Source organism: Fundulus heteroclitus, chromosome 21 (assembly GCF_011125445.2).
Source record: "Fundulus heteroclitus isolate FHET01 chromosome 21, MU-UCD_Fhet_4.1, whole genome shotgun sequence".
In the NCBI taxonomy this organism is placed as follows: domain Eukaryota; kingdom Metazoa; phylum Chordata; class Actinopteri; order Cyprinodontiformes; family Fundulidae; genus Fundulus; species Fundulus heteroclitus.
In genome coordinates this window covers 1804434-1859418 of record NC_046381.1, presented here as the reverse complement: position 1 = coordinate 1859418, position 54985 = coordinate 1804434, and the positions used below count along the sequence as shown (strand labels likewise).

Sequence of the window (54985 nt, the reverse complement as noted above, 5' to 3'; positions counted from 1 at the left end):
GAGTGACGGTTCCATTGTTTTTGCTGGGGGGGGGGGTGTTTGCATGGCGAGGAAACTCATGGCGGAGCGTGATAGACTCTGGGAATGCAGGAGCAGCAGGAGGAGGTAGGAGAGAGAGGAAAAGGGCAGAGTACCGGGTCAGTCTGATGGAGATGTCAGAGCTGCTTCAGTAAGCTTGTGATGCCTGAGAGTGCGGTGGAAAAGAAAAAAAAAGAAAAAAGCGGGGAGGGAAGAAAACAGGACAGCTGAAAGACCAGCAGCTTGGTGACAGCAGAGGCAGAGACCACCCCAACAACAGCAGCAGGGGATGCTGGGAGGGATGTGGAGGAGGAGGAGGTGGTGGTGGCGGGAAGCTGTGGGTGGGAGTGGGTGTAAGGAGCTGGTAAAACTGGAGGTGGTGGGGGGGGGGGTGCTCAGTTACACATTATATCTAATAGTCAACCTCCTCCCTCTCAATCTGCTGGGATGGGTGAGGCCATTTTCAGCAAAGAGAAGGATTAAAGCTTCTGGCTGTAGCTGGCTTTTGATGCAGCATATAAAAAAAAAAAACAATTACACAAGCTGGTGGAGTCCAGAGAAGGAATATTAGAAACAGCTGCATATTAATTTTTTTTTTTTAAATCTGTCAGATTTTTCACCCATCTACACATGTTGTTCCCCTCGGAGAGTAAAAGCGGCAGCGGAAAGAAAGCCGCGTCGAGTCTCAGGCTGTTGGTGCAGTGCCTTGGTGTCCAGCATCCTGCTCATTGGCTGACCCAGTAATGAAATGTGATTCAGGTGCTAGATGGATATCTGGAGTGAAATATCCCCCCCGCGCTGACTGGCTGCAGCCCAGACGTCGCCTTCTGCCCGCTCCCGCTGTAAAGTGTGATCTGCGGCGTTTGGCCTTTTGTCTGGGACAATTATGTTCACCATTAACAAGCTTCCTTCTGTTATTGTTCATATCAATTAGGGCTGGATGATAATTTGAGCTGATGGTGGAGACGCTGCAGAGAGAGTCAGGGCTGATGTTGCGGGGGGAGCCATTGAGCTAAGCATTTGTTCAGCTGTTTATAAGTGGTGTGTGCTTTGCGGGAACATTCCCATGCATTCTCTTCTTCCTCTTCTTCTTCACTAGTTAATTTGTTATCATGAAACCATGAATGTGCATTGAATATTTTTATGTGTTGCATTTTTTTTTTTAAACTAAATTAATTAAGGAGAGGCGTAACTTGAAACTGTGGTTTTTTAATAGTTTGGGGGTAGCCTCACAAAACTATCAACTCATAATTTTCCCATTTTGTCAGGTTAGAACGTGGTGGGAGTACGGTCCCATGAGGGGCTTCTGTCCTGCTGACTACTAGACATTCAACCCTTTAGTCTGTCAAACTGTAGTCTGGTTTGCTGATCTAATTGTTAGACCTCTACCTGTTTCTCCTGGAGTTTCTCAGATGGTGAATGAGACTGAAATGCGTTAAATGCATTGAAGAAGTCAACGAACACAATCCTCACATCGCTGCCTGCTTTATCCACATCTAGAGACTCAAAGTGTGCGATTATTTCTCTTTGTACGATAGTTTTCACCCGCTTTGCACTTCTAGATTACAACATTTTTTTCCCAATATTCTTTTCATAACACGTCAAACTCAGTCAGATTGCATGGGGAGACTGTGAACAGCAACCTTGCAACAGATTCTCGAATTGGATTTAAGTCTGGACTTTGACTAGGCCATTCTACAAAGCTGCTGGGTTGTTGTTCTGTAGGAAGGTTTTTCCCCGCCTCAGTTTCAGGTTGGACAGAACTGCCACAAAGAAAAGCAACAAGAAAGTTAGCAAGGACTCAACCTATTGTCAAACTCCTAAGTGATCCTAAGCAATCTCTCTTCTAATTGGCTAGCTTCATTTTTCACTGTCCAATCAGTTTGAGGCATACAGCTAGTGCCACACTTTGCACTTTAACCAAAGAGGCTCACTCAGAGACCAGCTGAGTTGTACACAAACATTTCTGTCTGCATCTTTAATTAGATGATCTCAAACTGCACACAGCTCAGTCCCAAAAGCAGATATTTTCTACAGTTGCACGAAACTGAATTCAAATACGCTTTATTCATTACTAAGTTGGATTTACTAGAGTAAAAATATTTTAGCTGTGACTTCTTTGAAAACGTGGCTGAAGGGTTTTTTTTTTTTTTTTTTTTTTTCTATTTTAGATTTCTGGGGCTTTTGTGCACCTTATATAAATATAAAATACCTGATCATATAGTCATATTGACTTATACATCTGTATAGTCATGGGAGTTTGAAAATAATTTGTAATGGAGCAATAGGTTCTATGCTGAAGTTCTTCAAGTACTATGTTTGAAATTGTGAGAAACTTGTTATATGCAAATTAGATTTTCATTCTTTTATTTCAGAACAGATTTATTCTGTTGACCTGGAAAATCCCAGTGTTCTAAATATGCAGCCACAAAATTGTGACAAATATACATCAATAAACAGTTATAGGTTTACCATATTATTGCGTAACTTCTGCTCACACAAAACAGACCAAACAAAGAATTTAAAGGTGTTTCGTTCCTTGCGAGTTCATATGGAGCGAAAACATGCTTTCAAACTCTTACAGCTTTTTCCCCTGTTATTGATTCAGACGACTGTTTCAACCTTTTACTCCTCAGATATGGGAAGCGTTCCAGGGCTGCAACCGGCTCCTGAACCCAGCAACGTGCCCGTCAGGGGAACGGCTCAGATAATGACTTATTGATAGAGAGGGATGCCGAGTGCTCCATGCATATTAGCACAATGCCAGCTTCCTGCAGCGTTGCTGCTTTAGCTCTGTTTTTCCTTCAGTTACAGCCTGTAGATGACCTACATTCAGAGGTTAATTGCTTCCTTTTAATGTACTGTATCCTATCTTTCTGTGCAGTGGATCAGTCAGAACACAATTTCTTTTCAGAAACTTCAAATGAAGCTAAAGTAGAACTTCCTGCAAGACCTGCAGGGCTTGACAAAGTATTCACATCACCTTCCATGTTTGGTCATGTTAAAAATAACAGATGTCAATGTGTTTTATTGGGCATTCAGGTGGTGAACAAAATGAAAGTGATCCATGGGTTTTACCCTTCACTCTGATGCCCCTAAAGGATATTCAGGGCAACTGGTTGCCTTTAGAAATGAGCATATTGGTAAAACGAATCCAGATCCAAGTAATTTAATCTCAGCATGAATCCATCGGTTCTTTGAAGGCCTCAGAGATTTTTTTTAGAGAACAATAGAGAACAAACAGCCTCACAAACACCAAGGAACATCACAGATGGATCAGGGAGAAAGGTGTGAATAAACTTAGTGCAGGATTAGGTTAGAATAGCAGAGAGCAAGCAGAGCATTGATCAGAAAAGCAGCCAAAAGGCCTGTGATAACTCATGTGGAACTGCAGATTCACAGCTCGGACAGGGGCGTCTGTGAGCAGGACGGCTACTTGGTGCAGTCCACACGTTTGGCCTTGCTGTTCGCAGTTTGCCAGAGGGAGTGCAGGAGACACAGCAAGCCAGTAAACGAACACCTCACATCACCCTGAACTCCTCATCCCCATAATGAAACGTGGTGGTGGCAGCAACAGGCCGTGGTTCTGCTTTCCGTCAGGAGGGGGGTCCACACCGATGCACATTGACCTGTTTGAATGGCCTAGTCAAAGTCCAGGCCTAAATTCAGCTGAGAAACTGCAGCAGACCTGAATACTGATGTTCGTTGATGTTCACTAGCTGTATTTAAAAGAAGGAAGGGCAAAAGGAAATGCCTTCAAAGTCATTCTATAAAAAAACATGCAGCTTCCCTCCATCACATACGATCTTTGCCAAATACATTCAAGTTTATAGTTGTAATGTGACAAAATGTGGGGGGAAAGTTAAACTGGAGTGTAAAATGTTTTAAGCTCTGTAGTTTAACCTCTCAGCTTCAGGTAAAGGAAATAGAACCAGATGTCAACCAAGAGGAAGCACTGTGGAATTTGTGATATTTAACGTGATACGAATATATCCAGCTGTCACTAACGAAGCTGTTACTGTTTGATTCCTCAGACAGAAGGAACAAAAGCTCAGTCAGCTATGCAGCAAATAGTTCCCACATGTTCCCCGTCTGACAGCCTTGTATTATTACACCGAGCTGAAAAAAGCTGGGACTGAGGAACAGAGGGGAGGTTCCCAGCGTGTCCGCGTATGACAGTCCTTTGCTCCTGGCTGGCTGATGCGGCGACATTGTGCGCCTGTCATAGCCGCCCTTCATCAGCAGATGAAGCTGTCAGCAGGGCGATGACTTTCTTCTGACAGCCGCTCCGCCCTCTCTCTTCAGAGCGTGGCAAATAAATATGTTGGTTTTCAAAGCTGCCAAGGCAGACGTTGGACAGTGGGTCAGGGGGCCAAACGCGGAGCAAAAGCATTCCCGTCCCCTCGTAACCTGTTCTCAATGAGCCTGCTCACCTCTCCGGGGCACTCATTCAGCGCGAGCCGTCCACAGGGCCCCGGGGCCCCCAGATCTCACACACCGCCTGCCGGGGGAGTTCTGTGAGCCACTCTCTTTCTCTCAAAGTGTTTGGAGCCTTAAATATTCTCCATGAAGAGACACCCAGGGTGAACGGAGCAGCTCTGACCGTTTCAAACAGAGAGCGACACAATTTGATGAAGATGAACTCAATTTCCCCACTGATCAGTCAGAGTGAAAGGGAATAGTCACCAGCCAACCTGCTCTTTCTGATGGAGTCAGAGTTTCAGCATGAAGGGGGGTGCAGGTGGTGGCGGTATGCTGGACTGGGTTTTACGGTTTAGACAGAACTCATGGATCATCTGCACTGGGAGATCTTCCGAATGCCTCCTCCTTTCTGTCTTCTCGTTTTAAGCTATGAACGCAACATTTCTCTGGAAGCGCTTTGCTGTGAGCGGTTTCTGTCACACCAAGAGAACACCTCTCTGTTTTTGGACTCCAAGCCCCAACAACGAAACCTAACTATGATCTGAAATAAGGTCGGGGGATAGACCCTTCGAGGTGGCCTCCTCTCAATGGGAGAACATGAATGCTTTAGAAAAGGGTTCCACAGATGTGTAAATTTGTTTCACATTTTGGTACAAAGTAAGGCATTATTGTGAAGTAGAAGAAAAAGGTTGTATGCTTCCAACATTTGATACAACATTTTAGAAAATGATGTGCATGACTCACTGTGGTCGTGGCTACAGATTCTCCCACATGAGCTGTGGATCTCTACAGCTCCTCCAGAGGTACCAGGAACCTCCTGGATACTTCTCAGATTAAAGCTCATCTTGCCCATCAGTTTAGCTGGACGAACACATCTCAACAGGTTTCACCCCCACTGTTACTAGGCCATCATACGTCACAATCACCTTAATGTCACTACTCTATGATCTCTGAATATCTAAATGCACATTTCAGTAAACGTAGCCTCAATGATGAAAATTACAGAGCTCTCATCTTTCTAAGTAGGAGAACTTGCACAATCAGTGGCTGACTAAATACTCTTTTACCCCACTGTAGTTATTAATAAAAGCAATGAAAGGTGAGTTATGATGATGATGATGATGATGATGATGATGATGATAAACCTTTAATGTTGTGGCGATGATGAAGATTCCAGGGAGGAGCTGAGTGAGCCCACAGAGGCTGGAGTGGGCAGGTTGTCATGAGCGCGATGGGTTGGTAGTGATCCTATCATGTTTCTGGGGGAACATTGGATGGTGGACAGACAGATGAGTGATAGTGCTGGAGTGAAGGTGAGTCCGGACAGTGGATCCAAAGGAACAACCAAAGGAGGGCTGGAGTCCTAGAACAGACAGTGGGCTGGGTTCAGGTTTCCACTCGATAAACTTGAATTAATCCTAGAGTTTTATCAGGGCTGTCAGAGTTAGGGGATGAATGCACAAATAAATGCACACCATACTTTCCAGTATTTTATTTGCAAGAGATGTTGACATTGCTCATTTCCCACAACTCAATGATGCTCTGCTTAGCGCTGGTTTCTCCCATGAAATCCCAATAAAACACACTGAAGTTTGTGGTTGTAACGTGACAAAATATCAGAAGGTCTTAGGATGGGAATACTTTTGCAAAGAGAACGAAATATAGGTAAAGTTAGTTGGGTCATTAAGCAACATGTCTTTCACACTTCTTTGCTTCGAAAATCTGGATTTTTACTATAATTTTTACATCTCACAAATGATTCTGTCAAATTATACAGACCAATTGGATTTGCCTGTGAAAAAGAACAAAACCCCAAAACCAATTTATTCATGTACAATGCATTCCCAGTCTTTTATCACAATGATATGCAAATCTAGCCCTAGTTTTATAATGAGATTAATGGGTTTTATTTATCAGACATAACAGCTTCTAACAGTATAACAGGATGATAGCAGAAGTGTCCTTTTCCACAGTATTGTGAGTTTCTTGACTTCAGTTTATGTATTGTAAAAAAAAAAACATCTGAATAAATGTAAATTGTGTTTTTTTTCTGCTCAGATTCTTTGAAACCATAGAAAATCTTTGCAAACGGTCCTTACTTTTGACCTTTTAATTTGCCCAAACTGACCTCTTAGGCTGGCTAAGGCACTGTGATGTATTTAGACAAAATAATGAGACTTGTGTGAATGTGTCCCTCATGCACTTTTGTCTTTTTTCGGGATTCTTATTGTAAAAATTTAAATTCAGCTGAATATTGCTGCAGTCGACAGAGAAGTCCCATCCTTGTTAACAAAACAGAACAAAGAACATGTAGGGTCTAGGTTTTGAAAAAATCTCTAACATAATTTTCACATAAATTTATCATAGATAATTAGAAATAATCATTTCATTTCTTCTTCCACTGTAAGGATGCAAGCCGCCAGTTATGGACCACAGAACTCCAGAACCATGTTTACATTGAGCTTGTCCCTTTTCTGTTTATGCTGAAATTGACTGAATTCAGATAGTGCTTTTCCAGTCATACTGAATTGGTTGACAATTTGGGATTAAGTGCCTTGCCCAGGGGCACATCAACATGTGACAAGGGGGGGCTGAAAATGAACCCACAACTTTCTGATTGCAAGACAACTACACTACTCACTGAGACACAGCAGTCCCTGAAGATGAAAAGAAAATGTTAATGTGTGTTAAATTTGAGCAATTGATTGACTTGCGTATCCATTCTGATCGAATTTCCCAAATGAGCAAGATTACAAACTAGTGGCGGTATCGGAAGGTCATAGGTCACAGCATACCAACAATATTCCTGTGACCCTTGGAGGATCACAGGCCACTAAGAGTCGCTGAGAGGGAAATCAGAGTCTCTGAGTCTTCAGGGTGGAGCTACTCTATAGACGAACATTCAGAACAAAAATATCTTGTTAAGCCTTTACATAACTCTGTTCATACCATATTTCTCTTTGTGTGATAGCTCTGAATATCTAAGAGACAATTCTGGGAGCTGATCTCTGAAATCAGAAAGTATCTGACTGCAGTAATTTGTTTTTGTTTTATATTTAAAGAATCCTAATCTTATTATTTCCTATTCATTTGTATTTGATTAGATTTGTGATGGTATTTTATTATTATATATTCTATTATTCATTTGTACATAACTTTACAATATTAAATTATATTTAGTATTATATTTTGTTCAATGTTTTTCTTCAGGAAGTTATGGCTTTATTGAAGGAAAATGTCTATTGTAGCACCATTCTGGATATCTTCTGCATGCCCGGAAGAACCATTCATTCATTCATTCATTCATTCATTCATTCATTCATTCATCAATCAATGTCAATAAACTTCAAACTTCTCTTTGGTGTCCGTAATTGTAGCCTGCACGAGGGTCTCAAACAAAACCAACACGACACATACTTTATATCAAATGTAACAAAGACAGCTCCAGAGCCACATGAAGCCCTAATGTCACAAGTAACAAAGCTGAAGAATCCCACATGCTATGAGAGCACTAACTCTTAGGAACGAGGTTTTTCTGTCTGGATCATCTGACACATAATTATCTGTTTGCTAACACTGTCAAGATAAAGATTCACCTCCCTTTGCTCCGCCAGTCTCCACTGCTGTCTTTCTGCGCTGTTACACAAGTGTGTGCGCGTCTCATCTAATGTGCTCATAGACTGCATGGCTCCAGTGTGTGCTGCGTCTATTGTCTGTGTCGGCACGACTCCATTAAGTGCATGTGCGTGCGATTTTACTGATTTCAGCAGCCACACAAGTGAAAGGAATCTTTACAAATTATTTTACATATGTTCATGTTTACTGCATATATTACGACCAACTTCAGTGTATTTTACTGGGACCTTAATTGACTCACCAATGCAAAGAAACATAGAACTGTGAAGTGGAAGTAAATGTAGAGTTTTAAAAATGTTGGCACATAAAATTTGACTTCTGGTAACTTTATTTTAACAATGTCTTCCTCCTTGGCCACTCTTTCTGGTATCCATATATACTGTATCTAACTTAGGGAAATGAGGAATATATTTATTTCACGTTATATGAATGCACTTTTAGCATCACTCAACTGGTAATGCTGAGCAGCAAAGAAATGTGCTGTTTAAACTTTTGAATATAAGTGTTGCAAATAGAGTCATTTCAAGAAATAGGACACTATGAAAACCTGTGTTTTCTAACATATTTGGACATATGGATATTTGTTAACAATAATGAGATCATTTTATAACTAAAAATTACCTCTAAAAATACTATTTCTTGTTAAAAATCAGACAGAAATACCACATCAGATGCTGCATGGTGGGAATGTTGTTACTAAGCATTTGGGAGGAATGTTGTATTGTTTAAATCCCAACTACTTAGTTTGGTGTGCTTCTTACTGCTAAAGTGAGTGAGTTGAGAACCAAAATGCTGTCTGGGCTTTCAGAAAGCAGATTGCAGCAGCTTTTCAGTCTGCTAAGGAATTTACGTGGTCTCAAGATAATTTGCTATCTGCCATTCTGTTGTATGGAAATTAGTCTAGACGAGGAGAACATTTAGAAACAGCTGCCAGCATGCGCAGGACTGGCTGTCCGAGCAAGTTCCCCCTGAAAACAGACTGCTAAATGTTAAGTCTTCAAAAGCTCTAAAATATCACAGGAGCTGCAGGGGGCTCTTGGTACTGTAGATATTTAAGTGAATGTCTGTACAATCAGAAACATACTCCACATGTTTGGTAGAAAAAATGTAGACAAAAGGATTTTAAATAATGTTGGACAGATGAGTTTTAAGCTTATAGATACCAGATATATTAGCTCCTCACCTCATTCTGCACATCCTCTGTTAAAATAGTTGTTCTTAGGGATCTAAGCATTTATATTGACAGTCTTTCCTCCACCTGGCTGCAGATTTTACTCAACAAGCAGAGCTGAATATGTCAGCCTTAGCAAAGCCAAGTCCTGGATAGCCTTGGGCCACATCTCTTCATTTTATACATACTTCCTCTGGGTCGTGTCATTAATCAGCATGGGATCTCCTGCCATTGTTATGCTGATGACACACAGGTTTATTTAAAAACAGATCCAAATCTCCCTTCTTCTTCGGGAATCCTCATCACGATCAACATCTTCATCCTCGTCCACCTGCTTTATCACCTGACTAGAGCAAATAAAGACATGGAAGTGTCAAAACCTTCTACAATTAAACCAAAGCCACATTGATTGGTACTCCTCATAAGGTCCGATCATCTTCCATAACCACCATCTCTTTTTTCCAGTCAAGTCATCCCTCTTATTGACAGTGACAAACCTCTGTGAAACTTCATCCATCATTTGTTTGAAACAGATGTCTTCCACCTTCAGAGTATCTCCAAACTTTTTCCTTCTCTCAACCTCACTGATGCTGAATAACTGGTCCATGCCTCCAGGCTTGATTTCTGTTGTTCATTGGGAATTCTGCAAAGAATATTCTGGAGCTGCAATACTGTACATCCAGAAATGTGTTGCAAGAATCCTCATGAAAGTTCACTCCAATTCTCCCTAATTCAATTCATTACAGATTTGGTCTTATTACCCACCATGGTATTTATGGGAATGTTCCAGATCACATAAAGAACCTCCTCCCACCCCACTCATTCATTCACTCCCTCCATTTATATAAAGCCAAACTCCTCCGTCCACCTCCATTACAGACAATTAGTGACCAGGTCTTCTCTGCAGCTGCCCCTCACCTTTGGAACTCCCTTTCCTACTACCTGAGAGCACCACAGACACTTTATGCTTTTAAAAAAACCTTTAAGAGTTTCCTTTAATCATGCACTTCCCACTGGTCTATGAGTGTTTCATTTATTGTATTTTTTTTTTTTTTGTACTGTTTTTAATCCAGTAGCACTTTGTGATCTTATTTTGAAATGTGTTTTACAAGTGAAAATTATTTAATTGTTTTTTGTTGTTGTTATTATTAAGCTACTGTCATGACTGTCTTTGGATGAACCCGGATATAGCGCGCACACACAGAGCTGGTTTTAGAGAGTTTATTGTAAGAGTGGATGACGATGACATGAACCAGAGTCAGTTACCAGATGAAGATGAAGGATGCAGGAGCTGGCTGGCAGGTACAGAGCAGAGCTGATAGTCCATGAAATGGAGGTGCTGTGCTGCTGCAGGATCGAGAGTGAGGACCAGAGACCAGGAACAGAGGAACGGAAACTAGCAGCGCAGCAACAGAAACTAAACTGACCAGATGGGAGCCAAGACGGGAGGACAGGAGCAGACAGGCATGGTGTTGGAGTAACTGAACATTACGAACCGGCGACCAGGAACAAACTGAGGTGAGCTTAAGAAGGGGCGTGAACAGGTGGAACCAGTCCAGAGATAATTGCAGCCTGACAGGTGCTCCTAATCAGGCTGCTGGGAAGGAGGAGGCAGAATGCAGCTTCAGCCTGCATCATGACAGCTATATTATTTAGACGCCAGAGCAGAGGACCTGTTTGGCCTAAACCAAAAACAGGAATCCTGTCATCATTGTGGTTTGTTAATGAGGACCCAAAAGCAAGCAGAACATCAGCGCACGCATGATGAAGGTAGAGTGTACCGAAGAAACTGAGGACTTACAGCACTTTCTGTCGGTTCCTAAGTAATGAGGCCATAAGCTTGACACTCTTCCTTTCCCGTCTATAATCCAGTTCGTGGCACACAAAAAAACACACAAACAGGATCCTCTCAGTTAGGTTCAGCTGTGTACTCCAAAAATTTAAACAGTAGAGATATGAAATATCCATTAAACATAAAATAATAAAAAAGAAGAATAGAAATGTGAAAGAGGTCAAAAACCAATGTGGCTCCACTCCAATTGCCTGACTGAAGGGGTAGCCACTCCCAAAACATTGTTACTCCCTAATGAGCAATTGAATATGCAGATTTGCTGAAGAGCTTTAATATAATCGCTAAAATCACATATCCTTACACATGATAATTTTTTACCTTTTAACATATATTTTTACCTGTAAATAATCCTTTTTTATCACCATAAAAAACTTGAACTTCCACATTGGAATGAACTTAAGCTGAATTTAGGCTTCTACACTTTGAATCATCTTCCATCCATCCATCCATCCATTTTCTGACCCACTTAATCCCTCATCGGGTCGCGGGGGTTGCTGGTGCCTATCTTATCACTGAAAAGTACTTTATACATAAACTTGCCTTTACACACAGGAACCAGGGTGACAGCAACAGTGGAATCCATGAGTGAGAGAATGAAACCAGGGAGCTTAAATATATTTATATATTGTTTAGATGTGACTGTGACGTGGAAACCAGGTGGATGAAGAACAGAATGAATAGCAGCTGAATGGGGAGTGAGGCTAAGGAACTGAGGAGATTAGCCTAACATCAAAGAAACATAGAATAACTAGGAGAACAGTCAACACAATGTAAACAGAGCTATATAAAGAAAATACAGAAACAACTGAAAATGCAAGATTCCAAAATGCAGATCTCAGATGAAGGTCAATTACAAAGTCCAAGATCATGATAAATCCGGGGTAACAGGAAGTGGAAGTGTCATGTTTTGGGGATGCTTTGCTGCAGCAGGGCCTGGTCTGCTTACCATCATAGAATCCATCATGAACCCCACCGTGTACAAGAGGACAGTGAGAAAATTGTAACAACATCTTTCAAGTAAATTAAAGCTGAGTTAGAACTGTTGATGACTTTTGTTAAGCGGCAACATTATTTTTCATTGTTCAAGTACACCTGATTTAATAGGTCTCCCAGAGATAAATGAAAACAGGATTAGTTATGGTTGTGTGAACATGTCTTAATAGAAAACTAAATAACTAACGTGGTGTACTAAAATTTTCAGATTACTGTATGTCAACAATATGCAAGTGTTTGGGAAAACAATCACAACATTGGGATTTTAGACAATAATCTTTATATCAGTTAGTAAATTGATTAATCGTTGGTTGTCCTAATAATCACTTTAAAATACATGTAGCCTGATTAGGGCTATTTAAGAACTGTTTATTAATCTCACAACTTTTTTATTCCTGGGGAAATAAATATGACAAAATGAAATATGAAATATGAAAGAGCAACTAGCCAAAAGCCTGAAGTAGTAAACAGATTTAAATTAACATCACAGGACCTTAAGGCATGTAGAAAACAAGCAAGGCCATCTCAGGATTACCAAGTCTTCATATTAACCTACACCCAGCAAGTTAGCTCAATGCTAACTCGTTTTTTCTTATTTCTCTTTCTTTTTTTTTAGAGTAATAGTAACAGTCTTTTCCTACCGTTACAAACATAAATGTAAAGCATTAGCCAAATGCTCCTGGGACTTCAACTGAAATAATTCCCTGAGGCAGACCAGATTTAATCTTTTTTATTCAGATTACTTCTTTAATAAACCCATAAAGATTGACCCTCTTCAAACTGCCTTTGACTCTTCAAAAAAAGAACTGGGTCACTATAGAGCGGTACAAATTAAATGTGCAAAACACACGTCCTACTCTGAGAGATTAAACATATTGGTGGCAGATGATGCCTTAGAAGTTTGACCACTGATGAAGTCTGAAGTCAGGTGATCTTTTCTATCTTAGCTCACTTCCTCAAAACCCACAGGTGTGTCTTAATAGCAAAACATGATGCGGGGGACATGGAACCACATTGGTTCTGGTGTGTCATTGCCTTACATTTGCAGGCCCACTTGTCATCCCTAAATTACAAATTATAGTGCAACAGTTTTCTAAGTCTTACAACACAAGTCGGTCATTACAGGGCTGTAATAGAGATCGGTTGAATTTAACCCCTTATGCTGTCTTGGTCCTTTCAGAAAACATACAGAGTTGCTTAGAGGGTCTCTACATTCTGCCTTGGTATTTTAAAAAAGAGGCTTGAAGTTGAGCTTTTCAACAATAAACACTCCAGATGCAACACAAAGGATGAATATGTAAAAAAAACACCTTACGTCTACAATTAAAAGTACATTGCATATGTTCCAGGACTTCTGTTAACGTCTGCCCCCTCTGGCAAAAAGCTGAAATGACACCAATGTTGCACACATGCATGGGGAAGGGGGAAAAAACTTAGCTGTTACGACTTCACGGGTCTTTTTTAGAGGCATGATGTCTTCTGAGGTAAGAAAGTTAGAAATATTATTTTGTAATATAATATTGTATAGAAATAATATTTTATTTTTGAATGGAAATGTTTCATATTGAGTCAACAGTAAAAAAAATTTGGGGGGGGGGGGGAGAGAAAAACAAAGCTACCCTTTTAGTGGTGAATAACTGCAGGGGTGGACTGGCCATTGGGAGCACTGGGAGTTTTCCCAGTGGTCGGTATGGTAGCCTGGCCCGCTGGCCCGGCCCGGCCTGGCCCGGCCCGGCCCGGCCCGGCCCGGTCCACTCAGCGATAGCAAAGGTTCGGGTCACTCTTGGGTCACCTGAATGGCGGCGGAGCTGAACAGTTCGAACTGTTTGAATGGGAGCACACCAACGTGCACGCTCAGAGGATTCGCCCCGAACCACTATCTCATAAACTGGCTAATGGAGTCTATAAAGGCAACTGTGGTAAACAGAGGATAACTAATTTTACATGTCAGGCATTCGTAAAGACATGTATGGGAAATAAAATAAACAATATCTAACTTCAAAAATGTCGCAATGCCCCTTTAAGTATGACAGAGGATCGGTAATGCTGTGGGCCTGTTTCTCTTCCAAAGGCCCTGGGAATCTTGTTGGTGTATGACATCATAAGATCTCTGGAAAACCAGGGGATTTTAGCTCAAGATTAGGTAGAATCGCCCAATAAACTGAAAAAGGGTCCTCATATGGTCCTTAATGGTTTAATCATACATTATATATATATATATATATATATATATATATATATATATATATATATATATATATATATATATATATATATATATACACTCACCGGCCACTTTATTAGGTACCCCATGCTAGTAACGGGTTGGACCCCCTTTTGCCTTCAGAACTGCCTCAATTCTTCGTGGCATAGATTCAACAAGGTGCTGGAAACATTCCTCAGGGAGTTTGGTCCATATTGACATGATGACATCACACAGTTGCCGCAGATTTGTCGGCTGCACATCCATGATGCGAATCTCCCGTTCCACCACATCCCAAAGATGCTCTATTGGATTGAGATCTGGTGACTGCGGAGGCCATTTGAGTACAGCAAACTCATTGTCATGTTCAAGAAACCAGTCTGAGATGATTCCAGCTTTATGACATGGCGCATTATCCTGCTGAAAGTAGCCATCAGAAGTTGGGTACATTGTGGTCATAAAGGGATGGACATGGTCAGCAACAATACTCAGGTAGGCGGTGGCGTTGCAACAATGCTCAATTGGTACCAAGGGGCCCAAAGAGTGCCAAGAAAATATTCCCCACACCATGACACCACCACCACCAGCCTGAACCGTTGATACAAGGCAGGATGGATCCATGCTTTCATGTTGTAGACGCCAAATTCTGGCCCTACCATCCGACTGTTGCAGCAGAAATCGAGACTCATCAGACCAGGCAACGTTTTTCCAATCTTCTATTGTCCAATTTTGATGAGCTTGTGCAAATTGTAGCCTCAGTTTCCTGTTCTTAGCTGAAAGGAGTGGCAACCGATGTGGTCTTCTGCTGCTGTAGCCCATCTGCCTCAAAGTTTGACGTACTGTGCGTTCAGAGATGCTCTTCTGCCCACCTTGGTTGTAACGGGTGGTTATTTGAGTCACTGTTGCCCTTCTATCAGCTCGAACCAGTCTGGCCATTCTCCTCTGACCTCTGGCATCAACAAGGCATTTCCGCCCACAGAACCGCCGCTCACTGGATGTTTTTTCTTTTTCGGACCATTCTCTGTAAACCCTAGAGATGGTTGTGCGTGAAAATCCCAGTAGATTAGCAGTTTCTGAAATACTCAGACCAGCCCTTCTGGCACCAACAATCATGCCACGTTCAAAGTCACTCAAATCACCTTTCTTCCCCATACTGATGCTCGGTTTGAACTGCAGGAGATTCTCTTGACCATGTCTACATGCCTAAATGCACTGAGTTGCCACCATGTGATTGGCTGCTTAGAAATTAAGTGTTAACGAGCAGTTGGACAGGTGTACCTAATAAAGTGGCCGGTGAGTGTATATATATATATATATATATATATATATATATATATATATATATATATATATATATATATATATATATATATATATATATATATATATATATATATATAAAATAAAAGTTTTACATTTCTAACCTCTTCATTGTGAGATTTTGCTAGTGCAGTAAAAGAGGATTTATGCTAAGGATTTTGACCGATATTTAGCAGAGGTACAAATAAATGAGGCCAGCACTGAACTTGATTAATTACTAGGTCTGCAGACCATTTCAAAGTCATTACAGGTTGTCGTGATCCAGCTGATTTTGGTGGCTCTCAGAACTACAGATTCATTGTTTTTACTCTCAGGATTTGGGGGTGGGTGGCCGTCTGGGGGTTCAGGGGTCTTTCTCCAGCATACATTAGGCAAGAGGTGGGGTGCACAGGACAGGTTGCTAGTCTGTCACAGGGCATCACAGAGAAGACACATGGGGCAAGCACCCATGCATGCATGCACACACACACACACACACACACACACACACACACACACACACACACACACACACACACACACACACACACACACACACACACACACACACACACACACACACACACATCTTTGTTTAAGGTAGGACCGTGGCTTGACTTCCATAGACTTCCATTCATCTTTGAGCCTTTCTATGGCCTAACCCTAACGTTTACTAGTTTATACCTGACCCTAACCCTAACCTACACCTAACTGACACCTTAGTCCTAAACCTAACCGGTAGCCCAGAAAAAAAGTGAGGACCTTTTTTCAGCCCTCACTTTACTAGTAAAATTAACACAAAAAAGAATCCCACTCAGCTGCAATTACAAGAACACACACACTTCTAAGGTCATTTTAGAGACTTAGTAACCTAATATTTATGTCTTTTGGACCTTGGGGCTGTTGAAGCCGTCTGCTTCCCCGGGTTCGTTAATTCGTTGTGCAGGACTTTAAAATAATAACTCAGCCATGGACGCAGAATTTCAGTTTCACCTTTGCAAAGGGGAGAGATGGTACACCTGCCGATTCCGGGCAACAACTCTCGCTCTCTCTCCCGCTCAGGCTAGTTTTATTAAAGTTAGAACACAGATTATACAAAGTCACACAATGAATGACGCACACATCCTATCGCTATCTTACTCCCTAATAACTATCTTCCCTCATTATTTTCTCCAGCTGCATGTGAACCGGAGTTTCTGTTCTTTCCCACTGCCTCGGACTGGCCTTGAAAGTTCTCCTGATACTCATACACAGAACCTATTCATATTCTCTTCTTCTGGTAAACAGACAGGCCTCAAAGCAAATATATTGCACAATAAAAGCATGTTATACCTTCATAAATGTGTACTAAAAAATGAATCAAAGTTAATACATTCCACAATTCCCCCTTTTGAACTCTTTTAAGAGTTCACCCATAAACTATTGCAGTAGAAAACCCTAAATTTACTGGTTTGTTATGACACCTTTGGTAAATACTTGATTATATTGTAATGGTAATAAGTAATAAAAGAAAAACACATTTTCCCAAAAACAGTAATACTTCTGGTTAAATCTTATACATGCATCAGCTCAAACCCAGTGTCCTCGTTCTCCTCCTCAGGTACTGTGACTAACAAAGGCATCATGACTCTGGGGTTCTGTTTCAATGGTGGAGGATATGAGGCGGACCGTCAATGAGCAAATGCATTGCATGCAACAACAATCACATGTAATCAATATTGCTACAAATGCTGCAAGAGAGATAAAAATAGATGATCAGACTTTTTCACTTCCCAAACTCACCAGTCATCCACCCCTCGAACGGGTTAGAGATTCCGGAGTACTCGTGCCTAGTTTCTGAGAGCGTGCGCAATCCTTCTAATGCTTTTATTACTGCCTATGGCCACCACAATATTAGTATAATCCAGATACAGCCATTTGAATAATTTCTTAAGATGCTCTATGCTTACATCACGTATATTTACATTTTGGTGCAAAATGAATTTCTTTTAGCAGCGTCCCCTATTTCTTCTCATGCATGTTGTATTTTGCGAACCTTATTGTATCTTAGAGGTACCTCTTTGAATCTTATTAAAACCCTTTGTGGGTTTATTAAACTTCAAAACATATCTATATATGTATTAGATGAGTTAATTAAAAAGTAAAATCCCTCATATTAGGAGCCAAATCCCAAATGTTTTCAGACCAGAAACTCTTGTCCGAATGCGTTTGACCCTCTTATAGCTCACTAATAACAGCTCTGACATAAAACAATTAACATCCTAGGGGTTTACTAATAATCTTGATTGTTTTTAATCTGAACGTTTTCTCCTAATCGCATCCGCCAATGTGTTTGTTTCTAATGTGTTTTTTTTTTTTTTTTTTGTGTACAGGAAAATCTGAAGTGAAATGCAGGTGTGTCTGCCAACTAATTTTTTTTTTATTATTTATCTGCTCCACTGTCCATAATTAATTTTATTACCACACTTTACAATATCACAAAGGTGGACCTGAAAGGTAGTTGTCGCCCTCCGACTTTAATTTAATTCCACTCCGCCATATTGTTCTAAGCACCAGTCATTGGATGCTGCTGTAATAGCGCGTCTTTGTGGTCTTCCTAGGTGGATCAGCTGGACATGTTCATGAATGGAAAGTCGCAAAAATACCACAATATACCTGTAACAATAACAACTGATAACAATAAATCTTCAGCAACACAACCCTTAGGGGGTTTGGTTAATGCTATTTTAGTGCCCCTGTGGAAAAACACCTGTGGAGAAACACACAAATTTCAACAAGAAATGCAAAAATACATATATAAAAACAATTTTTTTTTTTTTTTTTTTTTTTTTTTTTTTCTTCTGGAGCAGGAGAGCAGCTCACTGCCCACTTCTTCCGCCTCTTCTTCTTTGTTCTTCTGCTCTGTCTCCTTTGCGCGATTTTTGTGAGTGAGCTTAAGCTCACTGAATCTCTCTACGGGTTTTATTATGACCGTGGTTGAGTAGAGGATTCACCGATAGGCTCCCTTTCACAGCGTTGTGATGTTATCCTGTAAATCCTGGCGCACCTGATGTTTGAGAGCGCTGGGGATCCTCAGTGGCTGCACACTGACTCCAATGATACCAGGTGTCGCCTTTTCCTTTGAGCCTGACTGCGTGTGAAGTGTGTTCCACCGTCTGGTACGGGCTGGTCCACCTTGGTTCTGACCACTTTCTTTTGATGACTTTCCCACTCTGGTTCTGCGCTGGTCTCGGTGTTTCCTTTGGCACCCTGTGGTGGGACCTCACGGCTCCGCACTCTGGTCAGAGCGCCCTAAATAACAACCCCCACTTCTGTCCTTCGTTGACCTTAGCGCGCACTCAGCCGAGGTCTGGGGGTTTGTGGACCCTTCTTCACATTCCTTAGGAATCTCCAATATAATCTGAAACTACACAACAATCTTTAGATGTCAAATTTCGTGTGCTACCTGTGAATCCTGGGAGGTTGACGTCGCAACCCCGAAAAACTCCTTCCAGACAGAGAGTGCATCCTGTAATGAAATTAACTGAACACTCCAACAAGAAACAAAACTTTACCCCATATCAATTTAGTCTGTGCACAGATTTCAGCCAATTATTTTTCAGATACTAATTAATCCTTACCACCTTTTATTGTTCCATCTTCATCCTGTCAGGAAACCTATTTTTAGAAATGTAATAGTTAATGAGACATTTTATCATAGTTTCTCTGTTCTCTCCTTTCACAGGCCTCTTGTCATCCTGTAAAAGAATTCACGCACGCACACACAAACACTTTTAAACCTCGGATGTGTCACCGTGTCTGTGGAATCAAAAGTTAGTTAATTGTGGTTTGAAATCAAAGTACATTTTTTCCTATAACGATGTCCAAATCTTCCTTGGATTAAAATGACCACACATCGCACACACACTACTTTACACACGACATTGCTGTAACCTCTATAACCCCAGATGTCCTACTCCGGGTGCTTCAGAAAAAGTTCCTGTTTTAATCCTGGAGGAAACACCATGAGGTTGTTTTACAGCACCTGTTCTACTCTAACGCACCTCTGAATCTGCTCTGCTCCACCTACACTCTTCTTGTAATTAATCAGTGAGAATGCTATACAGCCTTCTCACTTATTGTTTTCCTGTTTTTCTTTATTATTATTATTACGTCGACGTCTAACTACGCCCGCATACTTCATCCAATTTCAACAATTTTGGTGTCAAAACGTTCGGCTCGTTCCCGGCATGCCTGTTATATCTAATGGTTATGGTTAACTTTTACACTTTTTAAAATATTTAACTTTTTGTGCGATTTTTTGGCTGTTCCCATTGGAATCAATGCAAATTGCTTCGAATTCCTTCAAATTCTTCCCATTCTTCTAATTGTTCTTAGTCTTCAAATTCTTTCATTTTTTTTTTTTTTAAATTTGTCTAATTTCTTCAAGTTTTTCAAATTCTTCAAATCCCTTTAAATTCTTAATTAAATTATTATTTTTTTTTTTTTTTTTCCAATTCTTCAAATCTGATTTCAATGTTTTCTGCATCTTCTGCTCAATCATTCTACAGATTAGCATTCTCACTCGCTGTTACACAGGAACAGCTTTTTCTAGTTCCTCTCTCAGTTCCGCTTCAATAGATGCCATTCTCATGTCAAAAATCCTGCACCCTGTTTTTCTATTTTATGTTTTTTTTTTTTTTTTCACTAACATTTACTGATATGTACATCCCCCTTTTGGAATCAAACTAGTTTTATTCCAGAAACAACAGTAAAATGTAACGTTCTGTTTTTGTCTAGGTTTATTGTTTGGTGAAGTTAGTTCTCTCCTGCCTCTGGTTTTATTTCTTTTGTAGGTTCTATCTTGTTTTAGGTTCCTGTTTAGTCTGTTTATGGTTTTAAGTTTTCCGGTCTTTGTATTAGTCCTTATCTGTGTTCTGTGCTTTGTGTTATCCTCAGTCTTAGGTTTATTCTTCTGTCAGCATCGTTATTGCTTCCACCGTCCTATGGTTAATTAGTTCCCTCTGCTCACCTGTTCGCCTGTTTATTTAAGCCTCACTTGCTCCTCAGTTATTTGTTGGTCCGTCACACTCACATGCCCATGCTCCTGTTCCTCCTCGTTTACACTCTCTGTTTTGGTAAGAGCCCCGGCACCTTGATTCTGTTTTGGATTACCTGTTTCTGTTTACTCTGCCCAGTGTGTTCGCCAGTTCCCGTCCAGCTTGTTTGGATGTCTGCCTTACCTCTATTTGGATCCTGTTTATGTTCACCTGTCTTCCATTAAATCCAGTTTAAAGGAATAACTCTGTTCTGCAGAATCATTACATAAGAAGACGTCAATAAAAGTCAATTCAACTGCATAGGGTAATCTTTGGTGAAGTAGGAAGAAAGAAAATAAAAATTTCCTCGAATCCTGAATCCAAATCAAAATCTTATTCAACTTTATCATACCTGATATTTTCACGAAGTCCCTCAAAGGTTGCGTGAGATCAACGTACCCACCATGTAGTTGTCACAGCAGCCATTTAGTCCCAAAACTATAATGTGTCTTCCGCGCGCTGTAGTTTGGGTTTGTTAGAACGCTTTGCTTGTTATTGGAGGACACATTGGTTGTTCCTGCGGAAAATAACACAGCCCAGGAAAGACACGTTCCTTGGCAAATTGCTATTTTATCTTTACTAACCTTAAATGTAAGTGGAACACATGAAAGTATTCCCACCTCCGTGGACCTTCTGCTGATTAATGATGATCAGTACGTTCCCGGCCATGGTAACACTTCAAACTCATGTTTGAAATAAACTTATCAGTTACATCACAGATAATTTAAAAGGTATGAGTATATTTTAAAACAACAAACCTGCACGCTGGTAGGAGCCCAATCAGTTGCCTGAAGGGAATGTTTAACCACGCCCCTACTTCTTTCTGGTGCTCAACATGGAGAGAAAGAGAAATGTGTGAAATCGTTTCATCCGACATCATATATCGTTATAAATTGTTCAGCAGTAGCAGCTGCCAAATGCTCAGGTGCCACATGCATATTCCTAGAATGACTGTCTGTGTTTTACCTTAAAGAATCATGATACCAGTCTGTGCGGTTGCTGTCGTAGAACAGAGTGACGTGTGGCAGGTCAGGTGGGAGGAAGAGCAGGAACCCAGACGTTGCATCTTCCATAGCTGGAGAGAACACCAGTTGTAGCAGGCTCTGTTCTCAGTCCTCCATAGATGCTAGCAATGCTTTCTCCCCCTCAGATCACAACGGCAGACACTGTTTCTTCTCTCAGTATCATATTCAGTGACAGTCTTAGTCCACAACTCAGAGGCCCATATGTGGCTCCAGTGTCCACCAAAAGTTCATGCAGTCTTTTCCGTTGACAGCTCGGAGTCTGCAGTGCTCATGCAGCTGGCCATGCTCAGGGGTGTGTCATCAGACGAGTTATCCCCTTGCAGGGGTACTGACCTTGTAGAGGTGAGGTCATGTCAGGACTTGGTTGCTTCATACCAGGTTGACCTGCTGGTGAGGTGAAACAGCCCACAGTTGTCCAATGTCCAGGACAATCACAATTGTATGTCGATGGGTGCTTTAACATGTCCACCATATCAGCTCCAAACACTCATCCATCACGCCCTGGGTTCAATACTCGACGCCACACTGACCACCAAGCCATCTGCTTCCACGTTCAGCAACCAACAGACCTGTAAATAAATAAAGAATAGAGAAAAGGAGGCACTAGGCAAGCCTCCTCCTTGGAGTTAATTAAACTGAGGTGACACCTTCAGGGTTAAAGATCCAACTGCTGAAACATCACATGTTCACTTTTTATTTTACTTACTTTCTGTTTTGTTCCTTGTAATTGCAATTTAAATAATAGATCTTGTAATACTTTTTTTTTTATTATTATTTACTCTTTCTCTCCCCATCCTGAGCCACATTGGAAAATTATGTACAAAATGTTTTGTCCCAGCGAGCATAATCACAATCAGCTGTAATACTGAAGAGGACAAACCCTTTAAAACCATTTTTCTGAATAATTCACCGCTGTTGTGGGCCCCAGTCAAATTAAGAACCACTACTGGGGTGGGTTAAGGGAGAATGTTTTATAACTCCATCTTCCTAGTAAGAAATTAGTAAAGAAAACAAAGTTACATCTGGCATGTAGAACGTTCAAGCATCATTTTCAATATAATTTGCAGCAGAAGAGGGCACACAACCATGTGTACCTTTAGTCAAATTATCTAATTTAAAGAACGTGTTTACATTAAAAAAAAAAATCCTTTGGGATCTGCCCTTTAATTTTTCCAAATCCTTTTTTGTTCCTGTTGATTTCTGTCCCTCTGCAAAGTTTAACTTCTGTAGTAAAACGATTTCAACCAGTAACATTCTTCATAAATTCTTAAACATCAGCAACTCCATCTGAGGATAACTGTAAAACTGATGCATGACTAGACGTAGGGCTGATAAAATCTGTCTAATCAACCGGGTTGTACTTTTACCAAACAGCTTTAAGTTCCATTTTAACTTTTAACTTTTGTTTCTGCTAACTGGTGATTCCTACACCTACAATTAGCAGAAGTTGTTAGTGAGCTAATTCCTGCTTTCCTTAGATCAACCAGATTTAAGTCTAGTGTATTATATTCAAACTAGGGCTTTCAAACTATTAAAATTTTAATTTCAATTAATCTCGTATTCTATCTTTTTATTTCTGAAAGTATAAAAGCTCATTTGGGAATTTTAATATGCACTTTTGCAATAAACCACACTAGTTAAAATTATGCTTATACAAAAACTATTTTTCTTTTTAGGTACTTTTCAGAATTGGAATGACAACATTCTGGTGCCATAAAATGATGGACTATAGCCAATAATGAGCTAAATCACAAATTATTACGCCCTGATGTTTACACAATGTATAAACAAATGTGTGAATAAATAAATATTTCATGCTGAAATATTTTTTAACTCCTAAACACAGATATAAGTTTTATTTTTCATTTATTATTTACTCTCTTTATCAAACACATATTCCTGAGCGGTCCCTTAGTTTATCAAATGCAGAGACAGCAAGTCTGCCTCTAGAGGGGAGGGCTGCGCCCTGAGCAGCAGGCGGAACATACCAACTATCAGTGACCAATCCTCGGCTGTTTTCAGCGATGTTGGGGCTGTAGGTGTAGTAACAGATGAAGCGCAAGGTTGGTGGGTGTTTCTAATAATGTGTTGTTCCTGGGGGTGTCACCAGGAACCGTTAATTCTCCGCCCAACACATTCAGATGTTTACATCATGGTCAGTTTTGTTTATCATATCTATTATCCTGCTTTAGGTCAAACTGTCCCCCTGAGGTTCGCTTCAGCTCAGTGTAAAAAGTCTCCCCTACACATAAACCATCCAGCTCCACTTTTCCCTATAATCTCCCCATATGCTGTTTGCCAAGTTAATAAAGTTATAACATTACAATCTAAAAAAGACCCTACTCTATTATTTTTTTTTTTTTTTACACCTGTCATGAATCCATTGTCAAATACAAGCTTTGTGCATTAATAGTGTAACAATACTTTCCCCACGGCTCTGGTTAACTGTACTCCATAATTAGGCACCCAAATAACACAAAAACAAAAACCTTTATCCCCAGTTTCAATCATTTGTAACAAGCCTGAGATATATTTATTGAAGTTATGTTAATATCTACGTGTTTAAATTTAATTTGGGCTAGACAAACTTTTATATTATTAATTCTTAAGTCTTTTTTTTGACAACCGTTTAGTTAAACCTTTCTGTTTAATGGAAGTCTCCAAAGTGCATTTGTTTTGAATGCTGCAGACATTCAGCGCAAATAAACACTTTTTGAAACCGTGGTTTTCTAGGATTTTAATCTGGATTATTTTCCAAAGACGAACAGAGCTTTCACACCAATAGCACATACAACAAGACAATTAGACGAACAAAACACACACACATGTCTTTCCTTTTAACAGTATTTTTCACAGATCATGTTTGAAAAGTTTAGATTGCCGAAATATATTTTGCCGAAATATCACGTTCCACGCCAACGCGCCTCTGTCACTCCACGGGGAAGTTTACTTGGCAAAATTGCCCCGCACCGCCGTAACCGCTCAATTTACCGGCTGTCCGACGCCGCGCCTCCGCAGAAACAAGGTTCAACATCTCGCCACTCGCCTGTCATCTTTTATCTCATTACGTTTCACGGCTTTTTTTAGTCATTTTCCCCCACTAGCCGAGATAATCTTCTATCCGGTCCGTTACTAAAATGTTTCCCCCGCGAAACGATGCGCTTCTAAAGTTCCGTTTTTTTTTTTCGACTAACTGCTGGTTGCACTCAGAACGCTTTGTTGCGCCAAAAAAGCCACAAATACATCGATCTGTCATCTCATTGATATCCATGCTGCACAATTCTATTTATTTTCACTAATATCCTGATCAAATGCAGCGTAATTCTCTTACGCTTCAGTTGCTATTCTCAGCTCTGTCATAGGCACAAATCTACACACACAGACTTACACACAAAAACCCATTAGCGCACAGACATCAATCTCCGCGGATCCAAGCAGTCTCTCCCCCACTCACTCAAACAAAATTATCTCATTTCAACAGCCACAATATGTTGTACAAGACAGACAGACAGACAGCTTGCGCGTAGTGTTCTGCGAGACGTCTCTCTCTTTTTTTTTTTTTTATATGAAAACTCCTTGTTCTAAAAAACTCCCAGAGTGTTGCTCTGTATTTCCCTTTAGATTTCCCTATTTATTAATGATAGCTTCCTGTAATTTTAGCTATTTTCTGTTTGTTAAGTCACCTCTTAAACCTGAATTGTATTATTTTACCCATGTAGCTAAATGTTAAATTTGATCAGAGTGGGTCCTGCTGTTTAATATTATGGCTCATGCAAACCCGCAGCAAATGGGGATCGCTCGCGTTTTGGCGTTCTCCCCCAGTCAAGCACTCAACATTCAAACTGTTTTTTTTTTTTTTTTAACAAAAGTCTGTCATAGCTGATTGTGTGTTCAGCCAACAGCTCATTCATTTTATCTTTATTTTTATTCCCTGTCCGATTCTCGCTGGGTGTGTGTGTGTCCAGCTCACGGCTCATAAACCGGTCTCCCTGTTTCTACGTCAGGTCACGGTTTGTTTAAAAAAAAATAATTAAAGCTCACAGGACTTTTTCTTGTTGTGTTATCCGCACAACTTATATTTTACTCTGTTCTTAGTTCTGTAATGTTATATCAGAACTTTATTTCGTCTGTAATCGGAGCTTCACAGAGTCACTCTGTCATCTCCGCATCCATTCAATGTGTGTTGCCTGATCTCGCTCAACCTTTTATGTAGAATTCGAGATTTCTCAACTTCTCGGGCCTCTAACCCAGCAAAAAGACGGTCCCCCGTCGAGAACCGCAGTGAGCCGCCACGCTCGAGAAACACCGTTAGATTTCCGAACTCACAGGTCTTCCTCTATTTCTGTTATTTTATGTCAGAACTATTTTTGCCTGGTCTCGTTCTCTTTTCTTTTCTCTCTTTTTTTTTCAAAATTCTCAATACATTTCTGAACCACACTTTTTCAGTACTGCTCCAAGGCACTCCAAAGCATTAATTTAGCAGATTTAGTTCTACTGAGACTTGGGACACTTAATTTAGACTATTTTTCTAAGCCGAAAATGCAGATTCAGGTTCTGCCTACCTTGTTTTGTTGTGGCCAGCCAGTGTCCCTCGTCCTTTCGATCCAATCTGAAGTCCAATTCTGCCTGTCACCCCGAATCCCGGACCGAGCCCCCAAATGTTGAAGCCGTCTGCTTCCCCGGGTTCGTTAATTCGTTGTGCAGGACTTTAAAATAATAACTCAGCCATGGACGCAGAATTTCAGTTTCACCTTTGCAAAGGGGAGAGATGGTACACCTGCCGATTCCGGGCAACAACTCTCGCTCTCTCTCCCGCTCAGGCTAGTTTTATTAAAGTTAGAACACAGATTATACAAAGTCACACAATGAATGACGCACACATCCTATCGCTATCTTACTCCCTAATAACTATCTTCCCTCATTATTTTCTCCAGCTGCATGTGAACCGGAGTTTCTGTTCTTTCCCACTGCCTCGGACTGGCCTTGAAAGTTCTCCTGATACTCATACACAGAACCTATTCATATTCTCTTCTTCTGGTAAACAGACAGGCCTCAAAGCAAATATATTGCACAATAAAAGCATGTTATACCTTCATAAATGTGTACTAAAAAATGAATCAAAGTTAATACATTCCACAGGGCGAACAACTCAGAGTACCTGGAAAGAAACCATGCGTGAATGAGGAGAACATGAAAAGTCCTTTCGGAAAGGTTCAGGCCAGGATTAGAACCCAGGATCTTTTTGCTGCAAGGCAGCAGTGGTCACAGCCATGCAGCCTGCTGTCAGAACAACTAATTACAAGTTCAACCAAACCACCTGATGCTGCTTAACATATGCTGCTGTTGTCATCAAAGTGAGGGAAACGACCTGAGAAAGGTCGACAGGGGGAGCAGTTTTGGGACGGCTGTCGAATAACGCCTTAAACAAGTGAGTGTGGCATTCATACCTCTTGAACTTTTACTCAGTGGGTCACACTGCCGATACTAACTTGTTATCCATTTATGGGGATTTTAGGTTAGGCCAAGCCATAGTAGAACATAACAGCGAAGTGAAAGCAAAAGAATAGCTTTTAACATGTTTCACAAATCATTTACTGAAATGTGAGCCATGCATTTCCCCCCTTTTGTTTTAATGTCTCAAAATAAATTCCAGTGCAAATAATTGCCATTAAAAATTATTCTGGAGGAGATCCCAAGATCCACAGCTCAGCTGGGAGAATCAGTGTGTGGAAGAAGGTGCTCCGATCAGATGAGACCAAAATCGAACTTTTTCGGCCTACATGCAAAACGCTCTGTGTGGAGGGAATCTCCATGAGCACAAATGATGACACATGGCGGTGGTAGGATTGGGGGATGCTTTTCTTTCAGATCGCACACATATAAGCTTTGATGAGAAGATGGATGGAGCTACAGGGAACTCCAGAAAGAGGCTCCAATGATGAGTTTCATCTTCTAACCAGGACAAGAACCATAAATATCCAGTCAGAGCTACAAAGGACTGGTATGAATCAGAGCATATTCATCAGTCTACCCATGTAAGACTGAAAACTTTTGAAAAACAAGGATTTGTATGTTAATAGCTTTTCTGCAAAAGCCAAGGCCCTTTGCTTTCCCTACACTGTAGTGTCCAGCCTGCTGTTGCAATGCAAGTGTTAAAAATACAGCAAAATAAATATTTTACGTGCATAGGTCCAACAACCTATTGTACCCTTGGTCAGATTAATGTCCCCTCTTGTAGGTTTGTTTGGACGGCGCTGTAGAATCAGATCACTGACAGCGGCGTATTAGAGGTGGATTACCATGACTTTCTGTGCACAATAAAGCTTTAATCTAGGCTCTGGTCGGTGGGCCGGGCCGCCGGTGCAGAGCCAATAAGGAGCTGTGACGTCTGCAGCGAATACCCGCCCATTGGCAGTGGCGGTGGTGGTGGTGGCGGTGCAGGAGCTGCCTCGGCCTGGCAGCAGGCTGCAGTGACAGACGCGCCCCTGGGATTCCACCTGTCAGCCACACACGCACTAATCGACAGGCCTCATATGAGCTGAACTCTCTGTCACCTCTCTGTCAAATCTTCATCTTCTCATTCGTCTGACAGATTCCCTCTGCCCACCCCCCTCTCTGCCTCCGTCCCAAACACCGCCTGTCCCCTCCGCCTGGATGAAAACACAACAGCAGCCATTCTGCAGACCTAGCACAACCGAACCGAATGAAAAAGAGGACAGTTTTTTTTTTTCTCACTTCTACATATATTCCAAACTCTTCTTCTTTGCAGTGTCCTCATAAAACACCCCCCTACACACACACACACACACACACACACACACACACACCCCTTCTCCTTGGCATTCAGATTTAATGTGACAGAGGTGCTCTTTAATGTTCTGTAGTAATTGGGTGGGAGAGGCAGAGACTGTTTGGGAGGCGGAGGAGGCGGAGGAAGGGTCATGGTCAGGTTTCTCGTGGAGGTTATTCTGCATCTGTCTCTTAGCAACGTGGGCTCGTTCTTTATACAGTCCTTGAGTTGATTGCCGTGTTTTTTTCCCCCTCCTGTCGTTGAAATGTTTTGCAAAGAGGGGGCTCCTCATCAGACAGGCTTCCTCCAATATTGCCTGCTTTTAAGCCTTACTCTCTGCAAGCATCAGATGGGCTCGCTGAGGCGTGGTGCTGCAGCCTCGCCTTTCTGGGTGTAAATTAGCATTTTTCAAAGTGATAAAAAAAAAAAAATGCCAGACGTGGAATTTTTGTCCCAGAGAATTCGAGGCCAGTGAAGGATGGACTTGTGAACGATTTTAAATAACTGCAGTGCTTCATGCAGCAGCACCACTGACGTGTCCCCTCCTTCTTCTTGGCGGGTGTCAGGTGTAAGACCAGAAAGGTTAGGGGGTCACAGAAAGGGTCTGGGGGGAACCTCGTCAGCTTCCAGCCTTCAGAGAAGCCAGACAGAGTGGCACGGCGTTCCTCTGAGGCAAAGAACAGCATTATTGGGGAAACTGGTGGACAAGGAAGAGAAATACACAAGAGGACACTTGGTGTGTCTTTTACCAGCGCTGCAGAATGACTCCATGTGTGACAACACAGGGATTGAATGGCCTCTGGATAAACCTCATGAATTTGATTTATTTACTAACTTCAATTTAACATAATTTGAAGTCACTGTTCTTCAATTCAAAATCTCACATATATTGAATGGTCAACACATGGAACTACTACCCTGGATTATTTTTTCAGTAAGACATGTGAACCTGGTTCTCTTATTTTCCTTATAAAACAGACATGTAAAGCCTATTCTCAGCATTATGAGTCCTTCCTGTTCAGCTCCCGTCCTGCAGCAGATCAACACCCAATCAATGAGCTGTTATCAATTACACCGCTGACTCCTGACTGATTTGCCTGCATAAACTTAGTAGAGCCAGGAAAGACAATGTGTTGGTTTAGTCCATTTGTAATCAAAAAGCACAACATAAGATAATATGTCCAATCTGCAAACAGAAAAAAAATGAATGAAGTTCAGAACTAGTGACACTTTTTTAAAAATGCACAGGATTACATTCTGAGCATGGTCAGATGTTCCAGTAAAATGACAAAAACCAGAGCTGCAGCTGTGCTTAAAACATAGAGACAACAACAACAACAGTATATTATTATTATTAATTATTATTATTATTATTATTATTATTATTATTATTATTATTATTATTATTATTATTATTATTATTATTATTATTATTATTATTATTATTACCGTAGTTTATTAACTTTTAAATTCTGAGTACAACCTCACAGCTTTTTGGCATATCCAAAAATGTATTAAACAAAACATTTTCTGCTTATTTTTAAAGGTTTTTTTTATTTATTTTTTATTTCAAGCTTTGGGCAAAGTGAATTAAAATGTTTTGTTGTCACTGTTGTTGCTTGTCAAAAAGAAAGAAAGGAAGGAAGGATGAAAAAACTAATTAAAGCTTTTAAAGTGAATTGAAAAGTTTGTCATCTTTGTTGTTTAGATATTAAACAATATACATAAAAAGGTCCACAAATCGGTGAAAAAAACGGAATAACCAAGCATATTATAAAAAGGAAAATGTAGTTTACAAAAAATAAAAAATAAAACAATTGCTTCGAGCTAAGAATTGTTTAGTATAACAATTCAGGAAAACGCTAAAGATAAAATAATAAAGATAATAAAATAGTTTATTTTGGAGAAGTTCTATTTTGGGGATTTTAATCGTCGGCGCTTTCGTTACTTTGAATTTTTAAAGTCACGCTGAGTTTTTCTCGTTTCTCTCACTGGGATTTTTTTTGCTCTATTGATATTAAAATCAACTAACTCGGTTAATTTGCTTCAGCAACACGCCGCATGTTGCTGAAGCAAATCAACTAATTATGAACACGCAGACAATATACTGGCACATTTATTAAAGCCGCCATGCTTTCTTAAAACTAACTGAAACGAGATGGAGGGTTTATAACAGAGAGAATGTTTTTTTTTTCTCAAAACCTCAGCGTTTTAAATATTATTTGTGCATTATTATTTATTGTTGTTATTGGCGCATAAGGAGTGGCGCATCGTTAATTGGATACATTTTCACCTTGGATTACCTGTTTATCGTTTCGCTTTATAGCTTTTGCACAATATAGCTACTGAGTTAAACATTGCGAACATTAAAGCAGCAGAATAATTCATGATTAACCGCAAGAGAAATCTTTAGAATAAGAAAAAGCTGAGTAAGTTATTGTGTTTCTTTGAGCTTTCACAGAGGAGCCGGAAGTGCTTTAAAATGAAGGATGAGACGGCTGAAAGCAACAGAGGTGTGCGGATCTGGATGAACGTTGCGGTTTCTGCGGGGAAAATGTAAAATCCACCTATTTATCCCTCTATAGCAAAATAATAATAAAAAAAACTTAAAGTATAATGAGCGTATACAGCAAAGATGAAGGAGAATAACAGAAATCGGGCTGCGTCCGTCTGTCTTTTAAATAATAAGCATTATTGTAATGGATCCGGTTTGTGTGAAACAGCTGAAGGGTCCACAGGTTCCTCTCGGTATCTGTCGCCATGATTGATCCAAACGCCCACTCACTAGCCGCGCAGGTTCTGCTGGTCCATTTCTTTCTTTCTTTGGCCCAGGAAACCAGCTCCACCTCTGCAGACGTCCGTCTGATCCCGACCAGACCGGCTCAGCTCAGTCTCGCTTTCTTTTTTTGTCGGTTTTTTCGGACCTGTACGTGTGTGGGAAAAAGCTCCATTGTTTCATGTTGGCCTTTTGGCCCGGAGCGCCCAGGGGCCGTGGAGCGCCCGGCTTCATCCTCCTGCGGGTAAACTGTAGTGACAGAGCACTCGGGGGCCCCTCATTAGCTCCCTGTCCGCTAAGAAGGAAAGAAGCTGCCTTAATCCTCTCTGTCTTCTTCAATCTGCCACCGCGCACACCATTCCCGTTTCATTCTTTCTCCTCCACAGTTTTGCCCTAACATCTTTATGAAGAGAAACGGCCTAAACGGAGGCGTTCACTCTTTGTTAAACTAGGATTTGTGTGTGTGAGGAAAACAAATAATCATATTCATATTAACTGTTCACGCAGTTACACTATGTTAAAAATTAGGACAAAAATGATTTCCTTTCATGCCATATAAAAGATGTTTTTCTGAAATAGATACGTCTAACATGTCCCATAATAATAATAATAATAATAATAATAATAATAATAATAATAATAATAATAATAATAATAATAATAACAATAATAATAATAATAATAATAATAATAATAATAATTTATTTCAAATCAAAACGAATGTAGTCTGCTGTAGAAGTATTTGGCAATGCTGTTAAAAGCCGCTATAATGTTAAGTTTCCCACTCTCCTGCAGAGGATCTGCACATCATGACATCAGCATGCAGCTGTCACTGTCAGTGGGATTAATTAGTTGGACTAAAACCTCCAAAGAGGGGCCAATAGTACAGACGCAAACTGGCTCCAGAACATCCCAGAACCCCCCCCCCCCCCCTTCCCCCACAACACACACAAACACACACACCTCCCCTTTTTTTCAACGCCAAAAGTCATGTTCTGACCGTCTCTGCTTAAGGTTGCTCTCGTAAACAGCATCAAATAGAAGAAGACGTGAAATAAACAAAGTACACTTTATGTATAAATCTTGAGTTATAATTTAATAAGGTACCAATATGTTAACTTTCACAGTACATCAGAGTGGTTTCCAGAGAAACAAGGAAACAAACACACACACACACACATTCATACAGTCTGAATGGGGCCGTGTACCCTGCAGTGGTCAGGTTGTGCAAGTGAGTGGCCTGGGCTCATGTAAACGCATGAATTCCCATCAAGTCCATTTGTCTCTCAGCCTGGGAAGTTGTGCGCACAAACGCAGTGCTCTTTAAAAATCTCTGAGACAGCCAGTATAGAAAACACAAAGAAATCCTGGAAACAGTATCATTTGGTAATGTAATCATCAATAATCTCCTGGTGCCAATGTTTTTCTGTGTGTGAAAGGAAACGTGATGGGGAGGAGCGGGGTTTGAGTACGAACCCCTCTGAGTACAAAAATATCAGACAGCTTTTCCTGACAGTCAGCCTCACTCAGCAACACCGCAGGTAGCCTCGGTATCTCCGGAGCAAACAGAAAGTTGGAAACGGAACACATTTACTGAAATTCAAAGACATAATCCGGTTTTAACACCATGTGGAAGGCAAACAAAGTCAGATTTGCACAGTGTGGTAAAAAAAAAAAAAAAAAAAAAGGGGGAATTGTGGCCAACAATTATTTACTAATTGATTTATGGAAGTATTTGTAAAAAAATAAAAAATAAAAATAAAATTGAAATTGAAAGGAGTAAATTCTCTAAAAAATAACCAACAAGCAATGCATTAGTGGATGTTTGCTTTTTTTTTTTATAAGAAAATGACAAATTGACATTCCTAAATCAGAGCTTTAAAGTGTAACCTATTTGTCTGGATGGAACCGAGGAAGGAGTCAGGTTCGAAACTCCTGCTGTAAATATTTCTATTTTCATTTAGTCCAAAGTGCTTTTTTTTCTGGAAGGTATGAAAGAACAAGAACACAGACAAAGAAAAACAACAAAATAAAAACAAAAATACAACAGATCCACACGCACAAGAGGCTCCCTGCAGTTTTCTCATTGACCGTGGGCAAAACGATACATACGACATTTAAAAAGAAAAAGGATCCCAAACATAATTTACAAGCACGATAAATATACACAAAGGTCCAATAAATATCGTTTGTTATTTATAAGAAAATCATAGAGCGTCCATACAGCGTGAGATTTCACCACGACAAAAAAAAAAAAAAAAAAAAAAATTCAAAATAAGTCATGTCATTTTGTGTCATGTCTTGTTTATATTCTGCCTGTGATTTCAAATCATTTGATCTTCTTCGTTTATTTCAGGACCCTTTTTAATGAGGCAAACCACTGACATCATTTAGTAAAATTACAGGATTTTTTTTTTTACCTTTACTAATCTCATTCCTCTGGCAGAGATTTTTGGATTACATGAAAAACAAAAATTAAAAGAAAATAAAATCACTCCATAGAAGATGTGACCTTAGTTTCACTGCCGCCTGCCAGCCCAACCCGTGTCCTCCTCTACTGGATGGACATGTAAGGCCAGCTGAAGCTGCTGCCGGACAGCAGCATGTCCCTTATCAGCGTTTCGATGGGGGTCTTCCCCACCAGGCGCACGAAGAAGAGCTGCTCGATGACCGAGGAGGAGACGGTGCGCAGCGAGGGCAGGCGAAGCAGCAGCTTGCCGAATCTGTTGGGCTGGTTGGGATACTGACTCCTGACGTACTCCTCCAGCGCGCACTGGGATTTCTCCTGGAGGCTCTCCACGTGCGCCACGTCCGACAGGCCGCAAGCATCTTCGGAAGAGAAGAAGAACAGTCAGCAGCAAACAGGGGAGGACGTCGCGGGATTTTTCATTTTCATTGGAGTCTCTGTTTTCCATATAGTAGAGTTTTATAGTATAAGTAAAGTTAGTCGTTTTAAACGCAGGAAAACAAGGAGGCCGGGAATACTGAAGATGCGCGCACTGTTAAAAGATCTGATTTGGAGGGGGGGCATTAAATCAGGTAAAAACGAACAGCCACTGAAACGGAAACACCATTCAGTCATGGTCATCGAATAACGTGACACGTAATTGCAGAGCTTCCTGCGAACAAATATGACTGCAGCACTAAAATCTGCCAAAAATCCTCTTGAAGGACGGAGAGGGCTTCGGCAGAGCGGCGTCTTGCAGTGTTGCTGCTCTGCATCAAATGTTTGTGCGCCTGTGCGCACCGCGGCGGCGTCTGGCTGCACTGCAGCGCTGCAGGCCGCACGGCAGCAGGGGTTAAAGAAAGGCTACTGTGTCCCAGTTTAAAGACACGTGCTCAGATGTGCTCATGGGGACTAAAATAGACCTAGATAGAGGAACCTGCTTTTATTTATTTATTTATTTTTTACGTTGCCGCTGCTCATTCTTTCGATCCAGCAGCTCAGCCATCATCCACGCTGCTAACAGGCTGCATCAGAACTGAGCACAAATACCTCTTTGTTATTATAATGTTTGTTTGGCCATTTGGAACATTACAGTAATAATTACATTTCAAGTTTTCAAGGATTAAAAATAACAATATAAAGCATGTTCGTAAAATGATTGCCGTAACCAATTATTATTAGAAAGGTAAGACTTGATTTGAAGCCACAGAAATCAAATGACAAATCCAGTGCCGACGTTAAACAACATATAATCCTATAGGTTTTATCTATCTATCTATCTATCTATCTATCTATCTATCTATCTATCTATCTATCTATCTATCTATCTATCTATCTATCTATCTATCTATCTATCTATCTATCTATCTATCTATCTATCTATCTATCTATCTATCTATCTATCTATCTATCTATCTATCTATCTATCTATCTATCTATCGTCAATTTAAATTTTATTTGGGTGCTGCTGAGATTCCACGCAGCTTTTCACAACTCTTTTATTTCCTTTTCAATCTTAAATCCATAAATATAGTACATGGTACCGTAGCAGGCGAGATAAAGGAAAGAAAAAGGTTTGACTGTAAATAACGTCTGTAAATAACACGCCCGAAGTCATTTAGACCCGCGTTTAGATTTAAAAAGACCTTCATTTAACAAAGAAGTTTGTTAAACGAGACGAGCATCTCTTAGAACGTTAGAGCACAATGTGAAGCGCAATCAGAAAGGTGTATCAAAATTATTTATTTTTATTTAAATGATTTTCAAGAAAAAAAAAACCCGGCATGTTAAAAAAATATTTTTTTTACCGTTCTCTGTGGTCTTTGGAAAACTCTTTGTTGGCCTTGAAGCAAATCTAACACATCTAATAAGCAGTTTTTTGCATGTTTTCACAGGTATTTAGATTGGATCTTTGCTGATGAGCTCCAAGTCTTGGAGGTTGGAAGGCCTCCTCGTCATCACCCTAATCTTTGTCATTTTTGAGATATTCGGGTTGTTTTAATCATGATGAAAGTTATTAATATTTTTTCCTATTTACTGATAGTTATGATTAATGCTAACGCTTCATTTCAATAACTGTGATGGTGTTTAATAACTAATTCCCCGCATGTTTTTCAAAAATGGGGCAAACATAGGTCACATTTACCTGTGGTGAACAGCACGATGGCCTTGATGCAGCTGTACTCCGCCGAGTCCACCTGCAGCACCTTCAGCTTCTCCACCTGCTCCTGGAACACCCGGATGTGGTCCATGAAGGCCACCACCCGGTCGGCGGACATCGGGGACGCGTGCAGGCCGGCGGCGGCCAGCAGCGGGGCCACGTGGACGGGCATGGAGCACTGGGCGGCGTTCAGCACGAACAGCTCGCTCCAGGTGAGGCGGAGGAGGGCCACCTGGTCCGGCACCTGCAGGTCTGGGAAGAACGGGATGTTTCGGGCCCACTCCACGGCGCTGAAGAGCATCCTCGCCGCCAGCTCGCAGATGTTCTCTATGCCCATGATGTTGTTGCTCTGCAGGCACTGGGAGCCGAAGCGGGAGGTGGAGTAGGGCTCGGCCCGCAGCAGCAGGGAGATGTACCCGGACAGGTAGGAGTGGCACTGCAGAGGGTCCCCGTTGGTCAGCGCGAACTGGCCGTGGTAGGACTGCGTGGGTATCCGGCCTCTTTGGACGGCTGCAACAAGAAGCAGCAGAGATGTCTCATCAGGCTGGAACCTTCCACCGACGCTTTAAACAACAACGCGCCCCGCTTTAAAGCAACAGATGACCGTGAAAACCTCTCGGGTCGGGTCATTTCTGCAGCCGGCGGTAGGAAGCTAAGCGGTAACAAAGAATCATAGTTTCAGACAGCTCCTGGACAGAAATGTCACATTCACCATGGTGTGGTTTTTGTAGGCCTCAGCGATCATTTCTATTAAAACTGCGCCATAAACCAGCTTAGATTCTGGGGAAATGTCTTTATCTTCTATCTTAAATGAACATTGTTTTGGGTTCTTCATCTGTGTGGTATATAATCCAAGTTAAAAATAGCCATTCGAGTTCATAACGTGAGATAAACTAGAATAGGGCAGCCGGTTTATTGGCAGCAGCAGCAGGCTACAGTAGGCTGCAGCTGGGCCTGCGCCCCCCTGCATACATTATGAATGAACGTCTACACAAGCACGCACAATGGAGGTGTTTTGTTTTTTTTTAAGACAGGGATCTCAACCACATTTAGAAGCATAAAATTTACACAAACTGTAACAGTCTTGCTGCCGAAAACTGACTTCTTTCAAAATCAAGGTCCTGTTATTGTTTCCCCCAGCTGACCGTGAAGGCAGCACGGTTAGCTGACATGAAACAATGCTGCAGGATGCTAGCTGGGACCATCATTTCACCCCTTCTGTTTATACTGAAATGGAAAATAGCCTGCTAGCTGGGACATAAAGACTGAGCTAATATTTTAGAAACACAAGGATGTGAATGAAATAGGTTTTATCCACAGTGTCAGAGCCCAAATAACGTTCACAGATGCTAGACTATACAAATGTTGCATTAATTAAATCCAGGTTTTAAAAAATATTAGACAAGACAACAAAATGCCCGTTAAAATTAGCCTTTGATCGTACTTTCTAAAGAGAAAAATTATTAAATGCTATCGATGAAATAAAGACTGATTATATATATTAGAAATACACTGAAGCAAATAAAATACGGTTTCTCCAAAGCGTCACAGTCTGAGCCATCTAAATAGTTTAACAATTGTTAGACTATAACAAATATTGCATTAATAAAATTTATATTTGAAAAGGAAAAAGAAAAGGAAAAAAAAAAGCCAATCGTGGTACGTTATCCCCAAAAATAACGCTAACATAAAGACTGGCTTTATGTTAGCGTTATTTTAGAAAGGATAAAATAGGTTTTCTCCACAATATCTCTGCCCAGACCAAATAATATTCTTATCAGACACCATCTTATTAAAGACTGTATTAGGAAATGCAAGTAAAAAAATTTAATAAATAAAATACTGGCCAATACTAGCTAATATTTGCCAATATTAGTATTTAAGAGAGGAAAAATGTTCGCCCTGACACAAAGACTATTTTAGCTACACAATGAGGTGAACATGATCACATAACATCACAGCCCACACCAGTTATTATTTATTCATTTGTTTGTTTAAAACTGCCAGGCTGCACAAATGTTGGCTGAAGAATATTTAAATTTGAAAAAAAAAATACTACCAAGACCACCATAGCTTTGAGATAATGGCTGATAAAATATTTAGGAGACAAAAAAAAAAAAAGCACACAAAATTAAGTAGTAAAATAAGCTTTTTTCACAGCATCAAAGCCCAAAACTAATATTGTATATTAACTAACGCCAAGTAATATTTTAGAGGTATTTAAGTTAGGAAAAAATAGGCAAGTAGCCACTTATAGCGGATAGCCTATACTAGCTCATAGTAGTATTTATTTTTGAAGCGGCAAAAACACCCTCTTGACAAAAAACGCTGATAAATTGTTTTAGAAATTAAATCAAGGGAATTGGATGGGTTTTCCCCACTATCACAGCCCAGGGTAAATAATTAACGGTGGCAAACGTTGTCCTACACGTTGCATTGTGGAAATGGAAGTTTAGGAGAGGCATGCTTTAAGGTAAATAGATAAATAGATAAATAAATAAATAAATAAATAAATAAATAAATAAATAAATAAATAAATAAATAAATAAATAAATAAATAAATAAATAAATAAATAAATAAATAAATAAATGCAACCAGGGTGGATAGTGGGAAAGCGAGTCCTCATCTGCAGCATGCGGAGCTCCAGAAGGAGGACGGCGGGCCGTAGCCTACCTTCCCTCCTCATGCCCACTTTGAGGCATTTCTTGAGGCGGCAGTACTGGCACTGGTTGCGGTGGTGCTGGTCCACGGGACAGTTCCGGTTGGCCCTGCAGGTGTACGTCAGGTTCCGCCTGACGCTGCGCTTGAAGAAGCTCTTACATCCCTCACACGTGAACTGTCCGTAGTGCTTCCCGCTGGATTTGTCCCCGCAGACGATGCACTCGATCTGCTGGCTCTGCTGTTTGTCCATGGAGGAGGAGGAAGACGACGACGAAGAGGAGGACGTGTTGTTGTTGTTGGTGGTGGTGGAGGAGGAGGAGGTGGTGGTGGAAGTGGACGCGGCGGAGGCGCCGGATAGATTGGGCGGCGGTGCTCCCTGAGCGGCTCCTGTCGGCGGTATTTCCAGGGAGGCTGCAGAGTTCATGTGGCCCGTCAGCTCTCCAGGCAGGGACAGAGGCGCAACCTGGGACACCGGGGAGGAGAGAGTCCCCAGGGAGTCCCCGACGCCCTCCGTGCTTCTCCACGCTACCATAGCCATACCGACCGTCTCCAAAACTTTGCGCACGCAACTTTCCTTATTTTTAACGTAATATTTAACGCAGGCGCTTCGTCGGCATTAAGCTCTCAAAGAAAATGCGACCTCATTTGAAAAAAATAACCAAAACGTATTTTTAGCATTAAGTGCATTAGATCACACTAACAATAATAATAACGCGAGGCTTAGCATTAATTCAGTAGTTGAAAATCCAAGGAGACAGCTTCAGTCAGAGCGCTGTGATGCGCTGCAACATCCAGGAGGAAAAAAAATAAAAAAAAATACTAACAGAGCCGAAATCCACACGGAAAGCCCGGCGTTTACTCCACAAACGGATCCCCTCTGATCTGTGTGTCCAGCTTTGATGAGCAGAATGCCGTGCGAGCAGATCCTTCAGCGAAGATGGAGTCACCGGACCAGGCTCTCCAGACGCTCCCTGCTCTCCCGATCATTCAGAAGTTACATTAAAAAGACAACGAAGGAGGAGGAGAGAGAGATGGGAGGGAGAGAGAGAGAGAGAGAGAAAGGAGGTGGGGGTGGGGGTGTAGTAGAGGGGGGCATGAAGCGGTTCTTGATGGATGGTGATTTTGATGATGCTTTGCAGAGTGTAGGAAAGTGAGGCATCCGCACGTCACCGACTTGGTTACGTGCGCTTGTCGGGGGCGGAGTCAGCGCCAGGGATGGCTGGTCTGGGAGCAGCTGTGCGGGGGCTCGGGATTTACATAATATAGGGGGCGTCCGTACCTCCGTGGTTTCTTCTTTTTTGTCTCTGTTGCGGGTGTGTTTGCGTGCGCGCATTTGATCTGGCCTTTTGACCGCGACGCCTGCTGCCAAGGCGCGTCTCCTTTCTTGCAGCAGGTGAAGAATTTATGTAAGGAAAGCCCCGGCTTTATTTGCTACATCTAAGCAGACACATTTGGCTGCAGCGAGGCAAGCCAGTCAGAAGCCCCCAACTGCAGCCGTTGGATGCCACCTAGTGTCATGAGACAATTACACAGAGAAACACGGTTCACAGCATGTTAAAAATAGATGTAATCCATGTCTCTGACTCTTGCAAACATTTTTAATCTGCAGCCACGCGAGAGGTCACCTTGGCGTGCAGAGACTGCAGACACGTAGGCTACTCCTTGTGAAGATCTGTGAAAAGCTTTTTTTTTTTTAAATCTGATTTTTTTTCTTTTTTTAATTTATATATACTGTAGCATCGTTTCACTGATTATTTTATGAAGAATACAACTTTAAATAAGATAAGATAATAAATTCCTTTATGGTTCCACAGTGGAGAAATTTGGGTGGCAGTGGCAAAGACACAGACACAGTTACACACAATTACTGAAATAAGAAAGAACAAGATGCACTAATCTAAAAATTAAAAAGTAAATACCAGAGTAAATATTGCACAACTATAGATAATCATACTCAAATAAAATTAAGATGAAATATTTATTAACTGTAAAAAAAAAAAGAAAAGAAAAAAAAAGAAAAGAAAAGAAACTCCAGCCTGTACACAAAACTAAACTAATTTGGTTACTTTTAATCATTTTGGGGGAAAACCCCATGTTAAGAAATAATTGTTTTTAACAGCCTGACTGGTGGCACAGTTTTTTGATGCCCTTAAATATTCCCTTAAAATAAAATCACTTAAAGTAGTTTTTTGTGTTGTTGTTTATATTTTCCTGGGATTCTAGGAAATTCTGAATAATAATCCAAAACTTTCTGTTTTTTTTTTTTTTTTTAGTGTTCAAATATGATTTGACACAAATGCACATTTCTGGATCCCACTGTCTGCTAGGCTGTGGATGAGGAGTCATATTTCTCTTGTCACTGCACATACTGAGCAGGATGGTGAAGGAGGTGAAAAGCCTCTTCAGAGTTCCCTGATGGAGAACCACAGCAAAGAGTGGCAACTTGGGTTTACCAGGTCTCCAAGACAACCAGTAGACACTGTCTGCATGCTAGCCAGTTGTTTAGGACTGAGGCCAGAAAAGGCTAATATTGTCCCACCGTCACAATGCTAAATATGTGGAGTGTGGTCAGCTCTACCGGGACTGTAACTAGAACAAGGTCCGTTTGGTCAGGGGAGATTGGACTTTTCAGCAACTAACACTCCAGACAGGTTTGACATTAAATAAAGGATGAAGATGTGGAAACACATGCCATGCCCATGTTGAGTATGGTGGAGGATCTGTGATGCTTTAAGCTTATTTCTTCAAAGGAAGTCCCAGTTCTATATCCTAAAAGATACCCGTGGGCTGAGCTAAAGATAGAGGAGCATAATAGAGGACCCAGGACTCTGGACCGACTAGACGTGCATAGAACAATGTTCTAAGGTCCTCCTCTCTGGATGTTCCAACTCTGTGAAATGTGACAAAGCCTAGATGCTGTGCTGTTGGCAAAAAGAGAATAGGACAAAATATTGACAGAAGGGTTATAGTAATCATTGTCCCTCCGGGGATTTAGTTAGAAATAAGTTTTTCCTATCATGGGATTTTTCATCCTAAAAGTTTACTCAAATTAAAGGTTGGATTTTTTTTTTTTTTCAAAAATGTTCATGGTGAGATTATTTCTACTTGTACAAAAGATTTAAAATGTATTGCAAGACTTTGTACAAATCTGTATCAGAGGTGCCAACAATTTTGTTTGTGTCTGTAACAGAAACTTTTCACATCAACCCTAAATTTCCCAGATGTTGAGCCAAATGTATAGTCCACACAATTTTCTCCTCAGGTCGTTGCGGGGAATGCCCTGTTGTTTATGGAACCACTGATTGTCCTGGAGAAAAAACGCCTCAGAGATGTAATCCAATCATTCACAGTGACTTTGTGTATGTTTTCTGTTAACCCTGTTGAAAACTCAGATATATTGGTGTGTGTGTGGGAGGTGGGGGTGGGGGGGGTTGGGGGGGTGAGTGAACCAAAACACGATAAAACTAGTATAATCAGTAAATAAAGAAATTCAAACCAGTAGAATAGAAAAATGTGTTAAAATTTTACTCCACAGTATATTTACTACAAAAATGTGGACTGGTAGCTTAGTGGTTAGAGCAGGCCGCTTGCATCCTGGAAAGGGTGCGAGTCCCCTGGTATGAATCCCACACACTGCCACTCAGTCTAGTTACACAAAGGTTTACTGTTATTGACAGTTCAACAGTCTCATAACAGTCTCATAAATCCATAAATCGAAGGATGGAGTTGTGAGGTTCATGCACTGCGACCTAGTTGTTCCTCCTTTAGAAAGAACTGCCTTTTAATTCCACCATTATTTCTGCTTAGATAAAAAAAAAAAATCCACAAACATAACACTGCAGAGAAAACAGCAAATATTCTGTTTTATTGTTTTGATTTGTCATTAGATTGGATGCAATAGTGAGTTCTACTGAAGAAGGTATTGGCTTCAAATACAAGCTGGAGCCTCCCTGTGAAGGTTCTCTGTGCAACAAAATTCAATTCAATTACATTTTCTTTATATAGCGGCAATTCACAACATGCCATCTCAAGGCACTTTACAAAGTAAAATTCAATCAAATTGTACAGATTGGTCAAAATATTTCCTATCTAAGGAAACCCAGCAGATCACATCAAGTCTTGACAAGCAGCATTCACTCCTCCTGAATGACCGTAGAGCCACAGGGAGAGTCGTCTGCATTGTCCATGGCTTTGCAGCAATCCCTCATACTGAGCATGCATGAAGTGACAGTGGAGAGGAAAACTCCCCTTTAACAGGGAGGAAGACCTCCAGCAGAACCAGGCTCAGTGTGAATCATCTGCCTCGACCAACTGGGGGTTAGAGAAGACAGAGCAGAGACACACACGCACAAAAGCGCACATTGAATCAGGAGTCCTTTCTATGCTATATTGTAATAGCGGATGAGCTGCCTCCCTTGGATGATGTCACAGCTAACAGAACGTCAGACCAGGTGAACCTACTATGAAGAGAAAAATGACAGAGAACAAAAGGTTCAAATAACAACAAACAATAAAAATTGGAGAACAGTAGAACTCAGCAGAGTGAGAGAAATAGACCCTGATGTCTTCCAGTAGCCTAAGCCTATAGCAGCATAACTATCGAGGTAGCTCAGGGTAACATGAGCCACTCTAACTATAAGCTTTGTCAAAAAGGAATGTTTTAAGGCTAGCCTTAAAAGCAGACACAATGTCTGCCTCACGGACCAAAACTGGGAGTAGGAGTGGAGCCTGATAGCTAAAGGATCTGCCCCCCCCCCCCCCCCCCCCCCCCCCCCCCCAACATTTCTAGGAACCACCAGCAGACCTGCAGCCTGACAGCGAAGTGCTCTGTTAGGAACATATGGGGTAATCAGATCTCTTATATATGATGGATCTTGATTATTAAGGGTTTTATATGTGAGAAGGATGATTTAAAATTCTATTCTTGATTTAACAGGAAGCCAATGAAGAGAACTAAAATAGGAGAAATATGATCCCGCTTGTTAATTTTCATCAAAACTCTTGCTGCAGCATTTTGGATCAGCTGAAGACTTTGAACTGCATTTTGTCGACTTCCGGATAGTAAAGAATTACAATAGTCCAGCCCTGAAGTAACAAATGCATGGACCAGTTTTTCAGCATCACTCCTGGACAAAATATTTCTAATTTTGGCGATATTCCGGAGATGAAAAAGGGAAACCTTGGAAACCTGTTTAATATGGGATTTAAATTACATATCTTGGTCAAAAATAAAACCAAAGTTTTGTACTTTATTACCAAAGACCAATTTAATGCCATCCAAATTAAGTGATTGATTAATAAGTTTATTTTTTGAGGACTGTGGTCCAAAGATGACAGCTTCTGTCTTGCCAGAATTTAAGGCAGGACATTTAAGTCATCCATGTTTTGATGTCATTAACTGGACAATTTACCAGTTGGAACTGTACATATATACATGTAGTAAAGAAAATTGGTCCAAGGACTGAACCCTGTGGTACTCCACAAGTGACCCCAGCGTTTGAAGAAGATTTATTAACATGAACAAACTGGAAGATCTGTCTGTCATATAAATAAGATTTAAACCAGCCTAATGCTTTTCCCTTAATCCCCACAGTATGTTCAAGTCTTTCTATGAGAATACTGTGATCAACTGTATCAAATGCAGCACTGAGATCTATCTAGACAAGTACAGACACAAGTCCATTATCTGAGGCCATGAAAATATCATTAGTGGCCTTCACCAGAGCTGTTTTGGTGCTGTGAGGAACTCTGAAGCCTGACTGAAACCCTTCAAACAGATCATTACTTTGTAAATGTTCACATACTTGATTAGCAACTACTTTCTCAAGAATTGTAGATAGGAAAAAAATTGGATGTAGGTCTGTAATTTATTAAGTGATCTTGATCAAGAGAGGGTTTCTTAAGCAAAGGTTTGATAGCAGCTATTTTAAAAGCATGTGGTACATCATAATGGGAGCATTAATCAAAGGGAATACTTCCTTAAACAACATGGTTGGGATTGGGTCTAACGTACAAGTTGATGGTTCAAATTAAACAAATATTTTTAGATAACTCAGAAAGCTCCTCTGTGTCTAAACAGTTCAAACACCAATCAGATTTTGAAGATTCCTCCAATGCTGCATCACTTACTGAGAATGTGGTAATCATGTTTGGGAGGATGCCAATGATTTTATTTTAATTAAACCAATTTAATCTATGAAGAATCCCATAAAGTAGAGAGCTAAGGGAATGGATGGATCAACAGAGCTATAACTCTGGGTAAGTTTGGCAACTGCACTACAGAGAAACATTATTTTTATTCTCCTCTATTAATGATAAAAAAAATATGCTGCTCTAACTCTACGAAGGGTCTTTTAATACAACAGTAGACTGTTTTTCCAGATTAGGTAGGATTCATCTAGATATGTAGAGCGACATGTTCTCTTCAATTTACTAACATTGTGCTTCAAAGAACGCAGCTCTAAATTAAAACAGGGAGCCATCTTTCTGTGAATAATCACCTTCTTTTTCATAGGGGGTACATTACCTAATGCAAAACGCACCGAGGAAGTGACACCATCAACAAAGGTATCAATTTGTGTATGGGAAGAAACAACATTGCTGCCATCTGCTGGGCATTTCTGTGATGTTGAGGATATTAAAAGGGGGACAGACTCTTTAGATACAACATTATCTATAAAAGATCTACTATAATGAAACCTTATTTTGGGGGTGGAGAACTCAGTTAAATTGAACTCCAAAATAATAAAAAATGGTCAGATAGGAAAGGGTTGTGAGGAAATGGGGTAATGGGTGGATAAAAGTACAGAAGCTGCAGAGAGATGTGTTAAACTACGACTCTGCTTTGTGGGTTGTCAGCATTTTGGAGAACTAATAAATCCCGCCAGATTTCAAGAAAGAAGAGCTGCACCATCCAAAGTGGGATGGATGCCGTCTCTTCGGATCAGACCAGGTTTTCCCCAGAAAGTTCGGCAGTTATCAATGTAGGCCACGTCGTTTTCAGGACACCACCTAGACAACCAGCGGTTGAATGATGACATGCAGCTAAACATGTCATCACTGGTCAGATCAGACAGCGGACCAGAGAAAATCACGGAGTCTGACATTGTTTTAGCAAACTTACACACTGAAGCAACACTAACTTTAGTGACTTTGGATCGGCGTAACTGGGTGTCATTACCGCTAGCGTGAGAAACAATCTTACTGTATTTATGCTTATCCTTAGCCAGCAGTTTCAGGTAAGATGTTTGGCCCCTGGCAGGCATTTGACTATGGTCTCTAACGCCACGTTTCTGACTATAGAGCGGTCAATTACCAGAGTCGGGTTCTCAGCAGGTGTGTTGTTGAGTGGGGAAAATCTGTTAGAAGTGCAGAAAGGTTGGTGGTGACCTTGTGGCTGCAATCTAGAGCTGTGCTTCCTGCATATTGTCACCGAGCCGGCCTGGTTACCATGCTGCTTGGGTGCTGCTGGGGGACCGCTACGTAATGCTAATCTCTGGGGCTCCGTGCTAGCTATGACCTCAGCTTTCTGCTTGTTTTTAAACAGCACGGAGCCGTGTCTCCAATTCTGACACCTTCGACTCCAAAGCTGCAAAAACACTACATTTATTACATGTACCATTTTCACTAAAGGAGGCAGAGGAATAACTAAACATCTGACACAGAGAGCAGGCGATACGGGGAGACTTAGACAGAGACGGAGAAGCTGATGGAAGACTAGGGGAGGAAGCCATTGTGAGGCTAAAGCTACGCTAAGCTAAAGCTAGGCTAACAACCTCTTACCACGCAAGAAAAGCAAACCGTGTGAAATATGAGTTCCCAAACGTGAAGTGCAGCAACACAGAATGTTTTAAATGTGCTTATGTGTTAGAAACAGAGGGATGTCACAGCAAATAGATTTAAGATAAAATCGAGAGTCTGGAACACCAAAGCACAATCCACACCACAGCAACATGTTAGGCTAGTTGATCATGCCGAGTTGCCCTTAGGTCTTTGATGTGTGTCCATATTTCACCATTTGTCTGCTGGAGAATCAACCTCCCTGTAACATTCAGTACAGAACCAAATAATCCAGCTACTTCTCAGAGCAGTCAGATGTTACTACACCAAAGAACATGCAAGATGTCCGACGGTTTGCATTCTAAGTGAATTATATTAACACTGTTCATTATTGACCCTCTCTCTTCTTTTTACCACTTTATACTGTGGTATGGGTGACTTTTGTTCAGTTTCTACAGTAGTGAGAAGTGTTTCCACCAAAGTGGATAGAGATAAGAAATCCTTAAATTGTTTACTGCTGTAATAAATCCCCTCTACCAGTTTGAGTATTATTAACCACAGCTCTAATGGTTTATTTAAGAGGTAGATAGTGAAATCATTTTGCCCTTTGAGACTCTCGGCCAGTGGGAACACTGTAAAAGTGCTAATTGGAGACAAAGTGAGGAAGAGTTTGACTGGGACAGACCTGCTGTGTGCACACCGCCGAAAATGATGGGGCTATTTATAGCACACAGATGCTCACAGATCCAGAGCGATTTTCACACTGGTTTCATATCTCTTGTTTCTTTTACAAAGGGTAAGTCTCAGAATAGGGCATGGTATTTATTTTTTTTTTTGGATTGTTTTTCTGCGAAAGGTTCAAATTATTCATTTCGGCATAACATACCTGATGGGATATTCGCCAACCATTATCTTTTTGGAAAAAAAAAAAAGGGGGGGGGGGGGGGTGCATCGGTCAATTTCTAATTAAAGAAGGCTAAACAGGAAGATCACATAAAATTGCTTTTTAGTGAAGTGAAGGACACAGGAATACTTCTATCATGCCAGCCACAGTATAAAAGTTTAGAGTGCCTTGTTAAAAGTATTCATCAATCCTTTTACCATAACAACCCCACACTTGAGTATGTTTTATTGGTATCTGATGCGATAGACCAACAAAATGCTGTGCGTGATTATGATATGAAGGACATTAATACAAACCAAATTCTGAAAAGTGTGGCGTGCATTTGAATTTAGCCTCCCTGAGTTAAGACTGGTACTAGGCCGTGGGTCTATTGGTACTGGCCCACAAAGTTAGAAATGACAGTTGTTGTAAATCTGTGTTACTGAGTGATTATATTTAGAAAACCAGAAGCGTTGGTGTGCAAAACACTCTCCTAACCTTGCATCAAGCTTCTCCAGAACTTTCCTCCTTCCTGCCTGCCGTGTTCCTTGGTCTTGACTTAATGGGTGATTTCTGAAGGCGATACGTTGCACTGGATTTTAAATGGGGATGTAGAATGTTGGGGGCATCTGCATGTGACACCATTTAGATTTCAGTTTGTAGAAAATGTGAAAACCGTGTACCCTTCCCCTTTACAGTAAGGTGTGACATGAAGATACATTGATGTTTGTGGTTATAACTGGCAAAATGGGAAACATTTCAAGGCGTAAATGTGCTTACACAGGGAACTGTAAACTCAGCAACATTATGAGCCCGAAAGATTCTGCTAGCCACCCAAATACACCAAAGGATCAGGGTTTTCTTTTGGCGTCAATAGATTGTTTTTTCCCCCTTGACGACATGGACATCTCCCAAGAAGACAATGTCAGAAATCATTTGGCTCAAATTCTGAGTCAGGGGTTCAGAGAGCATGAGATATAATTTTTACAGATGGATTGACCACTACAGAGTCCAGTCCATATTTAGAGCTGTTGGGATGTGCTGTACGAAGACTTCACCCAAGGGCAAACACTCCATCTAAAGATCTGAAAGAAAAGTTCAATCAACTCTTAATGACAATAAATAATGTAATAATACATAAGCTTTTCCTAGCAGCGGCACAGCAAATGCCTCCCATAAGCAAAACGTACCCTTTTTGCCCTGCAGCACATTTAGAGTTGTTTATTTTCTCACCAGTTTCAAGGAATATGCAGCAATCCAGGAGTATTCTTAGCATTCTGAGTAAACAGCGGTGCGATGTAAGCTCATTATGTTCAGGAGGTTAGGAGTAGGATCTAAAAGCCCACTCCAGCTAGAAGATTGCAAGAGACTGTCCACGGATTTAGTAATGTCGTGACCCAGGATGGAGACTGTGACTGCAAAAGGTAAATAAATAGTCTGTCTCATTAGCAAAGTGACAGCCTTGTATCTAAACCATACCATGTTTATTCTGGAGCTGGTGTTGTGTTGGATGACACGAGTAGGTGGAATACTGAACGGCTTAAAAAAGACACATGCAAATGAATGCAAAGATAGAGCATCTGAAAAGCAGTGACAGATGATAGCCGGCCTGATGATGGGATGAGCATCCAGGTGAACGCTGAACCAAACCTCACGCTTAATGGCGCAGAAAGAAGCCAGTCTCTGAAAAAATAAAATACCATTAATTTCCTTTCAAATGGAAGATTTATCTAATACTGAACTATCTTATCAGATAGATGTATGGAATAGTTGTGATATTTATTTACATTCGTGTCTCTTTGTTACATTTTGCCAGCTGGTCCGTTAGGCAAATGTAATATCTCTGGTGTTGCACAATAACCTCTTCAACATGTCTTATATCATATGCATGATGTATTTTTGTTTTTACTGCTTTTAAACTCCCTGTTAAACCACCAACAAGCCAGAGACTACAGATGAAAATACATTTGTTCGTTATTTCTGCCACATCTACAGATTTAACCAACCCATTAATGAATCTCCAACGTCCCCATTTAGGTAAAGCAAATCTAAATAAAAAGTAAAGAAAGAGTCGAGATGATGCCCAAGAAGTCCTAAATAAGAAAGCTAAGTTCTTTAGCTTTCTTATTTAGTCACTGGACACACATTTAAACAGCAGCACCACTAAATGTTCGTCATTCCTTCAACCGCTACCATTTATAGTCAAAGTGAAGATTCAGAACACATTAGTCCATTAGAATCCTGTAGTTCACTGAGCTGGGAAATGGTGGAAACTGCTTTACAGGGCAGCATCTGCCATGGATAGAGTGCCTGAATATGCTGTAAAACATGATGTTTGAGTGGCTTTTCCCTTTACTTGACTAGAAATACAGTTAAATATTACTGAAAATTTGCTTATTTCAGTACCTCACTTTACTAAGTAAAACAACTTATATAGATTCATGCCACACTGATGATCTTCTGCTTACAGTTAAATAAAACAACATTTAAGATTAGAATATTACATCAGACCAATGAAAAACATTTTAAAACAGAAATGTGGATTCAATCAAAAAAATAAGTCTAAAACCTGCTTAAAGGTTATTCTCAAATGGTGCTTTAATCTGACAAGCCTCCTCAGAATGCAAACAATAATTTATTGAATATGACTGCACATAAAATAAAGATAAGAATGTTCCAAATTTGTGACATTACAAACACAAATTTCAATTTCTCCATAATAGCTCAAGCTCTGGCTTGTTAATAATAAAAACCTTAATTTAAGAGAGAGAGAGAGAGAGAGAGAGAGAGAGAGAGAGAGAGAGAGAGAGAGAGAGAGAGAGAGAGAGAGAGAGAGAGAGAGAGAGAGATCAGGAACAGGGCAAACACTTTTTCACACCACTGTTTGGCTTGTAAGTCAAATTCTTCAGGTCTAATCTGATCTTTGCTGTGTCCCCTACATAGCTTTTAAATAGGAGAGAGACCTTTCAAAGATGTCTTCCTCTTGCCTCTATCACATGAAGGACTTCATATAGCTCCATATAGACAGAGAATAAATTACACAGTCAAGTCAACTTTGGTTAATAATTAAGTGACTTCAACGGTTTGTGCTGGATTTTAGTTAAGGGTATCAGAGTAAAGCATTAAATTAAAACATATTTCACAATTTTTTGATTTTGAGGGAACAAAATTTGAATACCATTTATAAATTTCCTTGCATCACTATTGTGTGCTACTTTATGTTGGTAGGTCAGATGATATTCTACTTAGCTGTTGTAGTTGTAACAAAATGCAAAGTTTATGTATATTTTAGCAGGGCAAAACATTATTGAAAGCACAATTAGATACTCATTGAGAAACGTTTATTACATGTGTATTAGAGACCATCAACTCACATTCCTGCCGATTACCTTCTTTAACGTGCTGGACTGAGAGCCTACAGATCAGCTCCTTGCTGCTAACGCAGTCAGCTAAACAAACGGGAACGTTTTAGGCTGCTAAGCAGGGTCAGATCCTGGTCAGATAGCAACAATAGCTTGTCAGTTAGATCAGCTCATCCCCATGCACTGCTTCACCTGTGCCCGCTGAAGCGTCTCCCGCCCCTAATTAACCCTAGACAGCCGACCTATGACTCCGTCAGAGGCACTGCAGCCATCTTCGTGGGGCACATTTCATGCTTGAGCGACACGTTGCGCTACAGGTCATTGTGCAATAATAATGCAATGGGAAGACCAACAGTAATCCCTGTTATGAGCAGATTCATCGCGGTGAAATGTTAGGATCCTCTCTAGAACTTGCACAAAGTCCTACTTAACATTTGACCTCATTCAAGCTAGAACTCATTATCTGGCCACAGGATTAACCCACATAGCTGAGTAAATAATCTAAATACAAACAACTAAGCTTGATACTCAGGCACAACCTTTACACTGAAACAAAACAAGAAGGTAGCAAATAATAAGGTATATCACTGAGACACTTCCAAATAAAAACTAATTTTTCAACTTCCTCTCAAATTATTTCGCAGAGTATGAGCTCAGTTCCATAAAAGGGACTGAAAAATGTTAGCAAAGTGTTTATTTTTGCATAGAGTGTATCAGCGGTCCAACACTGTTCCACGCAGCTGGCTCCCAGCAGCAGGTGCTTTTAGTTCAATCGGTCAGTGCCAAAGAAATATTTTGTATGCAGGTTGATTTTGCATCTACACTTTTCTTCATTTCTGCATCCTTCAAGGCAGCATTTTTTTCCTGCCCTTGTTTGCGAGCAGCAACAATATTCTCGAGCTATAACCGGGAGCTCAGCTAGGAGGGTATGGTGTCTTCAGGAAGTTTCTTTGAAACTGATCTGCTGATCCCTGGCTGCTGCCGGAGGGTGATCCAAGCGAGTGGTGACGTACTGGGTGTTAACGCTGGTTCAGACGGCTGTGTCAGCGCCGGAGGGGACAGTCGGAGGCTCGGTCAAATTGTTGTGAATGACACGGAATCTGAAAGAAAACATGAATCTGACAACGGTGCTTCTCAAGGTTAGGTGGCAAACAGGACCTTAATGCAGAGAGACTGTCCTTGTGCATCTGTCTGCACTGAAGGAAAAGTAATGTAAGGCTGTCTGCGCAGCAGCGGCGGCTCTACAGAGTTTTTTCTGCAGGTGCTAAGGGGGGGGGGGGGGCTAAGCGTTTTACTGAGGGTGCTATGCAGGATTATTTGTTCCTACATTTCTCAACATGTACAGACGCAAGCAGAAGTGCAGCCCAGAACATCTGACATCTGCAGCAGTGACCAATTAAGAGGATAATTAGTATGTGGTATTCTGCCATTCATTTAAGGCATATACAAACATAGCATGTGACTGAATAGTGTAGTTGTCGTGATTTAGTTTTTTCTTGGTTTGTTTTTGGACTTTCTCGACTGAGTTTCCATTTACTCCTCTCAGCCACCAGCCACCATCCAATCAGCTCAGTCACCTCCCAGTCACCACTCAGCACCATAATCACTTCTACCTGCTGCAACTAATTACGGTCAACTCTGCTCACCTGTCACTCTGCCTACATATCCCAGCCTCATCCAACCACTCCCTGCCAGAACGTCTCGTTTTGTAACGCCGCCTGCATGTTTTGGTCTGCAGTGTCTTCTCGTCGTTCTGTTCTGTTTTTTCCCTGGACCTGCTCACGCCCTGCCCTCTCTGGTCTCTTTAAATAGTGCCAGCGTGCGCCGCCTGGCAAAGGTCTCTCCTGGATTCTTTGTGCAACGCTCTGCTTCAATGGGAACTCGTCTGCGGCTTCTGGCCAAGTCAGCCTCAGCATACAGCTCCTGCTCAAGTGTTATTCTGCCTGCTGCGTTGCCTGCATCGCAAGTACAAATTGACCTCTACCTGCATCTCCTGTTAAGTTATGCTTCTGTCTGCACCTGGTCCAGACTGGTTCTGCCTGCAAGCCCACCTGCATCATCTGGTCTCCTGACCATTCCTACCTGCCTGCCTCGTCTGCCACTATTCTCCCTTTTACAATAAACCTTTTAAAACGCAACTGTGTCTGGCTCGAATATCAGGTTCTCAGGGCACCACTCATTACAGTAGTATGTAAACTGTTACAATGGATTCACCGTATTCTGTTTCCCCAGATGTATCGGTATATGTGGAAATTATTGATCAATTCAGTCTTTGTTCAAACTCTGCTGTTGCCAGAAGGACATTTTTGCAGAAGTGGTCGTCTTGGTCCATCTTGACTTCTGCTAAGATCCTCTAGCTATCCAGAGCTAATAGAGTTAGCATTCTCAGCAGCACGGCTGATCACCTTCATCCAGATTAATATTTCTTTGGGTCTGCTTCCAACATATCCTTCTCTGAATCCATCCATGGAAATTTGGGCAGTAAAAAAAATCTAAATTAATAATTATAAATGGAATAAAAAAAATAAGACCCGATACTCCCCTTAATGTTATACAAATATGGGACAGAAGCATGAGGAATATTTTCATATACATTTATGGATCAAATGTTTCGCTTTACAGGAATGAAAAAGAACAAAGGCAGTTCTAAATCAAATCCACATGAAGCAAATTCAAAGAGTCATGAAGCCAGTTTTAACTTCAGGCCTCATGGTGTTAACAAGGACATGAAAAACCTAAAAATATAAAAAATCATCCTTAAAAACATAAAGAATTGATAATTTTAGACTTCAGATTTCAATGAGCTTATTACGGTTACAGTTTCCTTGTGTAACATATTTCTTCTCAGTACTGGGCCTGGCCCCAACAATCCCATGTCATGTTAGCAATATTATCTTACCATTAATCTAAAAATATGTTACTATCTTCAAAAACTCAATATATTGACCAGCCATACACAGGGTCTCTGCTTACATATTTAAATATTTAATCAGGTAACGAGCTGTATACACAAATGTGTGAAATTTAAAAAGTCATCAGGCCTGAACGTGTGTAGTTGACTGGAGAACAAAAACAAGCCGTCTCCACTTCCATCACACAGGAATAGATGTGGATAGGAGACAGCAGAGGCTGAAAGATAAAGCAAAAAGAAGCAGAAAACGAGCAATACTGTGAGAACATTTCACTCAAGTGGCAGTTTTAGTACTTTGAATAATAAAACATAACCCCAGGTTTTGCACATACAGTAAAATGTTAAATATTTAGAAAACAGAAGTCTTCATCTAAAATTAATGGTAATTACCTACAGTAGAATTAAGATATCAGCTTTACTTGAAGTCTCCAGCAGGTCTTTACTGGTTTGGTGCTTCCAGCTTCTCACCAGCAGCATCCTGCACCTGATCCTCTGACCAGCAGTCTGGCCTCTGCTCATCTTATCCCACGTTTTGTGGACTTCTCATTCTGCGGCTAAATCGACAGCAACAGGCGTCTGTGCAGGCTCAGGATCACCGTTACATGTGCGAATGCTTGCTTGCAGGGTCCAATCTTTATTTTTGTGTAGTGAAAGACAGGTCAGGTCCTGTTCAGTCATTTTGGAGCTAAGATAACATTATGGCCGTGATCCTTTCCCTCTGCTTTCTCTCTCATCCAAAACACCTAAAGCTACTGGAACGTACGGTAAGCACTGTGTGTGTGTGTGTGTGTGTGTGTGTGTGTGTGTGTGTGTGTGTGTGTGTGTGTGTGTGTGTGTGTGTGTGTGTGTGTGTGTATAATATTGGATGTTGAAATTGGGTGTTTTGTGCGGAAAATATCATATTTAAATATCATATATAATAACATGTTAAATAATATTAGCTTAGTATTTTATATTTACTTGGGGGTGCCATGACTCTTCTAGGGGGAGCTATAGCGTCCATTTGCACCCCCTGGCACCGGCACTGCTGCATAGCCCTTCAGAAGAGGCATTACGCACGCAAAACTCACTTCACTGTTTTTTATTTGGCCCTCTAAATAATGAAATGTGGAGGTTTTGTAAGCACCTTACTCTGCTTCATCCACTTAACACTTCATTGCTTCATAATTTTAACAGCACAAACACAACAAAGACACAAAACCTCTCATTTAGAGCAAAATACCTCTCCTTCCAGGCAGCACACAGTTCCTCATTCCCAAAACTGCTCACCGTGGTGATTGATCATGTATTTCTGTCTATTCATAGAGGCCAGATTCATCATTCCAATTTGTCAAGCTTCTGGAGTGCTGAGTTAATTATGTGCAGAGGAGCCAAAAAAAAAAGGGACAGCCTCTGTTTAGGCTCATCTGAGCTTTTCCTACCTGTCCTTGTTTAAAAACGAGCCGCTGAAGCTTCACTGGGCTGCAGGAGGTGCTGCTTGGCACCATGGGTAATTAGTGTGATGAATGCCTCAGCAGA

At 40.8% G+C, this 54985-nt stretch overlaps 1 protein-coding gene and 1 long non-coding RNA gene across 2 annotated transcripts; both read right to left on the bottom strand.

The window, feature by feature from the left end:
- Positions 1 to 20279: 20279 nt before the first annotated feature.
- On the bottom strand, positions 20280 to 26830 carry LOC118556917. The gene is made up of 2 exons (XR_004927489.1): positions 24689 to 26830; positions 20280 to 22266 (listed from the first exon to the last, which is right to left on the bottom strand). It is a non-coding gene; the product is annotated as an uncharacterized LOC118556917 (long non-coding RNA).
- A 5508-nt stretch (positions 26831 to 32338) lies between these two features.
- Positions 32339 to 39701, bottom strand: LOC105934149 (COUP transcription factor 2). The gene is made up of 3 exons (XM_012874011.3): positions 38545 to 39701; positions 35856 to 36380; positions 32339 to 34092 (listed from the first exon to the last, which is right to left on the bottom strand). Exons 1-3 carry the CDS (start codon positions 39068 to 39070, stop codon positions 33818 to 33820), a joined length of 1326 nt encoding a protein of 441 aa, XP_012729465.2. The 5' UTR covers positions 39071 to 39701; the 3' UTR covers positions 32339 to 33817.
- Positions 39702 to 54985: the final 15284 nt, after the last annotated feature.

Coding starts and splice junctions, on each gene's coding strand:
- LOC105934149 (XM_012874011.3), bottom strand. CDS start 39,070: ATGGCTATGGTAGCGTGGAGAAGCACGGAGGGCGTCGGGGACTCCCTG. Junction 36,381..38,544: donor AGTGGGCATGAGGAGGGAAG/GTAGGCTACGGC, acceptor TTCTTGTTGCAG/CCGTCCAAAGAGGCCGGATA. Junction 34,093..35,855: donor CATCGTGCTGTTCACCACAG/GTAAATGTGACC, acceptor TCTCTTCCGAAG/ATGCTTGCGGCCTGTCGGAC.